The 72089-nt window shown below is 38.6% G+C and overlaps 1 protein-coding gene across 1 annotated transcript; it reads right to left on the bottom strand.

Moving 5' to 3' along the window:
- Nucleotides 1–38738: 38738 nt before the first annotated feature.
- On the bottom strand, nt 38739–69921 carry si:dkey-190l8.2. Its single transcript, XM_034921423.2, has 10 exons — nt 69330–69921; nt 68450–68550; nt 60433–60587; nt 57279–57447; nt 57086–57188; nt 53567–53697; nt 50633–50850; nt 48373–48481; nt 47584–47811; nt 38739–38853 (listed from the first exon to the last, which is right to left on the bottom strand). Exons 1-10 carry the CDS (start codon nt 69534–69536, stop codon nt 38793–38795), a joined length of 1482 nt encoding a protein of 493 aa, XP_034777314.2. The 5' UTR covers nt 69537–69921; the 3' UTR covers nt 38739–38792.
- Between the last annotated feature and the right edge of the window lie 2168 nt (nt 69922–72089).

The following is a 72089-nucleotide window of genomic DNA, read 5'->3' as shown; positions in this document are numbered from 1 at the left end:
TATTAAAAATAAATTGCACATGTTCTTTTATTGTGAATTTCTACATCGAAAGTGGCATCTCACTAGAAACTAGAGGACTGAGTAGGGTAAGGCAGGGTAGCTACTGCAATGGAGGCTGATCTTGGAGTGAGTTTGTGTCCTTGTTATATGTGAGGCACACATATTCAAGTCCGTTTTCATCCTTTCGGATCTCAAAAGATGTTTTTTCTTAATTGTTGGACACCCTTGCGTCCAGGTCGTACCAGATTAAGTTAAAGATCATACCAGACTTTATGCACCAATCTGACCGCAGTGTCAGGGGACAGTGCCTCAGTTTCCTGCAGTCTGGCCTTGTCTTTACCTGCTTTTTAAAAATGTTCGTGACTGACAAACATTTTTGCTGGTTTTAAACTCGCTGTCAGCAGAGATGTTAAAACTTCTACTGTTAAAATATCTATTTAGTCCAGCTCAGTGTTATAAAACTGTATATTGAATACTGAATACCTAGTTGAACTTCTTGTACTGGCATAAAATTCCTTTAATGTTGTTGAGATTTTTTCTGACTCATTTCCTTAAAATGAATGTCCATATTTTTTTCTTTAAACCAGTCTTTAAGTATGTTAACAGCCTATGCTGTAGTTTTTTCAACCTTTGTTTTGTTCTATTTCATTTAATTGTTCCTCATCTACTGTTATGTAGATGAGTTTCATCCCCAAGTATATTGCAAGCCATGGTATACGCTATATATACGCACGGTCATGTGATGCTGTTTAACCAATCAGACGTTGTTATTTTTATAAACACAGTTGTAGTCAAAAGTTTACATGCCCCAATGGAAATTTATCATTTCTAGAAATTTCTCAAAAACAAAGAATTTTAGGAAAAATCTTTTGTAGCAAATTCAACTTTTGTGGATGAGGAAAAAACGTTACAAGAAACAGAGGTCTACAATTATTTATTTCAGCAATTTTTTTGCAAAACTTAAAAAATGCCAATTCAAAAATATTCATACCCTGACAAGGAAAATGAAATTAATATCTAATAAAAGTGCAAATGCAATGAAAGTGAAACATAACTTTTCTGTTTTGCAAAACGAAATGATAAAAATAATGCTAAATTTACTATTTAAGAACACAGTATATATACAGTTCTGGCAATGTCTAAGTCAGATTGGCAGATTTTCCCGAATTGAAGTCAAAGTAGATGCTTTAGTCAGAGCTGAAAGTAACTTTAATTTATTACCTGTGTAGTGGTACTCAGCACACTGCGCTTGCTCGCACATACCTAAACAACTTCCGCTAAGAAAGCAGGGACGTGCCCATTAAAATCTGGTACGTTATGCTGTTTTCTGTGTTTGACATTTTTTAAAATTGAATGTATCATATTTTCTAGTCTTTTAGGTCATTTTTAATGTAATTTATCATATTTTTCCACCCTTAAGAAATAGTATATGAATATTTATCATATGCATTACATTGGGTGTTGTACATTTTTTTTTATCTTGAACTTGAAGCTTATCTATAAACTTCAGGTACATTCAAACAGTATTCCAATTCCAAAAGAAAATAAGATAGTGACAGACGAGTTGAAAAAGGCATGCAAATAGAATAATCTAGCTAGAAGAAATGAATCTAAAATAATTTTTTGTATTTTTATTTTTTATTATTTGTGCCTTTTTCCTGAGGGATATCAGACAACGTTCGTTAGGTAAACTGTTCCCCCACTACTACCACTAGTTGAATGAAAATTGATTTGAGTTTGTTTCAAGGACTCGTGACTCAGACTCGAATGATAGTGACTCGGACTCGGACCCTCATGACTCAGACTTGAACTCAACTACAAATCTGATATATATGTGTGTATATATATATATATATATATATATATATATATATATATATATATATACACAAACAATTTCAGACAGTTTATGACCTCGATTTATTATGAAACAATCGTCAAACATAAATAATTCAATTCAGTATAACAACATTAGTGCTTAAGGTTTTGAGATAAGTGAAAACAAAATTGTTTATTATTGTGTATTATTAGATGTATTAGTAGATAATAAAATGATAAAACAGACCTGGAATTCTGAACTTTACATCCTACTCTTAAACTATGTGACGAATACGAGTACCTGCGTCCTCCGGAATGTGTGCCATCAGCCATCTACTTTTTTTCACACTGCAAGCCCGCCATTAAGCCATTACAGAACTACAGCGTTGGAGGACCACGCCATTCTGAATTGCACACAGGCTGGCCTGCAGGCACCCAGCCAGCCACAGGGGTAGCTGGTGCGTGATAAGCCAGGGATTCCCCAGCTGACCTAAACCCTCCCTGCCTGGGCACCGCTTGGCCAACTGTGCGCCACCCCCTGGGAACTTTCACTGCCACGGTCGGCAGTGGCATAGCCTGAATTCGAACTGGCGATCTCCAAGCTATAGGGTGCATCCTGCACTCCGGGCAGAGTGCCTTTACTGGATGTGCCACTTGGGAGCCCTTGTGTTACTATATTTCTGTGTTTTGGAAGACTTCGATGTTATCGTTATTGAAATACGTGCACAATATCGATATACAATTTTCATATCGTTTCCCTTGTTATGGAGCCATTTGAAATGGGTATCTGTTCTTTTGCTCCAATATTGAGTTATTGTTTTTTTCTTGATATAGCTCATTTACTTGAACTTACTTTGAGCTTGCTTGGATAACCAAACTGCCTCCACAAATCTTGTAATGTGACTGTGACCAGGTTGGACCCTGCACACACTGACCTGAATGTGGGAAAAGTCCATAAGGTCTTGGAGATGCTGTCTTAAAATATAGAGTTTAAAAGTATTTGGTATAAAATGTGTCTGTACCAGTACCCACAAATGGGTTAACTGTGGGCCTTGACATAATTACCAGCAAATTGCCATGAGCAGAATGTCAGACGGGAGTAGTGATGATTGGTCAGCTCCCAGCTGACATTCCTAAAAGGTAATTGACTCTGAGCTGTAAAAAGGTAGTAACTAGGGGTTGAATCCTCTCAGTGTTTGAGAGAAAGTGTAATTAGCCAAAAGCAGGAAGCTTGCTCATACAAGCCGCATTTAGTTTAATGTGCTGATACAAGCCAGAATATATCAAGTGTGTGCTTTAATGCATCTAAGACTGCCTGAAGCTTTGCACCCTTTCGCAGTGACATTTCGACTTTGCTCACCCCACCTACTCTCCCTCAATATAAATATATATTGTATTGTATCTCATTGACTTTATTTTCCTGTGTTCACTTAAATTTGATGTGACTTGACTGAAATCTTTTGCCCTTCATGTTTTTCAGCAATGAAGTCATGTATTTCAGTGTCATGCCAACCTGTTACTGTTACTTGTCATCTGTTTTATTAATTGACACATTTATTGAATAATTGAGTGGGTTATGTGCCAATTAAAAACTCCTGATTAGTTGTATTTTTTACTGAACTAAGCTAATTCAAATCCTTTTTGCATTTATTTGACATGTGGCAGCGGTTAACTGTCTGTTGAAAATAGAACATTATTAGACATTCTACATAAAAACAACGTTCACTTAAAAAATATGTAAATTCAATGCTTCTTAAAGCAAATAACTTATTTTAATTGTCAGTTGTAAAGTATTGCAGAAATACTATAACTTCTTAAAACAAGTAGTGTTAAGTTGTAAATGTATTGCGTGTTGAAAGAATTGATTGATGACATAAAAAGTATTGGCTTGCTAACATAGGTAATGATAGTCATTAAACCTGATAGCCTCATTAATTACCACAAATTCTCAGAATCTTGGTTACCAAAATGTGTGACTTGTGATAATGCTAATGAAACGATCTTGGCAACTGTTTGCATACTGAAAATACTATCCGTGGAGATAACAGTACATCACAGTAGAATATTCAGTTTTCATGTCAATTATTTATATCCTCTGTATATGCTTGTGTCTAAAGCATGCTTGCTTGTAATCATTGCTTTCTGCAGACCAGTTATATCTTTGCAGTCATTTATCTTGGGACATTCACAATGTCCCTGCTGGTATATACTTTAAAACCTAAAGGTCATAGTTCACTCCCTGTATTAAACCTTTGACTGCCAGGCAAAAAAAGTGGCAAAGCTACTTTGTTCTTTTAAAATCTTTGTTAAAGCATTTTACAAGCATACAACGTTACATAATTGAAGAATCCCAATTGATTACAAATCTGTATATAACAAATAATACTGTCATAAAGATCATTTCTTAAGTACATTTTATACATTTATAAACTCTCCTTTATTTGCTACATCTTCCCAACATGATCAAAGAAGAGCCTACATGACCAGAAAAGTGTCTTTTTTCGCACACTGTTATGACCTACTATATATTTTTAACAATATACTTATGTGACACGATACTGGCGTGTGGGTGCATGCATTCGCTGTTGAGTGACAGGCAGGAGATTGAGACAGAGGCGCGCAGGTTTTATTTACAGACACAGACAGAACAGCTCACATGACACTACCAGCAATGGTAGCGCACTGAGGACATACAGGGGAATGTACGTAAAGTAAAATAAAAACACAGTACAAAAACTATAAAATAAAAGGTGCTGTTAAAACGGCGTGCGCCACTCCTAGTACATGGAAGGTCCTGCTTATTCACCTTGCTCTCTATACATTAGTGGGATCTACAATCCCTGAACTAATCTTCTCTGTTCAATACTTAAACAAACAATACACAATACACAATACTAGTTATAATATAATTTCACAAAACCCACTGTTCATGTGCAGGGCTCCTGCCCTGCCACAACTTATAACAAGAACTCTTATCAGTGGCATAGTCAAATGACAAGACTATGTTTCACCTGTGATTCTAAATTTTATAAATGAATGCCTGATCACGTAACCTAAACATTTTTTTCCCTTAAAGAGAATTATTGAACTTTGTACTTCATGCTTAAAAGGTTGTACTTGTTTAAATAAAAATATTACTAATTTTAGAAATCTGTGCTTCAAATTATTTTGTCATTCATAACTTTTAAGTTGCCCTGCCAGTATGAGGTGGGAATGTGGCCATAATTGAATGATTAATGGATAAAAATGCTCCAGCCACAGGTGTATAAGAAGGGGAATCACGGGTGTTAGAGAGGTTAATGTCGGTGTTGGTGAAATGTGCATGTTGCTGTGTGCATGTGTGCTGTCCTGTTTATGTCTGTGAGTTTTTGTACAGACATTTTGTTTTGGCCCTTGTGTCTTTTGTTTTGTTTCATGTATTTTGTTTCATCTACTGCACTGTGTAATTAAACATGCGCGATAGCGCTTCACTGCATCTTTCTTGTCTCTGAGTCTCTCTTCCTGTCGGTAACATCTCCAGGACGTGTGCCCATATGAAGACCCCCTCTTCTAGGGGCCCTTCTATGGGGGGGAGTCAGATGAGGAATGGCTCTGCCGTAAGACACTCCAAACACTGGCCTCGCGGCCTCCAGTAACAACCCCCCCCTCCTTCCCAGTGCTGAGAGATGGTGGCCTGGACACCTTCCTCACCTGCCTCGAGGACCAGTTGGTGCCTCGCCTGTGGTGAGTTTGGACCCTCTGTGGCCTGTTGCCACCTTCAGGGTGACGAGGAGTCACCACCTGCCCGAAAGAGGAAAATGGGGAGGTGGCCAGTAGGCGAGAGAGAGAACAGCTGCCAGCCCGAGGGCCCAAGAAGGAGGAGCAGTCTCCAGCTACAAGTCAGGAGGACTGCTGGGACACCTACCTCAGTGCTCTCTAGGCCTCAAGTTGGTGCCTCACCTGCAGGGAGTGGGGGCACTTCACGGTCAACTGCCCCATCCAGGAGGAAGAGAAGGATGAGTCGTCTTCAGCGCCCAAAAAGGGGGAGCTGTTTCCAGCTGTACGTCCGGAAGGGCCAGTATTGCTGCCTGCTTTGCCACTGCTGGAGTGCCCCGCACTGCTGCCAGCATTGCCATTGCCGGTGGGGCCAGCACCACTGCCAGCATCGCAGCTGCCAGCGTTGCTACTGCCGAAGTACCCCGCACCCCTGCCAGCTGCACCTCTGGGGGGGCCAGCGTTGAGGCCAGCATTGCTGCTTTTAGGGGCAGAGGTGGCCGTTTGCAGCCAGGTGTGCTTGTGCTGTGCACAGAGGGGGAGGTGTGTAGCAGGGTGGAAGCCCTGCTGGTATAAGGCGTATGTGTGTGTGGAGGAAACATGTGGGAATGTGGCTGGGGCCATAATTGAGTGATTAATGAGTAATTAGGCTCCAGCCACAGGTGTATAAGAAGGGGAATCACGGTTGTTAGTATGGTTAATGTCAGTGTTGGTGAAGGTGCGTGTTGCTGTGTGATGTCCTGTTTATGTCTTTGAGTTTTTGTTTAGACCTTTTGTTTTGGCCCTTATTCCTTTTGTTTTGTTAATGTGTTTTGTCTACTGTACTCTATAATTAAATGTAAGCAATACTGCTTCACCTCAGCTTTCTAGTCTCTGAGTCTGTCTTCCTGCCGGTAACATCTTGGGCCATGACGCTACCCTGTCACAGTTACATAGACATTACTAAAAAGCTTGCCAAAAACCTATCAACACCTTGGTTACTTTACCTACTTCAAAGAGGTAAAAGAGACACTGAGTGATTGTTTCATTCCTCATGGGAAATCTTGGCAGTGTACATTTATATTTACATTTAAATAGTTTGTTGTGTTACTGCCTTACCATTTGTCATATTTTGCCATGGAGGGTGTAACGTTGTAGTTTTTTGCTGATGCATACCTCAGGGTTCTTGGATATATAGGGTAAACATACTAAAACATTTGTCACCAACTAGAAAATAACATATCACTTTTACTGTATTTATATTATATGCATACAAGATAGCTCTGAGGGCAGTGGATTATCATACATAATCTGCTGTGTGGCATCAGGTTGAATAATCCATCAGCCACAAGTGACAAGGTTAATTGTTTTGGCTGTCTAGAGGAGGATAATTTGTTATAATGACAGCTTTCAAGTTGTGTATCCAGTTTTATGCCACACACCAGGATTTGAGAGCAGTGGAATGATACCAATTGAATCATTTTCAGATGTCACAGTTTTAATTTACACTCCTTCCAATCAAATTCTATAAATAGGATGCCCAGTAGTATCACGGTATTAGGACGTGTGGAGACGTATGGGGTATGATCCTGACTATAGAGTCTAACTGTCCACGACAATGTATCCTTGTTAGACTGTTGACTAAATAGATCCAAAGCTGTCATTATTATAACAATTCTGCCTCCTGTGCATACTGTATATTATTTAAAAACCCTTCCAGTATAGTGTAAAAGCCAGGAGACAAAGTGGCCAAAACAACCATTCAAAGTGTTTCTCTTAAAGGAGAAGTGTTCATATTTTAACTGATTCAATTCCTGTCCCAAAGGATTCACAAAGGTGGAATGCAAATTTTCAAAATTGAAATACAAAACAGCTACTGGTGTTTTTTAGAGGGTAAATACCTACACTTAAGTCTTAACAATTAATAAATGGAGTAAAGTTTCCACTGGAGCAAAAGCTTGGTAGAGGGGGTGTCCAAGAGTTCTAGTTTGATGATTAAGGCTGGGATCAAGTCACGAATGTCATGGATTCCGTGGTTTTTGTTGATGTTCGTGATTTTAATAGAGATTCCACCATAACAAAAAAAAACAAACTATTTTGCTACAGTTGCGCGAATGATGTTCAACTATCTCGGCTGCCTTACGTTGCTATGTAGCCATTGACACCTTAACTCAATACTTTGCCACATTGCAAACATATTTTAAAATGAACAAAACAGCAAAAATAAGCACAAAAACAATACTCTAAAAATGTATTTCATGAAAGCAGTGGTTTATTCAGAGGCACCTAACTTTGTTTAAAAGTGGGAGGGGCAAAATTAAAGAAGAACTGGCGAGCGAAGTGAGGCGTTTTTTTGTTTTTGGTTTTTTTTTGCTAACAACCTCTGGTAAACCTAATTTTTACTGTTCAATCTTTTTCAAGTTACTGTTTTTGTAATAGTAAACCCACAAAATTGGACAGGTATTTCAGCATAAAATATAGAATATTTACTAACTGAGCATTTATTAAGTACAAACACAAGTAGCACCAAATGGCAGAACCAGTTCCAGTGGCATATCTGCACAATGCTGTACAGTACCTATAATTCCAACATGCAGCTTATTAAAGGGAAGTGCTAAACAAACACAAACAATAACATGCACAACATGTTATAATATGGCTTGTGTATTGATAGATATATTGACATAGGTATGTTAACAGTTAAAATATTCCTTTGTTTTAAAGGTAGACAATGCTGAGCTCAGTTATCACTGCGAAACCAGCTGCTACGAGACTTTTGGAAAGTAAACACTTGCTTGCAGGGCAATGCTTGGTGCTGATAGGTTGAAATAGTAAGCACCCCCCATCACATTTGAATGCTTAGTGCTAATTGGTTGAAACACTAAATGCCAGCCCTCACACAGCCGATTCATGACAATATTACAGGCAGTAAAGATCAACCAATACACTGCTCATACGATAACAAGAGTACAGTTGTGTTTGGCCTCACCAACAGCACTCCCACTTCTCGCATCCTTAAGCACCAAAATAAATAAATACATAAAAATTGATGCACCAAGTATGTGAAATTTACCTGCCCCAGATCAATGGAGTCGATGATATACTGAAATCTAAGAGATTTCAATACATCATGAGCTACATTGATAAATATTGAGTCGCCGTTTCATCAATCAGCATTTATTTCTACATTTTTTACTCATTAAGGGACATAACATACTTAAATGTTTATTATTAAATGAATGTGAGTTTAAATTATTAGTAAGTACACAAGTTTCGATATGAAAGCTGAACATTAATATCAGCAAAGAACAACTAAGTTACACATTTTTAATGGAAAACAACACTGTAGCCAACGTTTTCACTAAAGTAAAATCAGGCTTGTGTGATTTTGAAGTGCCAATTTTTTATATATTTACTACTGCTTAATCTAAGTTAAAAATAAAAGATTTTGGTGGGAATTTAACTTGAACTTGTTCATGGCTCCACGGCAACATTTTTTATTCTAAAACCTAACATTATTTAATTTGTAATAACGGTCTGATACTCTCTCTTCCTTACCTTTTTTTCTTTTGATAATGGTCTCTCTTCTTTCAGATATTTCTGTGAGTAATAAATAAAAAATATATGCCTATATTTAAGTTTTAATATTTCGTGCAGTTGTCTCTCCTGACCCCCTGCCAAGTTCACATTCACTTCATAATGTTTTTTTCTTACTGTTAGCTAACGTTAGCCACGGTGCAGACCTTAGTTCAAAACAATATGTTTATTATAATTGTTTCGAAATGTGGCCCATCCTCTGAATACTTTTCCATTTTTATATCTTATTTTAAAGATTTTAAAGCAAACCAATGCCAAACACAACAAGGTATAATACATAAATAAGGAATGAAAAAAGTGGAGGAGCAAAATATTTAGTTTGACCCCCCCCCCCCCATATTCAACGTGTGTGGGGGGGGGGGGGCACATGCCCCTCCTGCCTCATGGGTTAGGTGCCTGTGGGTTTATTGTACTGTTCAATGTGCAACGTACCGGTAGATTACAGGCATAAAGGGTATACTGTATTTAATCAAAGTGCACTCTGCCTTATTTGGCAGCCAAAAAATATATCATAAAAAAAGCAAGGGAAACAAAACAAAAACCCAGAGATAGCGTTACACGAATACAAAATAAATAAATAAATACCATTCTATAAGAAAGCGCTGTGTACTATACATATATTATTTGCTAAACATTTTTTTTACTGCATATAGTTTAGTTGTTTTATAAACAATATTATATAGCATTAATATAACATATATAATGTTCTAGAACTCGCCCAAATCTATAACATTCTCTGTTAGAAACTATTTCAAACTAGTTCTTTGTTCGTGGTGTTTTGTTTTCATACTGTGTCTCCACTTCTCCACCCATCTTGATTAAACACCTGCTAACTTTGGCGCTCTGCCAGGACACGAAGATACAAGAGACTGCAAATGTCTATTTTTTTTTTTAGGGAGACAGGAAAATTGCAGAGTCTTGCTTAGCTAATTACATGTGCTTTAAGATGTATCAAATATGAAAATATAAAAACTCATACAAATAATCAACTACATAATTAATACTTTATGAAGAATGTCCTCTCCTACAATTCCCCAATTTTGTATTTTTGGACAAAAAGAACACAAGAGTACAATTTGAGCTGTATCTCGTAGTTTACCAGTGATGCTGAAGCAATCAGCACCGTTTCTTGTCTATTAATCATTCTTTTCAATTGTTTACGCTGATATTTCAACAAAATACACTGCCCCAAGTTCCACAATACAAGTAGCCCTACAGCCCCAAGGATAATGAGGAATATCCAGTCCCAGAAGTTATTTCCCGTCGCTTCTCCCGACCAGCCATATAGCTTTAGTACTGTGGCTTTCAGGTTTACGAGATCGTCTTCAATTTTTGCTTTAAGCAATTTCTCTTCTGCTTGTTGCAAGGCAAGCTTAACCAGCTTATTTACCTGTGAGAACACAACAGAGTATGATTCCAAATATGTCTCATCCCACCAAGCTGAGATTTCAAATTCCTCTGCTTTAGGTTCAGGTATATATACATCACCTATCTGAGCTCTATGAGTTGGGGCAAAACAGAATCCAGGTGGAGTTTGACATGTACGTTCACCATACTTCATTTCAGTACAATTGCTCATGATGCACCACTGGAATATCCCTACTTATATTGCTTTTTCCCATCCTTCTAAGGGGTAGATTTCCAATTCAGTAGTAATATTACGATGAATAGGGGTAATTGCAGACATTGACACACCACATGAGAATTGGTTTCATAACAGCATGCCTTATGCACCATACCACTCCAGCCCCCATGTTGTACCTTCCATGTGGCTTTCTCCAATACAGTAACAGTGTCATTATGTAATACCCTGTGGAAAAGTGGCTGCCCAGCGCTACGCCGAGGCGTAGATGGACAGGCTGTTTCCACCAAGAGAATGTCTTTAGACAGTGACGAGACACTGTCAATAGGTGGTCGAACAGGTTCAGGGGTGATGTAGTGTGGTAATGAAACAGACAGAGAGGTTTAATATGATTTAGAAAAGAATGCTCTTTTTATTTTTATTTTGTATCCAGGTCTGGTGACCGATAACAATAATAATAAACAATAACTGGTTTGCAGACCCAAACAATAATAATAACCCAACACGTATCCCCCACACAATTATACACACATGGTCACCAGTCCTGGGTGAGTGCAGTAGTGCCCGTGGTTGGTGATACAGGTTAAAGCAGTGACAGTAGTGGTGCTATTACGGCTTTAGTGCTGGCCCTCGGCGACAGCTCCGGAATCGTGTTAGCTGTCTATTGTGGTGCAACAAACAAGGTGATTACACACAGACAAACGAACAAAAAACACTCACGGTACTGCGTGCTCTATCTGGGAATCTCTTACCGTCCTTCTCAGTTTATTCACCAAAACCAAAAGCAAAGGAGTGCGATTCTCCGTCCCCTTTTATGCTATCATGCATGACCCTTAGGTAAACGAGTGCAGCTGTCTCTACAATCTGCAGTTGCTACATTGTAGCAATTCCCATGCTACATAATGTGGGTGTAAGTCTCACCCACCTGTCCCTTTAATTAGGGTCAGTAGCCTGGCCAGGTTAAAACTTCATTTCCCATAGTTCCTTGCAACCACCCTCTGTTCATCCTCTCTCCCCATTGGCTCATTCAGATTTCCACCCCTCCAATCTCAGAGCTCCTTAGTAGCCAGCAGTTGTATTAAAGCTGGCTAATCAGGCCTGAGGAGGACTCCCTTTCTCAGAGGAATCCATTAAACTACAGCATTTTCTCTACTTAAATTTCAGTGAATCCATTACCATCCTTAGATAATTCCAGTGCATCCGTACATTTTCTTTTGTTGCTGCGCTTTATCTAAACTGCTCTTTTTGTTTTCACTGTTACTTGTTTAAGTTTAGCTGTTTTTCTAGGTCTGTTTAGTGTTTGTTGTTTTATGTGTGACAGCCTCCATTTTTTCCTGATCCTCCTGATTTTTTCCAAACAACTGTTCACCATTCAACTCAACACTACTGGACAGTCTCAACAATTTCAACGTACTCAATGTTTTCAACTTTCTACAATCACCATCATTTCGGGACACTTTGCTGGACTGCCTTATTTGTGGGTGAGATCATTTCTTTTTTGTTTGGATTGTTTCTACTTTAATTTGATACTTTGTTTCCTGTATTTTTTTGTTACTTTGTATGGATTTCAATTACCCTGCTATTACTGGACTTGTTGGGCCTACTGTCATTCTCCCACCATTGCCACAGAGACTGTTAAATGTAATTGTTTCCCCACCTGTATCTATTTATTTATCCTTGGTCTTTATCTGTGTGTGTTGTGTTTGTGAGTGTGGGTTTATTGGAGACCCTCCGGACACCATTCATTTTCTACTTTGTGAATCTGTTTAGCCTTCTGTTTGTCCCTACATACTTATCTGTACCATCTTATTTCTTACCTGTTACCTGCAATTATTTGAATTCCTTTCTTATCATTATTCATTTCATTCATTTGTTCATTTTTTCATTTGTTGACATTATTGTTCACAATAATAAACCGATTGTTCTTGAAATTGATACCTCTGACGTCCCTGCTTTTGCTGTCTGTCACTCTTGCTGACTTATTTAGCTATAGGAATAGGGCCAGTAGTCTCTCCTTAGGGAGGACAGTGCAACTGCTTCTCAGTTGTGCAGAGTGATCGTTACAACATTGTTTACCTTCCGGGTCAATACGTTCCTGCAGCGGAGTCTCGCCTTCTTCCAGACTTACCGACTTCCCAACTGTGTGAAAGAACTGTCAGGCCAGCCCGTCCAAAGAACTCTACTTTCACTGCTTAGCGCCCTCACAGGCTGGGAGGGAGATTTACAACCAAGATTCATTCTATTTCTGTCACATACCCCTATTGGTCTAATGTTGGTCTATATTGGTTATCAGGGTTTGTATACGGTATTGATAGATAGAAGCCAATATGTCCCAATGGCTCTTTCCCATTTTCTCGTGCCTGCACTAGTCAATAGATCAGTTTGTTTAGGGTGAAAAATGGACAATTGGGCCTTAAGTTCGTCCCAAGCATGACAGGGGATTGTACCAAGCCTAATATCCATTATCTCCTGCAGTATATTACTCAGGAGGTCCTCTGCAAACAGTCTGCAATCAATTAATTTAGCCAAATTACATAGGGCCCCTTCTGTCCCTTGCATTAATTCATATATCACTTTTCCCTGTAACCTAATACCATGATTTGCATACATCTGTCCATTACCAAGCTTCTCTATTCCTGTGCCTGTGCTTCCTGCTACCCAAGCCTCTCCCTTAGACATCTGATAGATAATGCTCCAAAATGGAACTAATTGGCTCCAGCAAAAGATGTACAGCATAGTGGTGGGAATTACATCAGAAGTAAAATTAGGTAGCACAATATTACAGTTCAGCTATCATATCCACACAATGGGGTACACCCCGACCCTGCGTTTATTTTGTATTATTATTATAATGTACTGTGTTGTGTTTGTTTTAAAACAATGTTTTGTTATTATTGTTTTACAGCATGGATGGGGTTTCAATTCCCCATCCAGATAAACTTGTGAGAATGTGTGGTCGGAAATTAATGATTGATTGACAAATTGGCTGTCGACCACGTATATGAGAAACCCTGTGCAGAAGCTGGTCGAGGGATAAACTATGTAATTAATAGCCAGTTAATCCCTCGGCCATAATAAAAAAAAGCAGCTTTTGCTGACCGGGGCTGGGTTGTTCAGAGGAGGAACAAGAAAAAGTAAGATCTAGAAAATTGCTACTCGTGCTGGCTTTACACCAGCGTGGTACTTATTAGGTTCAGTGTTTTGTGTTGGTCTGTTTATTTTGGCCACTGTGATGTTTTGTTTTGTGGAAAGTGTTTTGTTTTGTTTAAAGGGTTCATCTTGAAAGAATGTTCACTTTGTGTTCATTTTCCAGTAAGCAAACACTGAAAACATGGAAATTACAATTTGTTTCTGAAAGGGACATGATTAACCATAGGAGCTTGGTTATATTGGCTATATGTGTAAAAATCGAAAGGGTTGATGTGGTCAGATTAAGTATTCTCAAGCTGTCTGTCAAAACAGAATGCGCAGGCTGTAGACAGGAACCTGGCTGAGCTGGTAGCCACACGCAGGGAGCTTTGGCTTTCCCAGGCACGCATGCCTGATGGGGACAAAGCACCGCTGTTGGATGCGTCTATTACACCAGGGTATACATTTGGTCCTGCAGTGGACGAGATGCTGCAGTGCTGTCACTGCGTGTGGGAATCCACAAAGGAGCTGGTTCGCCTGCTGCCCAAACAACCGTCTCCAGTGCGCAAACCAGCGGCAAACTGGTGCCCAAGGCCTCAACAGCCTCAAAGACTGGCACAGCCGGCTGCAGCTGCTGCCAGAGGTGGTGTTCAGAACTGGCCCGCGGCTGCTTACCATGGAGGCTTTAATAGGTTCTGCCGCCCGGCGCAGAGACAAAAGCCTCAGACAAGCCACAAGCCAAGCAGTAGCCCTAGGAGTTTGCTGCCACATGCCCAGGACACCTTCTCAGGGAGCCATCTGGAGTATTGGCATCAATGTATGACGGACATCTGGGTGCTTACTACCATTCAAACCGGCTAGTCTCTGCCCCTCCCTTTCCGGGCATGACTCCAACATCAGTCATGGACCCACAAGATGGTGTCTCAGGAGGTAGCACCTCTACTGCAAAAACAGGATATTCGTATGATAGACCCCCTCTAGTTGGAGGAAGAGTTCTACTCTAGGTATTTCCTAGTGCCCAAGCAGGATGGTGGCCTCAGACCAATCCTTGACCTCAGACAGGTCAACCTGTATCTGAGCCAAAGGAGGTTCAAAATGTTGACGATCGACAGCTGTTGCAGTCAATCAGGCCAGGCAACTGGTTCACCACGGTGGACTTCAAAGACGCCTTTTTCCACAACCTAATAAAACCAGCGCACAGGAAATACCTATGGTTCACCTTTCAGGGAACAGCATACAAATTCCGGGTCTTGCCATATGGCCTCTTTCTAGCTCCCCATGCCTTCTCGAAGCATATGGAAACTATCATGGCCCCAATGAGACTCAAAGGAATCAAAGTGCTCAATTATCTGGCTCATTTGTGCCCAGTCTCCAGCACAGGCAGAGGCCCACATGGTACTTGTCACTGGCCACGTTCAACAGTTGGGCATTATGCTCACACCTTCTCAGACAGCCTTCTATCTAGGAGTATGGCTGGACTCCAGGTCCATCCTGTCCAATCTGTCAGACAGCAGAGTGCAGAGAATAGCCGCCTGTTTAGAGCTCTTTTAGCTCAACAGAGTGCTCACGGTAGTGACGTTCCAGAGACTTCTCGGCTTGATGGCAGCAGCTTCCCAAACTTCCACTGGGTCTCCTGCACATGCATCCTCTGTAGGCCTGGTTCAGCAGGGTTTTTCAGCCCGCGCTGAACTGCGACCACCTATTGACAGTGTCTCATCACTGTCTAAAGACATTCTCTTGGTGGAAACAGCCTGTCCATCTATGCCTCGGCGTAGCACTGGGCAGTGTCACCAAAAGGGAGGTCGTGGAATGGCAGAGGAAATCCCCCTTGGCAGAGTCTCCATATCAATGTTTTGGAGCTGCAGGCAGTTTATCTGGCCTTGCAGAATTTTTGCAGGAGGTTTGAGGGAGACAACACATAGACAACACATTTTGGAGAAAATCAGGCAAGACCGGGCCATGGTGGTCCTAGTAGCCTCTTATTGGTCCAGGAGACTCTTGTTTTTGACTTAATGCAGCTCCTAAGTGGCCAGTCATGGAGAATGCCCAAGCGCCGTTACCTGCTCAGTCAGGCGCGGGGGACCCATCGAGCCTGCAGCACTGGGTCTGGCCCCTGAACGACTGCATTTGAGCCATCTGGGGCTTTCTAATAGGGTCATTGACATCCTGCAGAATTCCAGAGCACAGTCCACGAGTTCCCAGTACGGGTACCAGTGGGGTGTTTTTCAGACGTGGTGTCTGCCTCGTGGGTTTGACCCCACAACCTGTCCCATGGCAATTATACTGCAATTTTTGCAGGACCTGTTTGCCAAGGGGAAATCCCCTCAACATTAAAGGTCTATTTGGTCTATTTCAGCTTGCCATGTCAAAATTGACTCGGTCTCCCCAGGAGCTCACTTCCTGACGGGGCAATTTTCTAAAAGGGCTCGGCAGACATTTTGAAAAGAACTTTGAAACAGACTTTAAAGTTATAAGTGTAAAAAGTTGTCAACTTCCGGTAAAGGCACTCTGCATGGAGTGCAGGATGCGCCCTATAGCCTGGAGATTGCCGGTTCGAGTCCAGGCTATTCCACTACTGACCGTGGACGGGAGTTCCCAGAGGGCGCTGCACAATTGGATGGGGAGGCCTTAGGTTGGCCAGGGTGTCTTCGGCTCACCGCGCACCAGCAACCCCTGTAGACTGGCCAGGCGCTTGCGGGCCTGCCTGTAAGTTGCCCAGACCTGCATGGTTCTCCGATGCTGTAGCTCTGAGGTGGCTGCATGGCGGGCCTGCAGAGTGAAAAGAAGCAGACGGCTGACGGCTGACGCGTGTGTCCGTCTTCGTCTCTCCCGAGTCAGCGCGGGGATGGCAGCGGTGAGCCGGGTTGAAATAAAAAAAATAATTGGGCTTTCCAAATTGGGGAGAAAACGAGAAAAAATAATTGGCAAGTCCAAAATAAAAAAAATAAATAAATAAAAAGCAAAGGGGATGTATAACGCTATATTTTTCGGAACCTCGCTACTTACTCTTTGAACCCAATTTAACTGCAATTACTGCTTGTTTAGGATGAAGAAAGCCTTAATACCCTACATTGTTACATGTATTTTAGATTTCAGGTGACAACTACTTATCTTCAGAGCTTTGTTGCTTTTGTCAACTGGTCCACATGTACTGTAGAGCTCCTTGGTATCAATAGTTTTTTCCTTACCATTATTGAGCATGCTTTACAAAGTCCAACCTGTTGGAGACAAGTGACTTCACTGATTAGAAATCACATTAGAAATCAACCAATCACAGTGATGTATTTGTAAAAATTCCAGTGCATCTTGTCCTGTGTACTGATGCCATCCCATGCATAGAAGACCACATTTAATATCAATTTTCAAAAATCAAAACAAAACAAAAATAACATACACATACCTGGTACCTTATGGAAAATGGAGTGTCCTATCAACTTCACTTTCTTTACATTTTTATGAACTTGACTAGTTTCTCAGAAGAGACAGATACAATTATTTAATGGTAGTAAATCTCCCTCCCGACCTGTGAGGGCGCTAAGCAGCGAGAACAGAGTTCCCTGGACGAGCTGGCCTGACAGTTTTTTCCCTGGGTTCAAGGGAAGTCGGCCAGCTAGAAAGGGGGCGGGACTCCGTTGCATTAACGCATTGTCCCGGAAGGGAAAAAACGTGGCAACCGCAGATTGGAGAGGCGGTTGCACTCATTTACCAAAAGGTCATGTGTGACGGCATAAAAGGGGACGGAGAAACACAGTCTGTTCCTTCGATTTGGTTTGTTTTAAACCTGTAAGGACTGTGAGAGGCCCCATGAGAAATGACGTACCGTGAGTGTTTTGTTTGTTTTTCTGTAATTGTCTTGTTTTATGAATTACTAGACGGCTAACACGATTCCGGAGCTGTCGCCGAGGGCCAGCACAAAGCCGGAACAGCACTTCAGCATTGTCACAAAACAAACTTGTATCACCCACCATGAGCACTACTGCACGCACCCAGGACTGGTGACCATGTTGGTATTATTGTGGGGCGGATATTTGTGTTTATTGTTTGAGACTGTAACCCGTTGATATTTACTCTGTGCAATACACATTGCCGGGGTCTTATTATTTGGTCGCCAGACCTGGATACAATAAAACCTTTTTCCAACTGGATTATAACTCTCTGTCTGTTTAATCATGCACTGCATCACTCCTGCACCTGTATCCACTTAACCACACATGCCTACAAAAAAGGTTACAGGAACTACCGCAGCAGACTACAGCATAGCAACATGGTGGGAAACTCAGGATGAGCCACTGATAGAACTTGCATCAATTGCAAAAAGATACATTTGGCTACCAGTGAGCACTGCTTATGTCAAAACGACATTTTCTGTTTATTCGGACCTCCTGAAAGACAACAGACGAAGCCCAACTGAAGACAACATGAAGCTCCTTCTCATGTTAAAATATAACAAGCGCTACATTTTTGGATTATAAATTTTGTTTTATTTGGTTTGTGTGACAATTCAATATTAAAAAATTACTTTTCCTGCAAACTGTGTTGCCATATTTAAATACTGCGAACTTTTCTTATAAAAATTATCCCCTTTTCTGCAGTCACAGCTGCACATACACTATAATTTCTTTTAAAATAGATAAGCTTTTACATGACAATGGATTATGTATAGTATTGCCTTTTTAGTACAAATTCAGTAAAATGTATTGTTGATCCCATAATTTTAATCATCAATGTATAAACATGAATACTTATAAATGGGGATGTAGAGTGTTTAAGAGGGATAAGTCTGATGTTTATGCACATAGACGTAACTCCCCCCCCCCCCCCTCCCCCCCACCCCATAAAGATACGTGGATTTAGACGGCTGGAAATGAATGTGAATTTTATTGCTGATTGGTGATATCTCTTTAACAACGACCAAAACAATGTTACAAAGCCCAGGTTTGAAACATTAAAGGCACAGGTTTGAAACATTAAACTTTAAACCAGAATGTAGTACCTTCAAATCGCATAAACACAGACTTGAGACAGTAAACGGCAGTTGGACAGAGAAGGGCAGAATAATCTATTGAAATAGAGTAATGGAATTTGACTTATTAGCCTAATAACAGTTTCATATTAATTTTACAGTTAATTAGTGATAATTATTTTGTATAATATAGTTAGCCTCTTGGTTTCAGAAAATGTTTATTTTTTTCCCTGTTAGCCATATTGTTAATTCAGTTAAATACAGTTGTATTGAATATTAGTCTTTTAAAATCAGAAAGAAAATAACTGAAAAGGCACGTTTCATTTATCACCAATTTAGATTTCCTGTTCTAGTCCCACTTAAGTCCAACTTCAAATCCGACTAGGTGAAATATTTTATGTTGCAACTGTTTCTCAAGCCAGACTTACCCTAGTCCAACTTGACACAAAAGTCAGACTTGTAAGTCTAGCTTGAAGTCAGACTTCAAGAGCGACTTTATTGCAACCGTCTCCTGATGTCAAGCCCCAAATATGATTTGTTTAATGTTTTTGCTGCAACTATGTGGGTGTCCAATGCAGTCAGCCAGTTTCTGGTACAGATTCTGGCAAGGAGAAGCAAGTGGATCTTACTTGTGGCAGCAAGCAAGGACTTATAAGGGACTGTATTTACATTTACATAAACTGAAAATGCAACAGGCTTACCAGGTCAGAAAAAAGTGCATAGGTAACCTAGGGAGCAGAATTCAGACAAGTACACAATTTATATAAGACTTCCTGGGACAGAGAGTGAATGAATCCTAATCAACAATCTCCCTCCCGACCTGTGACTTTTATCTCCTTACTCATTAACACCTCTTCTCTCTAACTGCTTTTCCTCTGCCTTCAAAACTGTTCACAACACCCTCATTCGTAAGAAACCTCGTGACCCTTCTATTTATTAAATACGAGCACAGCAGCGCAGTTTTGCCCATTACAATCTGTGTTTATGTTTCATTTCCTGGTCTGACGTTACCACCCACACGCCACACAAAGCCATCTGTGACATATGGTGTCCTGCGTGGGATAGCAGTGACTCCAGGACCAGGAAATTAAACATAAATACAGGTTGTATCGGGCAAAACGGCGCTGCTGCACTTGAATTAAATAAATACGAAAATAAAGATTTAAACAAAACATACACAAAGAAATTGGCACATTGGCCAAAACAAAACAAACAATAAACAGTAATGCACGTTTACTTTAGAACGAATACCTGGCTGGTAGCATTCGCTCTCGCTACGATTCTCCTACTCCCCAACAACAACCATGACCCTGGAGTGGGTCTTTTATACTTGTGGCTGGAGCCTTAATTATCCATTAATAAATGACCTCATTAAGACTCCAGCCACATTCCCACAGGTTTTGTTAGGATGAGGAATTTACCACATGCTCGCTACACTTTACGAGATGGGCTTTTCGCCGGTCTCCAATAATAATAATAATTTCGGACGGCTTTCATCCATCTGCACATAAACACAATAATAATAATAATAATAATAATAAGACATAAAATATAGACAAGAGGCAGGCACCCCGTCACACCCCCTCTCCTTGATTATTTCTCTCTTAAACTCTCCCCCTCCTACTCACAAAGCTGGCCGCCGACTGGACCTGATTTTCTCACCCACCCTCTGTGTTGTCCTAATTACTATATTGTAGTTAGCTTAAATACCTTTCAGGTACGGTCATACTGTAAGTGTATTCCCAATCTAGTTATTAGTTTCAAGGAGTTTCATACAATATAAGATTACCCACTTTATCACAACTTATGAGATTTTAATTTTTATGATCACACTTGTTTTTCCTCTTGCTTTGTATTATGTAATATAGTGACATGACAAATAACAACAGTAGTGTTCCACAAGAAAATGAGGATGTGATTAAGAACTGGAGCACATAAAATTGCAATGTCTTTATAACAGATAGGAAATGCATGCATTTTGTAATTTAATATTAGGTTGGATCCCATATTGTTCTGGCTGAAACATTTAAAAAGCAAGTATAATCAAAATCTTTGACACAAAATTGACCTAAAAATCCTATAACCAATGTAAATAGAGCTGTCTGCATCTTTCCTTAAAATCCAGGATAGGAATACAAGGTTCTAATAAGCCCATAGAGGTTCACAAAAGTCTTAACAGGGCTTTTAGAACATGCTAAGATTTATAGTTCAAGAACAGTTTAAACTTTTTTCTTTTTTTTTTAATCAAACTATACAAACTGATAGAACATTTTAAAAAATGCCTGCACCAAAAATGGATAAGCTGCACCCCGCAGCCAGGCCAGAACATGCGGCAACAAGATGCTGTCCCAAAATGTCCCTCGTAATACTGTAAGTGTGGATGTCAATATACAATGCTCTGTCTCTGTAGTCTATTGTACATATTAGAAATAATATTTTTCATACTTTTTTTAATTGTACATGTAGTATAGTTTTCAAGATATTTCGCCTCCTCTGGGCAGTTTTTTCTTATTAAAAAAATATGAAAACTCAATTATATATTTCTTTCCATATAGAGACAGAGTAACCACATGGTTGTACACTGTATGTAGTTGTCAAGACGTTTCACATTGTTTTAGTGCCCTGTCTGGCCAATTATGTTATGGTCCGGCTTTCACCCACTCCCTAGATGGACAAATGAACCAGCAATATGTTAAACCTAGGCTTTCAGTTAGATCATACTTGCTTGTTTACTTTTTAATAAAAAGGTTAGTCTACAATGTATCAATGTAATATTTTAAAGATGTTTTTTCCATTATTGTTTTATTTTCTGTAGTTAGCAGGCTACCGTTATTTTAGTTGTTTTGTACATATAAGGCATGTGGTTGCCCCTAATTTATCATACATGCAATATTTATCTGTGTGGCAAGGATGGCTTTGTAGTTATGTCAGACCAGGAAGAGAGACACACAGTACTACAGGGATCAAGTGCTGATGCGCATATTTATTGAAAATAAATAATTTTAACAGAAACACAAAATACTAATCAAAAGCAAATGATGGCCAAAACAAACAGACATTAAACAAGCAAGTACAGTGCTATCGAAATCCAGCACGAATAGCAATTGTAGTTATTTCTCTTTGTAAATGTACTCACGTCTCGTTCTTACTCCCTGAACACCCAGTCCCGACTAGCAAAACTGTAGGATTTTATACATGTGACCAGAGATCAATCCAGAGATGGTCAAATTCTACACAAGAGTTTTTTACTCTATATGGCCGACAGCAAATTTGTCAATAATCACTCGCTGGCGACCACGCATTCTCACGATTTTAGTTGGATGATTGGCTTTTGTAATGCTAATCAGGAAATATGCAAATTTCAGCATTACAAGAGCCAATCAAATCGCATGAAAGCACAAAACGGGCAGAGGCCATTTGCATACAAACTCCAGATTTAGCTGGCCAGTTAAATATTTAGCTAAATGTTAAATCTTGTTAAGAGATTTAAGATTTAGTTAAATATTTAGCTAAATGTTAAATCTTTTAATTAGATTTATAAATTATATCTGAATGTACACATTTAAAAAAAATATTTATTTTCACAATATTTATAAATCTGGGATAAAAAAAATACAAGATTTAAGTTAAATCTGGGAAAAAATACAAGATTTAAGTTAAATCTGGAAAAAAAACACATGTTAAAATATTAACACTTTTTAAAAAAAAAAAAAAAATTTATACATGGCACCCCATACAATAGTGTCTTAGCCTCTAATACATTCCACAACCTCTATGGGAATTGTTTGAGGTACCCTTTCTCTGTTAAAGAGATCTGCTTTGAGGCAGGTCCTCCAACAGGATTTGGCAGATTTTCAAATTTGAGGAGTTTTTTCTTTAAGTCAAATTTCAAATCATTTTTTTTTTTAATATTGTCTATATGCTGTGAAACATTTGAATGAGCATTAATCTATCTCGGGAATGGGTGAAAACATGATGACGAAAAAAAACTGACCGCTAAAACAAATCTTGTAAAAAATCTTGAAAACTGTACCACACAAGTTTTGTCGGTCCAGGATTTGAATGCAATAGAAAAATATAATACTATTTGTAATATGTGCACTATAGTGACAGAGTAATTTGCATGGTTTAGTTTTTAATATGTTTTGCATTGTTTTGTGCAAAATCTTATTTTTCTCACCCTTGGATTTTTTTTGTGTGTTTTTCCCCTTTCAAACAATCTGTCTTCATTTTCTAAGACATTGAAGACCGGGTACTATTGAAATGTACCCTGGGTACATGTTGATATATCAAAGTGTACACAGGTTTAGACAAAGCTATCTTTTGGTACCTCGGCATGCCACAAATGTATCCTGGTTTCAAATCTCGTTTTGTGTTGTGAGTCATTTATGACATCTCTTTGTTATGGCATTTGGATTTGTAGTTTTTTTTACAGTGAATGAATAATGCTTGTGGGTAAGATTAGTTACTACAACTTCCAGTTTCACTACAAAGAGAAGTGATGCATGCTGTAAGTTGTAGTGTTTTCCTTTTTCAAAATAAGACCAAATATTTGGGAACTAAGATTACAAAAGCCAGATATCATCCCTGAAACAAATTTGTTTTTTTTCTGCATTTTCTAATTTAACTAAGTAAGCCTGCTTGTTATGACACCAATTTGCGTCTGCTAAGAAATTTGCTAAGGACTGCTTTTAGTACAAGTTATTGAGTGTATTATAATCTGGGGTTTATAGACGCTGTCTGTCTATCCATCTGTATGTCACACATTTTTGACACATAGAGAACCACTCAATGGTGATGAAACTTGCAAAGGCATGTTTAACACAGGTTATTGATAAATAACGGTGGCTCATTAAGGACAGTAGAAAAAAATCAATACATTGAAATGTGTTAGGTTAAGATCACAAGATAAATGTCACTAGTTTGATCCTTTGTTTGATTGTTAGGTGCTGTAATGTGCATGTCATGTACACACGTGCTCAAATTTGTTGGTACCCTTACAGCTCATTGAAATAATGCTTCATTCCTCCTGAAAAGTGATGAAATTAAAAGCTATTTTATCATGTATACTTGCATGCCTTTGATATGTCATAGAATAAAGCAAAGAAGCTGTGAAAAGAGATGAATTATTGCTTATTCTACAAAGATATTCTAAAATGGCCTGGACACATTTGTTGGTACCCCTTAGAAAAGATAATAAATAATTGGATTATAGTGATATTTCAAACTAATTAGTTTCTTTAATTAGTATCACACATGTCTCCAATCTTGTAATCAGTCATTTAGCCTATTTAAATGGAGAAAAGTAGTCACTGTGCTGTTTGGTATCATTGTGTGCACCACACTGAACATGGACCAGAGAAAGCAAAGGAGAGAGTTGTCTGAGGAGATCAGAAAGAAAATAATAGACAAGCATGGTAAAGGTAAAGGCTACAAGACCATCTCCAAGCAGCTTGATGTTCCTGTGACAACAGTTGCAAATGTTATTAAGAAGTTTAAGGTCCATGGGTAGACAACCTCCCTGGGCGTGGCCGCAAGAGGAAAATCGACCCCAGATTGAACAGAAGGATAGTGCGAATGGTAGAAAAAGAACCAAGGATAACTGCCAAAGAGATACAAGCTGAACTCCAAGGTGAAGGTACGTCAGTTTCTGATTGCACCATCCGTCGCTTTTTGAGCGAAAGTGGGCTCCATGGAAGAAGACCCAGGAGGACTCCACTTTTGAAAGAAAAACATAAAAAAGCCAGACTGAAATTTGCTAAAATGCATATTGACAAGCCACAATCCTTCTGGGAGAATGTCCTTTAGACAGATGAGTAAAAACTGGAGCTTTTTGGCAAGTCACATCAGCTCTATGTTCACAGACGAAAAAATGAAGCTTTCAAAGAAAAGAACACCATACCTACAGTGAAACATGGAGGAGGCTCGGTTATGTTTTGGGGCTGCTTCGCTGCGCCTGGCACAGGGTGCCTTGAATCTGTGCAGGGCACAATGAAATCTCAAGACTATCAAGGCATTCTGGAGCGAAATGTACTGCCCAGTGTCAGAAAGCTCTGTCTCAGTCGCAGGTCATGGGTCCTCCAACAGGATAATGATCCAAAATACACAGCTAAAAGCACCCAAGAATGGATAAGAACAAAACATTGGACTATTCTGAAGTGGCCTTCTATGAGTCCTGATCTGAATCCTATCGAACATCTATGGAAAGAGCTGAAACTTGCAGTCTAGAGAAGGCACCCATCAAACCTGAGACAGCTGGAGCAGTTTGCTCAGGAAGAGTGGGCCAAACTACCTGTTAACAGGTGCAGAAGTCTCATTGAGAGCTACAGAAAACGTTTGATTGCAGTGATTGCCTCTAAAGGTTGTGTAACAAAATATTAGGTTAGCGGTCCCATCATTTTTGTCTATGCCATTTTCATTTGTTTTCTTATTTACAATATTACGTTGAATAAAAAATCAAAAGCAAAGTCTGATTTCTATTAAATATGGAATAAACAATGGTGGATGCCAATTATTTTTGTCAGTTTCAAGTTATTTCAGAGAAAATTGTGCATTCTTCGTTTTTTGTGGAGGGGTACCAACAAATTTGAGCACGTCTGTATGACTGGAAATGAACGGTTAGTGGCAATTGCTATTTCTCACAAAATTTGAAAAGCAGGGTAAATTTGTGACATGTCGAGTTACCAAACGATAGCTTAGTCTAAACCAGTGTACACTTCGATATAAAAACCCTCTCTGTGACATTGTCAGCTATTATAATTCCCAGGAATAACATATTACAGTCAATTAGTAAAATGTAAACACTTTTTATTATTATTACTTGTTTATTTAGCAGACGCCTTTATCTAAGGCGACTTACAGAGACTAGGGTGTGTGAACTATGCATCAGCTGCAGAGTCACTTATAACTACGTCTCACCCGAAAGACAGAGCACAAGGAGGTTAAGCGACTTGCTCAGGGTCACAGTTAGTGGCTGAGGTGGGATTTGAACCAGGGACTTCCTGGTTACAAGCCCTTTTCTTTAACCACTGGACCACACAGCCTCCTAACTTTTATTTAATCCCAACACAGTGGGTTGGTTACAGGACTGCAGTATACAGAAAGAAAACACAATCAGTTTAGTTTATGCATTTACATAGACTATATATGCATCCCGCAATCTAGTACAGAGAAAAAAACAGTCACCTTTCTCTGGGAGGGTGGAGGCACAGAGAGGACATTTTTTTTTTTTAAATTTAGTCGTCGCCAATTATTGTACCCCGGTTTTCACCCCAGTTTAGCATGCCCAATTATTATCTGTACCCTCGGCTCACCGCTCGCAACCCCCCCGCCGACTCGGGAAACGGAGGCTGGAACACGCGTCCTCCGAAACGTGCTCCTTCCAAGCCGTCATTTTTCGCACTGCAGATCCACAGCAATGCCACCAGACCTATAGTGCCGGAGGTCAACACAGAGCTGGCAGCTCCACTGCAGAGCCACAGGCGCCCTATCAGCCACAGGGGTCGCTGATGCGCGGTGAGCCGTGGATTCCCCTGCCGACCTAAGCCCTCCCTACCCGGGCAGCGCTCAACCAATTGTGTGCCACCCCCTAGGAACTCCCGGTCACGGTCGGCTGTGACATAGTCTGGATTTGAACCTGCGATCTCCAGGCTATAGGGCACATCCTGCACTCCGCGCGGAGCGCCTTTACTGGATGTGCCACTCAGGAGCCCCACAGAGAGGACACTTGAACAGATGGTCTTCTCTCACTGCTCACTTTCTTCCGCTGCTCCTCTAACCTATTCCTAACTCGCCTATCACTACGTACCTTGTGACCTAAACTCGTTTTTCAGCTAACTTTATGACTTTACAGCTTATTTTTACAGCCTACTTTACGATCCTCCACCCTATTTCCGCAGGACACTGTTGATAGTTTCTGTGATTAACCATCTATTTTCCTGAGATATGGCGCAATTGTTTCATGCCCCCCTCTATCTATTGTACATTACTTCTTAGGGAGTTGGTTACGAGGCATTGCTATTCACTTTCCTACAGATTCATTTAAATGTATTGATTTCCGCAGCCTTGCAATATTAGCATTTTCTCTACAACTCTTTTAAATTTCACAAGTTGTATAAATTCGGAAAATCTTTGAATATCTGGCCTTAAGAAATTAAATGAAATAGACAAACAATGCAATAAAAAGTTCTCATTCCATGTTAGATGTTAGATGTACTTTTTAATAGATGCAATAAAATAGCTAAGTCTCACTTGTCTTCCTTGTTGTGACATAAGAAAGTTGCCTGCTATACACTATTGACATTCCAAATATTTGACATTGCAAAGTCAATATGTAAATGATAAGTACTTTCACTAATTAACAGGTACTTGCTGACTGCAGTGGTTTGAACCAAGAAAAATAGATAGAATTCCAGGTTTTTTCACAACATTCTTTCACCTTAATGATACAGTATATTTGTAATATTAAAAACCTTTTAAAAAAAACCAAACAGGTATTCTGTGTTGTGTAGTGTACAGCAATGTATTTTAACAAGCATATAAGAGAATATTGTATATTTAAAGACGGCGGGGTGTATGTTCTTTGGGATATAAACACACCTCGGGAGCCATGTGAGGCATGAGGCAAAGCAGAGTGTGTAGTAAAACCACCCAAGAAGAGGAGATACCCCACAGCAGCCCATACCCTGGAGTGCCATACTGTGAATATACAATGCCTATGAGGTAATGTGAAAATAAAAATGCCCTGAGATACTGGGTGCATTAAATAACTGAGCGTCTCAGAGCTAGAATTTTTCTGCTCATTCAGATCACAGATGAAACCTCCTTTGTAGCGCTCTGAGCTGCTCAGGGACTAAATGCGACCACTGTCTCAGCTATAATATCACATAGCCTATTGAAATGAATAGGAGGACAAACCTTGGCCATGTGTGCTATGTGACATCATAGATGATGTTCTCCTTAAACCTATTTTGTGTGTTGTAAGTATTCTTGACAGGTAAAAGTTCTGTTTTCAACCAAATAATTAATTTTGCGAATTTGAATTTGTTGCAGATCATCAAGTTGTAATACATATTACTTAATACTATATTTTGAGTCTTAGTGGTATTCTGTGACAAATATAGAAAAGACAAAGATGGTAAACCCATAAAGTATTTATTTTTGCAGGTCTAATCCGTGTATTTCACTGATTTTTGTCATAGGACTACTAAATATGAAAAACAGCCATCTGGTGTCCCTACACAATCATTTGTGTTAGTACAATTATGTAATAACCTCTAAATCAGAAATCCCAGGAAGTCATTTTTCATTGATATCATTATTGATTAACATCTGCCTGGTTCATGGCATACATGTGCACTGCACTTACCAAATAATCAATGAATTCCCTTTTAAAGACTAAAGGCACACCTGAATATGTGTGAATTGAGGTGGCAGCCTTTTTTTTAAGTAATAGTACAACTAGGAGGATTGAGGTTAATTATATGTTAAAATCTGAAGTGCTTGTGACAAAAACCAGAGGGGCTGACAAATCTGTTATGTTTTAAACTCCAAGATTAAATGTTGTTAAGTAAATGTATGTTCGTATAAGCTTTTACTCTTTATACAGTATGACAGACTACATGCTACAGAGGCATACTGTATTCAGGGGAAACACATTTTTATTATTCTATACAGAAGTTGATCCCGTTATAAATGAACTGTATGTGTGCTCTGTACTTTAACACATGCATATATCATATATCACACACAGGCTACTGTAATTGTACATTTAGGCTGGTGCAACTAAGATGTACTCTTCATATGTATTTTATTAAGCTAAAAGCCAGTCAAATGTATTGTAATATTATACCCAATGCAAAACAGCATTATTGAAAATAACAGTATTGCAATTTCTTACACATGTATCCATTTACTAATCAATGGCTTTTCTAACAGTCTAAGCCCACCACCAAAAAGTCTAGATTTGCCTAGATTGTGAAGAAATGCAAAAGTTTCTGATTTTAAAATGTCTGTCCCTCTGCACCACAAGAAACAGCGATTTTCTGCAATATTCCTTTGACTACAGCTTTCTCTTATTTTACTGGTCAATTCAATGTTTTTCTTTTGTTTTAGTGGTTGTAGTCCCTCTTTTTCTACCAGATTTCCTGCACATGCACATAAAAAATAAGTACAAATAAAATAATAATAAAAAAAAACATCAGATGCATGGATCTGGTAAACCACTTGAGTTTGCCATTTCAGACCTCAATTGAATTAATTGAATGCCTTAGCTTTGAATGTTAAAAAACAACTGGATATTTACGACGATTGAACATATTGAAATTTATATCAGATCATTCATGCTTCTTCATAATGTTACTATGAGTAGGTGTAGATGCCTTTTATATAGGGGCTCACCTTGAATTGTATGGAGACAGTTGGGGTATGAATATATGGAACTTACATGGTAAAAGATGTAAAAGTGTTTCATCAGTCACTTTATGTAGCCACAGAAAAAGCGTAACAGTAGTCCCTATATTTGCATGTACATAATGCATTGTCATGTGTTCATCTTGATAAAATGACTACCTTGGCAATGCCACAAAGGGAAACTATCTTTTAACTCACTGTGACCTTATTTATGCAAATCTTATCTGATATATTTATTTCTGTATCTTTTGTTTCAGATACCTGCTACTAAATGTTCCAGTTACTGTACATAGAAACTAAAAACATGTTTTGAACAAACCACGACTCCCCTATAAATCACGGTATAGGACATACTACCTACTGTACTGTTTACATACAGCATGCCTTTTGAAAGATGTATCTACAGTTTTAATATATGCAGTCTACTACGTTCACAAACATATTTACAGAATACAGAGCTATTTACATATGGATACTGGAGGTTTATTCATTTATTGCAGGTTGCTAAAGTACTTAGTCCCCTGCAGTTCTAAAGTTCCTAAGAATTTAGATACAGCCCAAGCAAAATACAAATGAATACAAAATATAGATTACTCCTAGACACTTCTTACCTATTCCAAAAATAATACACACACATACACACAGTGCTCCCTCGCTATAACGCGGGTCTCTGGGGACACAATATAAGCGTTGTAACCGAAGAGCGCTATAAACGGGGAGGGGATGGTGGACGCCGCGGGACACATAACACACATCTGACTAAAATACTAAATAAAATAACTCCCTCTCTGTAATGCACATATAGTGAAGCAAAAATGTAACTTTCCATGAATTAACCATGCATAAAGCACCATGTCACCAACACTATTTTTTACAAAAAAAAAAAAAGTTCATTTTAATTAGCAGTTTTGAAACTATAAATAGCCTGGCTAAACTGCGGTCAGGAGTTCAGCTCAGCACAGCAAAAAAAAGTAAACATTAGGAAAGATAACCATGTATTAGGCCTACTGAATAAGATGACTGTGTTATAAAGTGCCAGCGCAGCTTTTCTTCAGTTCAGATACTGTATCAAAAGAGAGAGACAGAAACGGAAGTTAGACTGAGAAGTTGTTTATAGTTTGAACAACACCGGTACTGTATTTACTGTAGAAATATTGTGTGAATCACTAGTATCGGGAATTGGGGGACATGCTGTGGGAGCGTTATATCCGAGGCACTTTATAACCGAGAGTCATAGCAAGGGAGCACTGGATATGTGTGTGTGTGTGTGTGTGTGTGTGTGTGTGTGTGTGTGTGTGTGTGTTTAAACAGTGTCAACAGGATGTCTAGTTTTCAAATCTCTGATCATGTAAAAGGTACAGTGTATAATTCAGCAATCAAAAAAATTCATTAATTGAAATTTAAAAAAAAACAAAAAAAAAAAAACACCTCCACTGTACTGTTTTTGCGAGTGTTAAAACCAGTATGTTCAGAATGCACTGTTTTAATCTACCGGTAACTCTTGTTGTACTTAACAATAAAAATTAATTTAGTGTACTAAACTGGTTCAGTATCAAGGTTAATCAGCTTGAAATGCAAACCTAAGGCCAGGCCACTGACATTCTAGGACATCTGTAACTGACTTCATCAGTAAAATAAATATATAAATAAATTAATAAACAACGCAAAACACAAAACATATTTCTTTGGTGCAGTAACTTTGACAAGTTTATTGGAATGAATGCACTGCCATCTAGTGTTTGAAGTATCATTTAAACTAAAGTATACTTGTTAATAAAATGTTTTCAAATTAACAAACATGACTTAAAATGTTACAGTTTGGCAAAGGTCTAGACACTGAAGGAAGTAGTGACTGATGATATATTGTACAGTACTTTCTGTTATTCCTAAATGTCATTTGAGAAAGAGTGGATCCCTTTTTATTGTCTTGTGGTCACACAGGATCATGCCTATTTATTTTGCTTGTGGCAAGCAGGCAAAACTATGTTTGGGGAAAGTAGTTAGTGAAATTGTTGTTTTTTTAATTTATTTACTTTTTACTCAGATTTGGGCAAATAACTAGTAGAGACTGTGTGGTCCAGTGGTTAAAGAAACCGGCTTGTCACCAGAATATTCCCTGTTCAAATCCCAGCTCAGTCACTGACTCACTTTGAGCAAGTCACTTAACATCCTTGTGCTCTGTCTTTCAGGTGAGACGTTGTTGTAAGTGACTCTGCAGCTGATGCATCGTTCACACACCCCAGTCTCTGTAAGTCGCCTTAGATAAAGGTGTCTGCTAAATAAACAAATAACAGTAATAATGTATGGTAGTGGTCCTGTTTTCATAGATTTGATTGAATGTTTAAACAGGGACAACAGAATGTCTAGTTTTCAAATCTCTGATCATGTAAAAAGTTCAGTATATGTAGTTTCTAAGAATGATCTTGTTTTGAAGATTGACCAAATTGTACCCTACAGTTTACCTGTTACTTTTTCTGAAGTGTACATTATTAGTTATCTCTTGTATTTTGTACATAGGAACATATCTAGAAGTCAGTTGAACCGATTGGTTATATCCTAAAACTATGTGTACAACAACTCAAAATGCAAAAACTACATCAGCCATGGCATTAAAAGCTGTTATACACCTGCAAATACAATTGAGTTTGTTTTTTTTTGTTTGTTTTGTTTGGATGTTATGATTTCTGTTTCTATGGAAGCTTTGGGGGATTATAACTTCTAAACATATTCAAAAGAATAATGTGCCTAAAGGTCCATGTGCCTGACTAAGTGCTTGAATTAAGCACAGTTACACAATTGCTACATTCAACCAAGACCAATTAACCATGTAATAGGACTTACAGTAAGTTCCTTCCTTTCCCAAGTACCAAAGCACACAATTTGGTGGGTGTTCTCAGAGTTAGGTGTCTCATCTGCCATATTCAAACCAAAATGTGTGGGTTTTTTTCCTTTATTTTCTTCTCAGGGATGGACTGGCAACTCATTTAAAAGAACAGGCATGATGCAGTCTTAAAACAGTGCTACAAGCGTTTTTCAAGTTTTATATTGATATTATTTTTAACAGTTAATGAATGTCAACATATGAAAGTAGGACTCATTTTGATTGATACAGTGCATTGGGTTGCCACCAAAGTTGCCAGCACTTAGTAAAGAAAAACTCTGAGTTAGCCAATGTATTTATACAGAAAAACACATACTGTATTGGTACACCATTCTTTTGTCAGAAATTTTCCGCACATACTCTTTTTATTTATATATTCTCAGAGCACACTCTTAAAGTATGGGACTGTGACAAAAATACAATGATTCTTGGTGGTAAATCTCCCTCTCGACCTGTGAGGGTGCTAAGTAACGGGAACAGAATACTCTGAACTACGTGGCCTGACACTTCGTTCCTAGGGGTAAAAGGAAGTCGGTCACGTAGAAAAGAGACGGAGCTCCGGTACATTATCAGTGACCCGGAAGGGAAATTATGTGGCAGCTGCAGATCATAAAAAGCAGCTGCAATCGTTTTACTAAGGGGTCATGAGGGATGGTATAAATAGGGGTCGAAGCAATGTTATCTGTTCCTTCGTTTTTGTTGTGTCATTTACCTGGAAGGACCCGTACTGTTGGTGAAATAAATCGTGAGTGTTTGTTTGTACTGTCTATTGCTGAGTGTATTCACTAGACGGTTAACACGTTCCGGAGCTGTCGCCAGAGGCCAGCACAAAACTGGAACAGCACTTCACTTGTACCACTGTAAAACTGTATTGCACCACAATCACTAATTCACGCACTAACCGGACTTGTGTATGTGTTTTATGTTTAATATGGGGATATAAGAACGGGACTATTATTTCGGGACCAGCTTGGGGAATTATAAATGTAAGTAATACACGCCGCTGTAAAAAAAAAAGAAAGAAAAGGGAGAACATACCCTCCAGCGAGACCCACCCCGCTCTGTTGACTCGAGAGCTCTGGGTGACCTTGGCACGCCCACTCGCTGTGCGCGGCCTAGTGCCTCTACAGGTTGTTCATTACTATTGTCTTTTTCGTTACTGCTTACAGTAAAAAGAAATTAAAAATCCTCACACTCCAGTTTACTGTCGAGAGTCTATGTGTACTACTGCCTTGCAGTTTACAAAAACAAAACAACCGCGTGCTTCCTCCATTAGGCCAGATATCTGGCCCTATTGTTGAGCAGACAAGCACATTGATCCACTCACCCATAAAGCGGTGTGTAGGTATTAAACAAAAACAAAACAAAAAAAATTCTTCTCTGTCTCTCTTTTTTCCCTTCTTCAAGTCTGTAGTCTGTGCTTCCCCGCTGCAAGCTACCGTGTGCTGCACGCGATCCAGACACCATCTTAGGTGCTCCACTCCACTGTAAGCTTCGTGCTGCACTGGTTGTGTGATTACACTGCAACTATCTGTAGGCTGTGCTCCACACGCGCTGTTCCTGGTTGTGTGACTGCAAGCAGCCCAGACAAAGTTTCAAGAAACCATTGGGGCCCCCACCGCTTTTACAGTTGTGCCTATTTGCTTTGTGCTGGTTAAGGTTGCCCCAATGGTTTCTTCAAACTTGGCTTGTGTTTTTCATATCTCTACTTTAAATGGCTGAGCACTTTTGATAACTTGGCATTTTTTCACATTTCCAATGTGTTTTTGTTTCAGATATCACTTATGTTTTTACTTTGTAACACACACACACATTATAGCAAAATTGTTCAAACTATATTGAGGCAATGTATTGCTGTTTGGATAGGGTAAATGTAAATAGTTCCCTAGTCTGATGAAAGGGTTAAGATGTGAATCTGTGTAGCATAGCGGTTATGTAGTTGGAGTGAAAGTATTACTAGTTAGGGCTTAAATCCTGCCATTATATATATATATATATATATATATATATATATATATATATATATATATATATTGTAAACGATCACGTATCGTTTCACTGTATGTTACTGGTTGCCCGCTCCCACCAACTGGCAGACTTGTTACGTTCTCAGGCAAGTATGTTTTATTTACAATATTTACACAAATAAACAGTTCCAGCTAAAGCTTACGCCCTGTACGGGCCACTGACTGACTCACTTCTTCGACCCTCTCTAAGCTACCTGAAGACTACTGCAAGTTATGGCCTGTGCAGGATCCAACTAGAAGAGTCCAAGTCCACCGAAGCGGACTTCAGTCGTCCACGTAGGTGTGTAGTCCGTTAAGTAGGAAAGAGACTTCTTCTCCTGTAGTGAGTCAATCGACCCGGATAAGTGCAGGACCAACTCCCTTTGCTGGAGTCGTTCTGCAACACAGGACGTGCTCCCTCCGCAGCAGTGATCCCGTAACACAGGTAGGTACAGGACAGTCCCCCTCTGCTGGAGTAACTCTGAAACACAGTTAAGTATAGGACAGACTCCCTCTGCTAGAGTGATCCCGTAACACAGGTAAGTGCAGGACAGGCTCCCTCTGCTGGAGTAACCCTGTAATACAGGTTAGGACAGGACAGGCTACCTCTACTGGAGTAATCCTGTAACACAGGTAAGAACAAAACATGCTCCCTCTGCTGGAGTAATTCTAGAACACAGGTAAGTATATGACAGGCTCCCTCTGCTGGAGTGATCCCATAACACAGGTAAGTACAGGACCGGCTCCCTCTGCTGGAGTAATCCTGTAATACAGGACCGGACAGGACAGACTCCCTCTGCTGGAGTAATCCTGCAATACAGGTCAGGACAGGACAGGTTCCCTCTGCTGGAGTAATTCTGTAACACAGGTAAGTATATGACAGACTCCCTCTGCTGGGGAGTTCCTGTCACACAGGTAAGCACAGGTTAGGCCCCCTCCAAAGAAGGGCTCCAGGAACACAACTGAAGAGACCCCGGACGTCCAGAGACAGGAATACAAAGAATAATAAATTGTATCTGGGCTGTGGGGATGAAACCCCGGCAGCCAACTCCTGGTCGTCCTCGGATGCAAGTAGAGAACAAATCAGATGTCATGTATCCACTTTTCCTGTGCAAACTCTATGCAACGTGTTTCATACCCGTTTCCAATAAACAACGTCTTGGTAATCAAGTCTACCGACTCTTTTCTGTCTGGTTCTGTACTTGCAGTGTGTACACAAACAACACCCCTCCTGGCCCCGTGTCTTAAAACGTAGAATCAAACACACACTGCGGTTGCGGCGGCGCTCAGCTGTACACCGCAGAATACCACGGGCCTCTTTTCAAAATAGATCTTTCAGAAGTAAAATAAACCTCAAAAACAAATGCTTCACAAAATAACCACACTTTAACAAAATAAAAGACTACCTCTTCAAGAGGAAAAACGCACTCGTATAAACTGAATGGCAAACTAACTTTCAAATATAAGCGTTTGCTTTACCTTATATTTTTCTACAGCACACTGAAGATTTGCAGGCTTCCTTCAGCAGGACCATAAAGTGGAGTTCCCCACGATCATTCAACCCCCATACTGTTCTGCCCTACTTCCTTATATACTCAGAAACCCCGCCCTATCTATTAGTGCTCGGGTTCCTGGGTGATGTAGTTTTTCTAGTAGCACCGCCATTTCTTAAAGGCGACACTACCCTTTCCTCACAATATATATATATATATATATATATATGTATATATATATATATATATATATATATATATATATATATATATATATATATATATATACACTGATGCACAATGCAACAGGCTAAGTTTTATATCAATAGCTCATTAGGCACATACATAATGTTATTTGCATTTTAAATAGTGAGCAGATAGGTTTGTTGATTGTTTGAGTAGAATGGTTCCTTGGGATAACAAAATACTGATTTCAAGTCATGTGATTTCATAAATATACCAGGTGCTCAGTGTACATTTGAGTTCAGTTAAAATTGCCAAAATTAGTTGATTAAGAATGTGTATAAATAGCCATTCGAAAAGATATGATTTTAATGAACGCAAGAAAAGTGAAAGATACGACCATGCCCCGCTTGAGTAATGAAGATCGCCTGGTTGCTATCGGCATGATTGAAGGCGGTCTGTCTGTGAGAGAAGTTGCCTGGAGAATGAGATGTTCTGCTTCAACAATCAGCAGACTAGTCCAGAGAAACCAGGAAACCGGCTCTGTGAGGGACAGGCCACGTCCTGGAAGGCAGAGGGTCACCACACCGGCCCAAGACCATTATGCTGACAGTTGCATTGTTCAAACCAACCAGTGGGGCAACCGCGACCAGCCAACCTTCACAGGAAGAGCGGAACATCCTATAGCAGTCTATCCAGAGTCTATGTGTTAACGCTGCCAGGATTGTGTTACTGTTCAGGGAGGTCATACCCGCTACTAACTCTGTAATGTTTTCATTTTGACCCTGTGTCACGTTGTATACTGAAAACTTATCATGATTGACATCTCTGTTTAAAATATTTGATTAAATCCTGAGTGTTGCATTTCTTTTGTGCATCAGTATATATATATATATATGTATGTATGTATGTATGTATGTATGTATATATATATATATATATATATATATATATATATATATATATATATATATATATATATAGTAGAAAATATAGATGCCGGCACTATATGTTGTTTCAGTCCATTTAATCAGACACAAGGTGCTTCATCCCAGGAAACGTTAAATAGGAAACACTTCTTAGATGTTGCCACCACCAAAGAGAAAAGACAGTCCCGCTAAATAAAAGTCTACATCCCAAAAGTGTGTCAATTAGTCATACTTTATTCATTAAAACAAGGTAAAAACAGGTACGCAGACGTGTTCCGACATGTTGTCTTCATCAGAGCGCATTAAAAGCAGGACTCATTAGATCTATTAAATGCACCCAGTACGCATTGTCATTTAACACATTATCCGATTACTAGAAATAGTAATCTAGCAATCAATGCATTCAATTCACATTCAAGAGACTTAACAATCTGCTATATATTGTAGTGGCAGCGTATCTGGTCTGCAGAAAAACTGCTATTTTTATTGAAGCGTTGGAACAGCAGACAAATGGATGCTTTCTTATTAAGTGGTTTAGCTCAGATAGACAGCTTCAGCACACACAGCTACATGAAAACCACAACAACCTCCCAAGCCCTTTTGGCTCACACACACAAGGGTACATTTACATACACACGGTTCAATCGCTCAGACCCTCTGTCCTGCGCAAACAGCTGGTTGGCAGAACCGAACACAAGTCACAGTGCAGCCAACACAGACCCCATCTACATATAGCTGCACTGTGCATGTGACACCCCAGGCAGTGCACCAGCAGCGTCCAGTCCCAAGCAGTCCCAAATTGACCCGCTGTTACACTGACCTGGTCCTGGTGTGGCAGCCTGGGTGGTTGCCTGGGCAGAGGACAGCAACGGACGGGTCCTGGCGGCATGTTGAGGGCGACGCAATGTGCATCACGGGGCTCCAGGGCAGCCACCAATCCCAGACCCCCGTGCCAGTCCTGTACGGCAGTCCCTCCTAGGTCCGGGCTTCCTGGGACCGCTGCCCCCCTCCACACAGTGGAGCAGAGGCTAGCTAGCACAGCCCCAACAGCAACCTCAGAACCCGGCTGCTGTTGACGAGGGATGGGAGCAACTCGACGACCACCTGGATGACCTAATCCCACTCCCTCTCTGAGCGCCGCAGCTTCTCCTGTCACCACACCCCCAGCTGTGTTCTCTCCCACTCGTCTGGTGCGGGGCTCTCTGATTCGACGGGTGGTAGGAAGACAAATAGGAAAGAAAGAGACACCGAATTTAAAGGCGTATCTCCCAGCCTGTGCTTTTGGTCTCCATTTTGTCATGTATGTGTTTTTAAACTAGTATTTTAAAAGGCATTGGGGTTTTAGAGGAGTGCTGGAGACGGGCTGTATTGGTTTTATTGGGGGGGTTTAAACCCTGTCTCCGTGCAGGTATTGAGCCGCACTGCCCTTTAGTTTTAAATTGTAATTCTGTGTTTATTGTTTTAATTAACGGGCAGTGCAAACCGCTTGCGGTGTGTGTGTATTCTAGATTTGCCCTGTTTGTTAAGTATAGTTTACCACCTGTATTTAATAGTAGTGTGGTCTAGTTTATATTTTTCTTCTGGTATTCTGCCTGGCTGATCTCACCCCGATCAGAAAGAACGAGTGCCCCTCCCGGGTCCTACATATGCTCAGCAGCAATCTGCAACATAAAGAGATTTTTTTTTTTTAAATAAATTTAATAATTGATTCAGCATAATGCAATTAACATATCCAAATTCGGTCATGATTTAATATTATTTCATCAACAGTATACCACAAATACATACAGGAACCAAACTAAATGAAAACAACATTTAATAAATCACAGGTTATGCTGTTGAAAATGAAATGAAAATGTCGATACAAAGGAAAACACTATGATAGGGCCTGATTACTTTAAAAGTTTTAGTAATAACCATTTTTGTGTGTTTGCAATGTATAACATTAACTATCACTAGTAATTTACAAACGTAAATGATTAAAAGTGAATAAAACCAATCAATCAATCAATCAGTCTGTAATCATGCAGGTTATTTTGTCGATAGGTTTTGCATCTTGAATTTGATGTTCACTGTTGTTCAGAAAGTTCAGGATGAGATTTCTTTTCATTGTTGAGGTTTGTGGAAACCCTAAAATAAAATAAAAATCCATTATACGGAGCCTCTAATGTAAGACTCTGTATTTGCACTTGGTTTATACAATCAAATCAAAGTTGACGTATATATAGCGCCCTTCATCCAGGTGTATCTCAAAGTACTGGACAAAAATAGTCAAACATCTCAGATGAAAAAAGTTTAAGAAATATATAATGTAAACAGTGAGTATATATATATATATATATATATATATATATATATATATATATATATATATATATATTGTGAGACAGCAGGGAGGGGGTTAAAGCCTCCCTGAAGAAAAACATGTGAAAATGCACGTTTGTTTAGTTTAATTGTTTTTGGTTTATTGTTTAATTGTTTTGCGTTTCTGTTAATCAGTTTTTGTTAATTGTTTTATTGTTTAATTATCCCCTGCACCTGGGCGACAATTGTAAATTAGGACCAGGTGCAGGGTATAAAAGGGGAGCAGTCAGAATGCTCGGGGCTGCTAAGGAGAAGGAGGCAGGAGAGGTGTTCTGCTTCCTAGCAGTCGTGAGAAAGACATAAAAAGCGAGTCGGAAGAAAAGTGTGTTTTGTGTTTGGCAGGTAAACGGCTTAGCCGTCCTGCGAGTTAGTCAGGGACTTACCTGTACAGTCAGCGCTCCAAAACGGAGTTAGGTGTTTATTTTATGTTTATTAAAAAATAGCGCAATCGCGCAGAAAATTCAAAGTTCCTGTGTGTTGGGTCGTATTTTTAAAGGGGCACGAACCCGTGAGTGGTGCAAGTCTTCCACAATATATATATATATATATATACACACACAGATAAAATACAAACAGATACAACAATAAAAACTAAAACAGATATATACATACATATACATATTATAAACATGCCAGCTCAAACAAATACGTTTTTAGTCTGGTTTTAAAAACAGCTAGAGTCTCAGCTTCCCTCGCATGTGTTGGTAGCTCACTCCAATGTTTGGGGGCTCTATAACAAAAAGCCCTTCCTCCCCATTTAACATACTTTATTTGAGGGATTACCAGCAATCCCATATTCAGGGATCTAATGTTACGGTTTGGGATATATGGGGTAAGCAGTTCTCCTAAATAGGTTGGTGCCAAGTTATTTAGGGCCTTATAAGTTAATAACAGTATTTTAAAATCAACTCTAAAATGTACAGGAAGCCAATGCAAATAAGCCAACAGAACACATGTTCCCTTTTTCTGGTTTTAGTCAAGATTCTAGCAGCAGCATTTTGAACCAGTTGCAAACAAGACTATTTTCTGGCATCCCAAAATATTATGCATTACAATAATCAATTCTGGAGGATCCAAAGTCATGTACGAGTCTTTCAGCATTAGATGTAGAGATTATAGGTCTAAATTTTGCAATATTTCTCAAATGATAAAAATATGATTTTGTAATTTTTTTGATATGTTTCTCAAATAAAAGAGTAGGGTCGAAGATCACACCTATGGGAAGTGTCAAGGGACACAACAAAAACTATCATCTTATCTTTCATGGTGCATTGGTTAGTAGTGAGAGGAAATGATTTATAGCAGCTTGAAGAGTGCCATTTACTTTGAAGGGGGAAAGAATGACAGGAAAACAAGTCTAGTGATCGGGAACCTTGGTGACTGAAGGCTGGTCCTGATGACCCCTGAGACCTGGAAGACATACAATGTTAGTCCCCTACTCACTGGAGAGCCGCGGCGGCAACTTGGAATACGCAAGCAAACCCATAGGGGGAAGAGGATAGATGACCCGTCTTGGAGGGGCTGAATGGACTCGCAATTATGCCCTTGAAAAGGAAAAGAATAGATATAGATAGACCCCGACGTTTAGGTTGGTATCGGCTTTAGGGGTACCCTGAATAGGAAATATATACGGTTAGTATACAGTTACAGTGCCTTGCATAAGTATTCACCCCCCTTGGACTTTTCCGCATTTTGTATTGTTACAACCTGGAATTAAAATGGATTTAATTAGGATTTTTTGTCACTTATCTACACAAAATAGTCCATAATGTCGAAGTGAGGAAAAAAATCTACATATTTTTCAAAATTATTTACAAATAAAAACTGAAAAGTCTTGATTGCATAAGTATTCACCCCCTTTGCTGTGACACCCCTAAATAAGCTCTGGTGCAACCAATTGCCTTCAGAAGTCACATAATTAGTTGAATGGAGTCCACCTGTGTGCAATTAAAGTGTCACATGATCTCAGATTAAATACACCTGTTTCTGGAAGGCCCCAGAGTTTGTTAGAGAGCATATCTAAACAAACAGCATCATGAAGACCAAGGAGCTATCAAAACAAGTCCAGGATAAAGTTCTGGAGAAGCACCAATCAGGGTTGGGTTATAAAAAAATATCCCAAACTTTGAATATCCCCCGGAGCACCGTTAAATCCATTATTAAAAAATGGAAAGAATATGGCACAACCGCGACTCTGCCTAGAGAAGGCCGTCCACCAAAACTCAGTGACCAGGTAAGGAGGGCATTAGTCAGAGAAGCAACCAAGAGGCTAATGGTAACTCTGAAGGAGCTGGAGAGATCCACAGCTGAGATGGGAGAAACCGTCCATGGGACAACTATAACCTGGACGCTCCACAAAGCTGGGCTTTATGGAAGAGTGGCGAGAAGAAAGCCATTGCTGAAAAAAAACCATATCAAATCCCGTTTGGATTTTGCCAAAAGGCATGTGGGAGACACAGTAAACATGTGGAAAAAGGTTCTCTGGTCTGATGAGACCAAAATTGAACTTTTTGGCCTTAGCGCAAAACACTATGTGTGGCGCAAAGCCAACACTGCTCATCACCCTGAGAACACCATCCCCATGGTGAAGCATGGTGGTGGCAGCATCATGTTATGGGGATGCTTTTCATCGGCAGGGACTGGGAAACTGGTCAGGATTGAGGGCAAGATGGATGGAGCCAAATACAGGGAAATTCTAGAGGAAAACCTGTTTCAGTCTGCAAGAGACCTGGGACTGGGGCGGAGGTTCACCTTCCAGCAGGACAATGACCCTAAACACACAGCCAAAGCTACACTGGAGTGGTTTAAAAACAAGAACCTGAATGTCTTAGAATGGCCCAGTCAAAGCCCAGACCTCAATCCGATTGAGAATCTGTGGCAAGACTTGAAAATTGCTGTTCACCAACGGTCTCCATCCAACTTGACACAGCTTGAGCAATTTTGCCAAGAAGAGTGGGCAAAAATTGCAGGATCCAGATGTGCAAAGCTGGTAGAGACTTACCCAAAAAGACTCACAGCTGTAATTGCTGCCAAAGGTGCCTCTACCAAATATTGACTCAGGGGGGTGAATACTATGCAACCAACAAATGTCTTTTTTTTGTTTAATTAACTTTTGTGTCACAATAAAAAAAATATTGTGCACCTTCAAAGTGTTAAGTATGTTGTGTAAATCAAATGGTAAAAATCCCAATTAAATCCATTTTAATTCCAGATTGTAACACTACAAAATGTGGAAAAGTCCAAGGGGGGTGAATACTTATGCAAGGCACTGTATATAAAATAAGACTGGAAAGACAGGTAACGATAGATTGAATAAAAGCATTATAGAGCATGAGCTGCTACAAGACAGAATTATTTATGGCCGGGGGTCCCACTGGCTAGAGAGCCTGGAGCTGATAATGGCGGATAGAGGAAGTGTGATCACTATCCCCCCCAAAAGTTGGACCCCTGGCCCCCTGCTAGAAAGCCCGCAAACACAAACAAGACATAGCAGAATAACTTTAGACAACCTAAAGGAAAGCCATCCACGCGGGTGGAGAGGAAAAACCACCTTTCTTTTTTCTTTCTTTAGGTGGAAACCTCTGGTGGTCCCAACGGAGTGGGCGCCCCCACTCCAGGCAAGTTAGCAAGGGATTGTTGGGCAGCAACAATGTCCAAGGGAACTGTTCAGATATATGGTTTGAATGCTGATGATGTCCAGCGACCCAGAGATTTTATAGTACGCTGGTTAGGCATGCTCTTGCAGCGGAAGTTGCTGCTCTGATTCTGAAGGAGTGTGGAGTGAAGAATTGCTGTGGCAGGCATGGCTTTAGCTATGGGAGGACAGATGGGAGGAGGTATAATGGTCTTTGCACAGTCAGAGAACAGAGGGCCCAATTGACTGGGGTTCTTGAGTGCTAGGAGTTGTGCTAGAGAGCTGTAGGGACATAAAGGAGAGTTAATCTTAGACAGTTGAATATAGTGACCAGAGCGAAGTTGATTTTTTTATTTTTTTTGATGATCTCAGGAATAGCAAGTGTTGATTTTGCATGCATTAAAGGTCTCTAGCTTGAACTCCTGATGATGGGAAGTTGGAGGGGGGCGATACCATGAATTTATTGCATTTTAGGAATCCAAAGAATGCTGTTATGCAGATAGCTTCCATCACTATGTCGTCCGATGGATTGAAGCATCCTTGTCGAAGGAGGGAGACCACTTTGAAGAGTATGTCCATTGTGATTGGTAACCTGTTGGGAGATACAGGAGGGAGGGATTTCTCCATTTCTCGGAGGGTCAGATTCACAGTAGGCAAGGAGAGAAGGGTGAGCGCCAGGATGCACTGAACACAGTAGTTGTGCTGTATTCCGGACAGATAGGAATGAATAGAGGAAGGTGAAAGATGGTTATTGTCTCGGAGGTGAACAATGAATGTCAGGATCCCGGTGTGGTTGAACTGCACCAGGATTATCTGCTGTTGAGCACAGAATCAAGAGTACACATTCCATGCAGTATGATATGATGAATTGGAAGCCAGATTCAGGGCTGCAGACATATAATCCTGGGCGGATTGTAGCAGTCTAGAAAGAGATATATTTAATCCATGATTAATTGGTAGAGCAGATGAGGTTGCAACGGGTGAAGGGCTGTGGCTGGCATGAGATGGTGGAATCTGGAGACCCTCAATGATTTAACATCTTAGTTGGAGTGATACGGAGGGGTGCCTGATGGCTGTTGTGGGCCGAGCTACAGCGGAAGCTGAGGCTAGATTGTACTGAGGAGCTTCAGCTGCTGGCTAGAGAATGCTTGAAGTGCTGGGGACAGGAGGGGCTGCTGTTGCAGCAGGCCGAGTCTCTAGAGCATCAAGCCTGGCATTGATGGTAGACATTGAATCCACCAGAGGCTGTAGGAAGCCCATGGTGTCGGCAAATATCTCTTCATGGATACTGGTGACCCTGGTGGATCCAGCCACTGATACCGGCGAGATGTCGCCCCGGGTCTCTGTAGCAGACGGCTGGTCTGGATCCTGACTTGCTGAAGCTGCTGCTGCACTTGGATGCCTAGATGAGCGGGACCAGGCAGCTGGAGGAGGGGGGAAGACTGGTTCGGCAGACTTCGCAGAGCATGAGGAACATCACGCTCCTGTCCGATCCAGCTGGAATTGCCATATCCCTGTTGTTCAGAGATTTGGGTTTCATAACTCCAGTCATTCTCCAAATAGTGGAACTCCTTAACTCATAATCAAGACAGATTTCCAGTCTCATACCATGTCTTTCACTATGTATTAATGCTGTAATATTTGAGAGGATGTGTGGGCATATATAGATTGCTGCACCCCGTATTTTGATTAGATGGGGATTAGCCTTAGCCTTGACTGCGGAAATGCTGCCACAATCTGCGTATTGGAGGAAAGCTGGAGTGTTGCAAGCTCTGGAGGAGTGCAGTTGCAGATTTAAACAGTAAACTAAAGCAACTTTTGCATGCTGCAGTACTGAGCAGATCTGAAGAGGGAGCCTTGATCTGCTGTAGTGAGGAGCGATTAACCACTTCGACTCCAGATGTAAAAATGAAACCCCTTCCCAGGTACCAGATTTTGAAAATAATAATGTTTTCAAACCTGTAATCGCTATACAATTTTAACATATGATGAATAAAACACAAATAAATAACCTAAACTGTGTTTTTCATTAACCCTTTATGTTCCTGTGTACTATATACCCATGTTCAATATATTTTTTTTGATAATGTGTGCCATTATCAACGTGCTCTGTGGCATTTATTGAAATGTTCAATACAACAGAACCTGGGGTTGCCTTCACAACCACTGCACATTTTTCTTGTGTCCTTTCTTTTGTTTTCATTTTCGTAGCAGACCCTGCACCTTTTTTACGGCCTCTGCTTCCCTTGTGTTGGAAGGATAGTCACAAATGTGTGTACACAGCTACTTTGTGCAGGCATTGTGATGGATCTGGCTGCCGCAGACGCCTGTTTTATTGCCTTGTACCCAGTGCTGTGTTTTAATAGTATTTCATCACAGCACTGCCATTTCAAACCAGACAGCCTCCTGTTTGCAACTGGCTTACCTGTAAAGTAGCTGGATAATCTTTGGTTTGTACAGTTTCTACTGGTCTTGACTCCACATCCTCTTCATCATCATCGCTGAGTGATAAGTCAGCATCACTGTTACTCCGAACCAACTTCACTCCCATTGTCGCTCTCCACATACGTTGCCTAACTCTTAATTAGTCGGTTAAGATAACTAAACCTTCGTCCCAATAAGCTTTCAGCTTGCACAGGTCAACCACACACAGCCTTGCATGCCGCAGCAGCAACCTTTCTATTATTATTATCAGCTCTGTTGATTCACCAAACTGTTGTTATATTCCCTGCACCGATGAGCACCAAGTGTTGTCACATCCAATGCAGCGATGCAGAGCACCAATGAATTTTACAACGCACCCGGAATGAATTAAAATTGAAGAATGTCAAAGGTTGAGGCAAGAGAATCCCCTGGAGTGACAACTAACTGCATGAATGGATAGAAAAGTTTGGAGTGTGCCAGCTTCGTAGCGATAGGCAAACCGGCTAAAAAATAAAAAATGATATATATCTATATATATAGAACTTGTGGTGTTATACTGCCATCTAGAGGTTGCGATTGGAATTAAAACCATTGGCTTGAGTGAAGCAGGCTAGAATATATTTGGTTATTGTTATTAAAATCATTGTCTATGTATAACAACATTTGCGTATTCTTTTTAGATTTGAATAATAAATATATTTGATACATGTTTTAGGAGTTAGTCATGTATATGAATAAGTTAACGTAGGTCTACAAGACGAGCCTGCAGTATTTAGATGACACAATTCGGTGAGTTGAACTTGCCCCCACCAGTTGTGAAAGCGCAGCTTGCAGTACTGAGGCACAGAGCACGCAGTGCCTGATGAAGCTGCCTGGTCCCAATGGCAACTTACCACTCCCCGCAGTCACTCAATGAGGGCGTTGCCGTGGTAACCAGGGTCTGTGAGGCGCCGTTGAAAGGTTGCAATACTGCAGTGTCGTTGGAGCATGTTGCGAACAGTAAAAATCATGAGCCGCCACTGGTTGTAATGGAGTTTGTAATGGGCTGGATAGGTCTTTTAAAACACTGCACGTACCTGATGGACGTCCAGGACAGGATCTTCTGATGGAACGGTAAATTGTGCTGGCTCTGTGAGAGCAGGTGCTGAGTGGGGAGCGGGGAGGGGCGTCTGATTGCAGGCGAGGAGTAAAGACAGAGTCAGCAGACAAAGCTTCGTGAATTTAAATAGAGCTAATGCAAGGCAATCACTGACTGTCGGACAGTCCTTGTAGTACAAGCACTCTGCTGTCAGCAGGCAGGGAGCAGCTCTCTTCCCACGGTGGGGCTGGGCCGCCGGCATCAGGGGGCTGTCTTCCAAATCGGATGGAAGGAGATCTGCGATCGGCGATTCCATTTCCAGGCAAACAACAAAAGTATGGTCGTAAATCCGTTAGCAAAGGAGATCCAAAGAGAGAGAGAGACGTCAGCCAGAAACAGGTAGGAATAATCCAAGAAGGGTAGTCGATAAGCAAAACAGTCAAACCAGGAACGAAAATAGCAGATAAGGAAATGGCAGCAACTACAAACAATCTCAAAAGAGACAGTCTAGATAAAATTGGAGTGTTTTACAATAGGCAGTAGATTGCGTGAAAGGTCAATGAGATCGGGTTACAGAGGTCTGGTTACTGTGCTGCTAGGGAACATGTCATGTGCTGATAGAGAGATCAGATTACAGTGAAACTCACAAATGCACCCCGAAATTCAACCAAAGTTAACACTTAAATAGTAATCAAAGGAAGATAAATATTAGAAATGCCAAACAATTTAAAAGGTAAACCTGTCTGCCACAGACATTTCTATTCTCTGCAAATGATTGCCCATTGATTGGCCTGTGTAGTGCAATAACACAAGTCATAACAAAGTAGCAAACTGAGACAAGCACCCATAGTCTTGGGGATAAGATACTAGCAAACTGTGACATATACCTTTAGTCTTGGGGATAAGATATTAATTATAACAATAAAAGAACTGTGGGAAGTAGAAAACATCAAAATAATTCATGGAAAATATATTGCGGCAATCACACTATATCTAAACACCGACTACATACAGTATTAGAAATACTGCTAAGAAATAAATAATAATAATAATAATAAAGTATTAACTGCTGTGCAATACAACCTCTGCTGTTAGCTAAATAGTTTCAATTCCCTCCTCCAATCTGCATTACTGAAGTAATTACATCTGCACACCCATAGTGGTTACTTTCAAATACCACCTTATGACATTCTGCTTTTATAAGTGGTTTAAAAGACATTTTAATAGTTAAGCTTGTTAAAAAATTATCTAAGGATATACAATGGACAGTAATAAAGAATACACACAGAAACATAACAGTAACATTATGCTATCAGAAACATAACAGTAATTTATTTTTTTGTGAATAACTATTATTTACCTTTTATAAAAGAATGGCAGAACAGGCTGCTTTTGACAGTCTTCTAAAGTGTCAGGTAGAGGCATGTTACTTGTTTCAGGTAAAAATAAACAAAATAATCCTCCAATAATAGGGCCACTGCAATAGCAAATCATTGTTGCCAATGAAAGACCACTTCCTGGCGACATCAGTGCATTCAAAATACTACCAATCCGATACCAGAGAAATACAAACCCCACACATTTCTGCCTGTGGAAAAAAATACATATGTTAGAGTTCTGAATGGTTGACCTACGCTCTGCACACTGCATGACTTGCATATAATTCCCTTTCATATGTTGTGGCTCCTAAAAAAACATTTTCAAAATAATCAAATTGTTGTGAAGCAAATTCTGATCTTTACTGAAAAAAGTAGCCTTAGGCTTGTTTTCTTTAGATTCAAGACTGAAATTGACATTGAGTAGCAATATAAGCAGTGTATTATTTACAGGGAAGTTCAACTTTAAATTGTATAGTGACAAAGAAAATAATAGTGGGTTATACAAAAACTAGATATTGCTATGTAAAAATATATACCGGTATAATGAGTTTTTACATTTAATAATCAATATTTGACAATGCCCCACAAAAACAATGTAAATATACCCTTCCCATTTTTAAAAGTTTCATAATTACTATTTACACTGTAACTTATTTAATGCTGTTCAGTGATATCTTTCTAATTTAAATTAAAAAACTTCACTGTGTTGTATGTTTTTGGAATAATTATTCTTTGGCACAAAGCATGATACAATTATAAGAAGGAATTACCTCATTACTGTTGGAAAGAGCTCTATGGAATAGAGCAGTGAAACACAAAATGACACTTGCACGCAGAGTTTACCAATTAAAGCCAATGTCATTACTAAGGCAGGTATGGCTACAAGAAAGAAAGAAGGTATAATTAAAAGAAAGACCAATACTGGTAAAAACAAATCCCCCAAATTAGTCTTTTCTATGGAGCTAAATGTCATTCAATGTCATGTACCTATCATTTCTTCCCATAGGCAGTGCATTATTAAACATTATGTAATTTTGCTCTCCCATCACTTATGTTATTTGTAAACATCATTATTACAATATAAAGCACAGAAAATAAAGCAGCACTGTTGGTGTCACATTTTTTAATTGCATCTGAGAAAAGTAAAATAAAAAGCAGTTATTTTACAGTTCTTATAGTCTTAAGGTCTACGGAATTAACAAAATGGCTCTTTTTACTATTTCAGACTTGTTTTATATTTCGTTGTTGTTTTCTGCACTCCCTCTATGTGTTTCGTTCAGCTCTCTCTGCAGCTATGTTTGAGTTTACATCCCAAGACACCACTTGCCATAGCCAGCCTGCTCAGTAAGTAGCTGATTGCACAGACAGGGTCTACTTTGACACAGATGGGGTAAATAAATGTATAGTTGTGACAGAGACAGAATGATTCTTGGTAATAAATCTCCCTACCGAACTGTGAGGATGCAGTGTAAAGGGAACAGAGTGCCCTGGACTGGATGGCCTGACAATTCTTTCCCAGGGTTATGTGGAAGTCGGCCATCTAGAAAGGGGGCACAGCTGCGGTACATTAGGTCATCGCCCCAGAGGGAAAGCGATGTGGCAACCGCGGATTGGAGGAGAAATGGCTGCACTCGCTAACCAAGGGGGCATGACTGAAGGTACAAATAGGGGAGGTTTATGGTTAAGAGAACGCTAAAGGACGAGCAAAATATTACCGCGAGTGTTTAGTGTTTGTTTGTTCTGTCGGTTTGAATTTTACTGTTTGTTATTTATTAGACGGCTAACACGATCCGGAGCTGTCGTCAGCACAAACCCGGACAACACTGCACTGTTGTTCACGGATAAATTGTATTTGCACCACTAGCACTAATAGCACTCACCCTGGACTTGTGTGTGAATACTGTGTGTGTTTAAATACTGTGCTTATTATTTCGGGACTGAACCCGGTGTTTATTTAGCCGAGGAGTAAACATCGTTGTGTACTGCCAGTCCTCCATTTATGGTTTACTGTTGTCATCAGACTATTGGATTACAAATTAAAACTACCATTTCACCAATAGTTTGTTGTTTCTTGTTATCTTGAACACTGCAACACACCTTGCCACAATAGTGTATGTGGCACTGTAACGGGGGGAGATCTGTGCTGACTATCTGGCACATGCGTGGTACTGCAGGAAGAGGGCAGCAGTCTCATAAGATCCGCCTGTCAGTCATGGCGATGACACGGAGAGGTGGGGAAGAGGGTGTGTTGGCTTTCCCTCTCTCTGAGTGGCTGAGAGGCGGGCCTTGGGAGATTGCTTGGCCCATAAGAACTGTGCTTGGTTGTGCATTCAGGTGGCCGTGTTTGGGAATATACAGTGACGCTGGCAGAAGAAGCCAGTGTAAACACGGACCAGGCAAGCCTGGCTGAGGGAGACAGCCTGCCTTAAAATAATTATTATAACAACATACTGGTATTGACTAAATCTACAGTGTATCAGTTGTTATAAGAGCAATACAGATATTAACTAAACTTATGTAGGGTAAACTATTGTTTTCACAAACATGATGTGCTTGGCCACTTTCTTAAAATCCCCTGGGCATTGTTTGATTTATACAGCTTAGAGATAAAGCCTGGAGTTATGCACTGTTGGTTAACAATGCTGCTGTATATTGCAGGTAACTGTGACACTTTTTCCTTTATTATTCATCATTTAGCTATTTCTTGACACAACTGAGCTCTGCAAGTAAAATTTCACCAGTAGCCACGTGGTAATAGACAGTCTGGTATTTTTTTTAAAAAGGTTTTGCTACCAGAGTTAGATGAATGTTATGTGAGGTAATTAAAGACTTCATTTACATTGCAATCAGTTAAAACTACTATAAGCGCTCTATGACTTTGAGTGAACTAATATAGCTAATTTTAACATTTTGTTTTCTGTTTTAATAATTTTTAAGTAAAAACACATTTAAAGATAAGCAACATTTAAACCATGTAAAGAAAATAAGGTTTGTAAGTAAAGTACTGTTTTATTAAATACATAACCTCACCACAAAATTCTGAAATGAGGAGGGACAGTAAGCAAGCTGTGCCACTTAGCAACAGTGATACTATACTTAAGGGTCTGCGTCCAAATCGACTCAAAAGAAACGGCATCAATATCAAAGGACATTCTGCTAGCCCTGAGAAAAACTGGCCGAGGTACATATTCACACCAAAACTTCCCACATTGTAGGATATTCCGCAGTATGTCAGAGCAGATGCCAAACTGCAGAAATAAAAAAGAGCATGTGTTATTCAAAATCCATTCAAAATGTTAATATGCTACCACTGAAAAGAAGAAATGAACAAAGACTTGTATTACATGAGAGAAACTGTTATTTACTTCATGCTAATACAGTACACCCTCGCTATAACAAAACTGTTGGGGTCCAAGCCTTTTGTTCGTTACATCGAGTGGTTTGTTACAGTTGGGCTTGCTACAATTCAATTTTTATTTTTTTGCCAAATCGCGACTAATATTGACGTTTATTTTAGAAAGAATTTACTGGGTTTTTTGCTATCTTTATTTTTCAATTCAAGCAGAGCATGGGTGTAATTGACTTTTTTGCTTTAAAAAACCCCAGACTTTATGCCATTGATAAACGTCTAATTTAGCAAAACCCCTTTATCATATTCAACATGCAACAAAACCATGGTTACCAACATTCTAACTGAAATAACGTTTGGTCACAGCTGAGCTATACATTTAAAAATGGTCTCAAATAAACCGTAGTAAACACAGCATATAAAAGTGTATTACTCAGACCTTTATAGCATAAATTTATGAGTAAAAATAATATGCACAGAACAAAACATTAGATAGTTGAACAGAACTAACTAGCACTTATTATTTTGAGTCTGAGCTCCCCCTTTCCTGCTTCAGAGTCACTGGAAGGCACAGCAGACGGGCCCGCTTTGTCCTGCAGCAGAGACTTCAGCCGTCTCTTGCGCCCCATTTTCAAATCAAACTAGTATCTGTCACGTATACCTAAAGCAAAAGCTTACGTAAACCTAGGTGCTTTAATGACAGGCGCTGTAGCTGGCAAATTAGAGCATTCTAGAACAGGGTGAATAGACCCCCAGCCATTCAGAGAGGAACGAAGACGGGACAGACAGCAAGTATAAAAACTACACAAACTAGAGATGATTTGTTTAAGTTTTACATGAAAAGTTAATCAGATCCTCAAGTTTTTTTTTGTTTTGTTTTTTTAAATCAATTTTACTTTGCCACGTGGTTGCTGAACAAGCAAAAAAACAGAGTGCTTTTTGACAACCTATATTCACAACAGACATATTCCTGCGCTACTGTTTTTTTCAAATGATCTATGTAGTTTCCAGCTTTGTTGCAACATAAAATTATTTTCGTTTCGGACACAAAGGACATGCAGGGTTCTCTCCTACCCCCACATTCAGAAATGTTAGGATCGCGAAAAAGCCATTTGGCCTATTGAGACTCTCCTCTTTTAAATAATTTCCCTCAGGACATTAAACAATGGAGAACTGACATAAGTATTTAAAATACAACTGTCACCCTTGATCTAAATACCATTATAAATGGATACGAACACTGCAAGCTATACCGAACATAAAAATGCCACCCACAAAGCATCAAACCTTTATGCATTGAGTCAATGGCCAAGTAGGTCAACTTGGCAGCTCAAGTACACCCCCAAATCATTTACTATTAATAATGTCCACTGGTATTAAAATCGGGAAATTGAGGGGTCACTGCAAAATTCACCTCTTTAGGTGTCAATGCATACCGGACTACTACAGAGAGAGAAAAAAAAAAATAATAATAATTTAAATGAACTACTGCAAACCGCAAAATCAATCTCAAACTACGTATCTTTATTCTGTAGACAGGCTTTTTTTATTCCTTCGCCGTCCTATGTGCAATGCACTTAGGCAAAAAAATAAATAATAATAATAATAATAATAATAATTTAGACAAATAACATTTAAAAAGCGGTTAACTTTCTTGTTTACTGTTCACATAAAAAAAAAATCTCTCGTGTTACACTTCTTTGATCTATTAATGTTGAATCGCCCTGGATAAGGGCGTCTGCTAAGAAATAAATAATAATAATAATAATAATCGAAAGCACTCTGCAGAACCTAATGTCACCATGTTCAAATTAAATGTTGGTCCCGTTTTTTGTTTTTTTTAAAACCCTACATGAAAACGTTACACACTATTGTTATGCTTGCGTGTTTATAATGTGGATCTGCATCGGCCACGCGAAACTCACCTGTCTACAGATCAAAAGGGGACAATTTGTTTTTAATTGAAAGCACTTTGGAGATTATACACACAGCACAACCTACTTGTGTGATTTAAAAGTTTACCAGCTTTCAATGGAAATGTGTCGGTCCAGTGAGGCCTTAAAGGAAAATTATTCGGAACCGCTATATTTGTCCCATCCCTATTACATACAGAGCTAATTTCAAACAGAGCCGATAGAACAAGGGCCAAAGGAGACACAATCCACAAATTTATGTTTTACCACATATATATATATATATATATATATATATATATATATATATATATATATATATATATATACACACTGTGTATATATATATATATTTTAGCTCAAAGAGCCAGCTGCCCAACGTTTCGATATGTTGTACATATATATATATATATATATATATTGTGAATGAGACTGCTGCCACTCCGGTTTGTTGCCCCTTTAAAAATGGATTTATGCTTTAATTTAAAACATTAAAACATGCACCATTTAAAAAACATCTTCACCTATTAAAAGTGCAATTTTTTTTTTTTCAGTGAGGTTTTAAAAAATCCTTGTTTGCATTCATACATAACTTTAGAAAATGGCAAATACATAAATACTTAATAAACACTGCCTATCCAACCCCATACTGTAGGATAACTTTTTTCCTTTTGAAATAAATTAAATATGGCTCATACATACCTTATACAACTCATTATACATAACCGTAGGATTATGGTTCCAGATTTGAAGTATTGTAAAACAGAATTAGTTTGGTCTTCATATCTTAGTTTAATAGAATTCTGTGGTTCACATCCAATGGTATTTAGAATCTATTAACAGAATATATAAAACATAATATCAATGAGAGAATTAGTAAGAAAAAAAATCATCAGATTGTAAAATGGTTAATCATATGAGCATGTTAAGTACACAGTAGGATCATTCTATGATAATCATTATGATAAAAATAAAACTGGGTGAGGAACAGCCAAACTCAGCTAACAAGGTGAGGTTGCTGAAGACAGTTTACTGTCAAAAGTCATACACCATGGCAAGACTGAGCACAGCAACAAGACACAAGGTAGTTATACTGCATCAGCAAGGTCTCTCCCAGGCAGAAATTTCAAGGCAGACAGGGGTTTCCAGATGTGCTGTCCAAGCTCTTTTGAAGAAGCACAAAGAAACGGGCAACGTTGAGGACCGTAGACGCAGTGGTCGGCCAAGGAAACTTACTGCAGCAGATGAAAGACACATCATGCTTACTTCCTTCACAATCGGAAGATGTCCAGCAGTGCCATCAGCTCAGAATTGGCAGAAAACAGTGGGACCCTGGTACACCCATCTACTGTCTGGAGGAGTCTGGTCAGAAGTGGCCTTCATGGAAGACTTGCGGCCAAAAAGCCATACCTCCGACGTGGAAACAAGGCCAAGCGACTCAACTATGCACGAAAACACAGGAACTGGGGTGCAGAAAAATGGCAGCAGGTGCTCTGGACTAAAATTTGAACTATTTGGCTGTAGCAGAAGGCAGTTTGTTCGCCGAAGGGCTGGAGAGCGGTACACAAATGAGTGTCTGCAGGCAACAGTGAAGCATGGTGGAGGTTCCTTGCAAGTTTGGGGCTGCATTTCTGCAAATGGAGTTGGGGATTTGGTCAGAATTAATGGTCCCCTCAATGCTGAGAAGTACAGGCAGATACTTATCCATCATGCAATACCATCAGGGAGGCATCTGATTGGCCCCAAATTTATTCTGCAGCATGACAATGACCCCAAACATGCAGCTAAAGTCACTAAGAACTATCTTAAGCATAAAGAAGAACAAGGAGTCCTGGAAGTGATGGTATGGCCCCCCAGAGCCCTGATCTCAACATCATCGAGTCTGTCTGGGATTACATGAAGAGAGAGAAGCAACTGAGGCTGCCTAAATCCACAGAAGAACTGTGGTTAGTTCTCCAAGATGTTTGGGCCAACCTACCTGCCGAGTTCATTCAAAAACTGTGTGCAAGTGTACCTAGAAGAATTGATGCTGTCTTGAAGGCAAAGGGTGGTCACACCAAATATTGATTTGATGTAGATTTTTCTTCTGTTCACTCACTTTGCATTTTGTTAATTGATAAATATAAACTATTAACGTGTCTATTTTTGAAAGCATTCTTACTTTACAGCATTTTTTCACACCTGCCTAAAACTTTTGCACAGTACTGTGTATATATATATATAGACACACACACACACAGTCACAGACAAAAGTATTTGGGCAGTTAAAAAAAAATGAGGAAAACCATAAAGAAAGTGACTTCTATAATTTCTAATTGTTCTATTGAAAGATATAAATTAAAGTAGAGATTCAGCTTTATAATAAAACAACAAATTATTACATAACATGTGTCAAATTAAAAATAAAACGCAAAAACGAATTTCGTACTTTGACAAAAGTATTTGGGCAATCAACATGTTCCGTATGAAACCCATTTGTTGCTAATTATTGACAATTATCATGATTGAAGACCTGATGATAATTATAGAATAATAAACACAAAATCATAAAGTGCTAAAAAATAAATGGGAAATGTGTTATTCAAAAAAGCAACACAAATGGTTAAAACTAAGCAACAGCAACAATCTCAAAATGGCAGTGATACAACTAAACAAAAAAGGTGAAACTACCAGCAGAACAGCAGAAAGACTCGGTTTACCGAAAAGCGTGGGCTATTATTGACAAACACAGGAGAACAGGAACTACTTCAACTAGCTCCAGGTGTGGAAGACCAAGAAAGATTTCTGCAAAATCTGGAAATGTTCGAGCAGCCCGGCAAAATCCTCAGATTATTGCAAAAGATTTGACACAAGAATTGAGAGAAGATTCAATGAGCGAAAACCAAGATGCTAACCTTTGTTAAAAAGAATACACAAAAGAAAGCGATTGGAGTTTTCTATTGAATACTTGAAAATGCCTGCTGATTTCTTCAACCAAATTTTATGGTCAGACTAACTTTTTTCGCCAAGAAAGCAACAATATGTTTTGAGGAAGAGAGGAGAAGAATTTAAAGAAAAGTTAATCATGCCCAGTGTTAAACATGGTGGAGGTTGTGTTTTTCTTCCTCAGGCTCTGGCGACCTTTGTATTGTAGAAGGATCAATGAATGCTGCAAAATATCAAGAAATTTTGCACTCTCATTTGTTACCCAGTGCTAGAAGGCTTAATTTGACTATTTGTATTCCAGCAGGATGACTAAGCATTTTGTGAAGTCTACAAAGGAATTTCTGAAAAAACTGAAGATTACAGTTATGGGTTTTTCCATCTCAATCCCCAGACTTGAATCCCATTGAGATGTTGTGGATTGACTTGAAGGCTGCTGTTGCAAAAAGGAAACCAAAGTCAATTGCAGAACTCAAAGCTGTATGTGTTGAAGAATGGACACAAATATCTCCGGGAAGATGCCAGGAAATGGTTTGAAAAATAAAAAAAGACTGTAAAGCTGTAAAGGAAGCAAAGGGTGGGCACACAAAATACTAATGCAAGAGTACCCAAATATGAAAAGTATGACATTTTTTTTTTTGCATGTTACTTTTCATTATATCCATGTTATGTATTAATTTATTGTTTTATTAAGCTGAATCTCTACTTTAATTGAAATTTTTAAACAGAACAAGTAGAAATTCTAGAACTTTTTGTGTTTTTTCTCATTTTTGTTAACTGCCCAAATAGTTTTGTCTGTGACTGTGTGTGTGTGTGTGTGTGTGTGTGTGTGTATATATATATATATATATATACACATATATATATATATATATATATATATATATATATATATATATATATAAAATATTTCAGTAAACGTTGGTCTGATTCATGGAAATGGTTACTTTAGTTCCCTCCCAAAAACTAAAACATCCCAACGTTATATCTCTCCTCCCATTTTACGTCACCTTAAACTTCAAGAATTGTTTGACTTGATGCCACTTAAATAAAAAAGCAAACTGGGAAGCTGCAGAATTTACGCAGCTTCTCAGAACGCACATCCGCCTTAGTAATCTACCACCAGGCCGTCACACTGGTCCAGTCCAGTTGTTTTTTTAATGCTGTTTTTACGGATTGGGATCTAGTTCTGCAGTTTATCACTGTTTTTGAAATAAACAATATCCAACATGTGTCTCTATGTTAAAAATTCAACATTATGACAAAATTGTAAATATTAAATACAGATAGCGGCCTTACTAAATCCAAACTTTCACTGTCCTCTTTGCTTCTCTTCCGGTATTCATCAAGTTTACTGAATCTTTTATTTGTCATCAGCCACCTTGGAGATTCTGGAATATAACTGACAAAGAAAATAAATGTTTTATTGACATACACATTTAAAAGATTAACATATTAGAAAGGCAACAATGCAGTATAATTATTTACTTACAAATAAATAGGCAGACAAACAATCTGTGGAACTGAAATGGCTAGGCTGAACTGTAGCCAGTCTGATGCTAGGGATGCAATACCAGCAAACAGCATCATCCCAATAGCAGATGCAAAGGTCAGCAGGGCTGGAGGCCACATGCGGTATTTTGGTACACTCCATTCCACTCCTTCAAAAAAAAAAAAAAGGTGTTAATTAACTCCTCTTAAAATTGAGATTTTATTCCCCAAAGGTATTTTCTGCAGCTCACATTAAAACTATTACTTCATTTTTTGAAAATGTAATTTGTCCCGTAACTTCTGATTTGTGCTAAGAACTTCTTCCTCTAAAATCTACATGAATGCACATATGCCCACACATCTGTATAATTTCCAGTCGCCATCTGTAGGAATGGCAATATGCTATGATACTGGAGTCTCCAGGGGTGTGGGAACTAGGGGTGCTGTGGGTGCGGCTCCTTGCTTGAAGTACCGGGGTGCTGTGCACCAGCTGGTGCAATGATAAATCTTTCTAGTTTTGTGAATCTTATGAGCCGAGTGTGCACTGTGCCTTTTTACATTGCTTTTGAACACAAACGATAATAGACCAAACAGCGCTGGCTGTCACAACTGTCGCAAATTTTATAAATTGCACTTATAAAATGGCACCCCTAATCCTACCTCTCCCCTCCCAAAGTGGTTTTCAAGTGACTTCAGCAGAATGGTTTCTAAAAGTTACAAGCCATTCTGGTATGGTGACGCATTTGCAGAAATTGACTGCTCTCACTATGGGTTCACTTCAGAGGAATGTGTAAAATCTGACTAATTTCCAGTGTAAACACAATGGTAAAATAATAAGAAAAAAAAACAGAACAATCCCACTGTTCAAAGGAGAAAAAAAAAGTTGTGAAAACTACGTTAACACTATTCACATGGAAATAATTCTCTCTTCTTTTTTTTTTTTTTTTTTTTTAATTTGCTGTTGGGGTTACAATTTATGAATTACGTAGCCTAGCTTCTAGCGAATGCAGCAGTCCCTGCCAGTGCCGCGGCTGCAGAGTTGAATTTCACTTTTTGCTGTCATATTTTAATCAAAACTGTACATGACTTTGCATAGCCACTTAGACTTGCATTATCTTCAGTGAATACAACTACAGTCAAACCTGCTCATGTGACCACCTTTATTTAGTGACCCCCTGGTCTAAGCGACCACTTTCAATTCCTCCCAATGATATTTGTGCTTTTATTTAACTGTATTAAGTGACCACCTGTCTAACGCCATCAGCGACCACAATTCTCTTCCTCAAACCTACTCAAACCTACTATTAAGCACCCTTATTGTTGTAAGAAAAATATGGTTTTAAATGGTACGTCCTAAATTCAAAAGGAATACGGTAACCATTTTAGCTGTCTTTTATCCGTAATCAATAAAACAACAACGCTCTCTTGTAAAGCAAGAGAGAAAATGTGGAGAAACAAAAGGTCCTCCCTAGATGACAGAATTTTATTACTTTTTTTTTATTATTATTATTTATTTCTTAGCAGACGCCTTTATCCAGGGCGACTTACAATTGTTACAAGATATCACATTATTTTTTACATACAATTACATTATGTTTTACACATTATTTTTACATACAATTACCCATTTATACAGATGGGTTTTTACTGGAGCAATCTAGGTAAAGTACCTTGCTCAAGGGTACAGCAGCAGTGTCTCCCACCTGGGATTGAACCCACGACCCTCCGGTCAAGAGTCCAGAGCCCTAACCACTACTCCACACTAAAGTTACTAAACTTGTAAAGAAAGTAAGTGCCAGAAAAAACATTTTAAAACAGAAAGAACTAGGGCTTGAAGTTTTAGGTTTTTATTTTTGTTCACATGACCGTGTTTTGATCCGATTCAATATCTTAATTAAACTGTTAATTACTAAACAAAGTCGCTTGTTTTTTACCTTGATGTCCTGATTGGCTTGCTGATTCTGTTTCACCTTCTTCATTATTTGAACACAAGAGCAAGCAATGACATTAATCACATCCCCCAGATGCTACTTTAACTTGCATTTCGTTCTCGCACTTGCCTGGGAACTAGGTATCTTGTGTCTGTTTCATGTTGTGTTGTTCTTTCCCGCTAATTTAACAGAATTTTCTCACAATTAGGATGTAGCGGCTTAAGACTTAAAGGCAAACCGTTAACAGGAAAATTTTGCATCTCCATACTTGGACAGGTAGAATATCTCTTTCATACACATATGTGGATTTATTATTAACTGATTTACCACATCACATCATTTCGCCCACGTGGATTCTTACATATATTACCAAGCCCTACCCATTTCACAGCCTTGAAAAACGTGACACGGACCGTGAAATTCATTCTTCACCGTGAAAACTGTCTATTTTGTGTACTTTACCCTGCACTTAAATCCAATGAAGTTATGTGTACCTGTCCAGGTTCCTGACGTGATTATAAGCTTGTTTCAATTTCAAAAAGAAAACTGGACAGTATTTATTGATTGACACTTAACAGCAGCCAATAACCACCCTCTGCTCTCCTCACTGATTGGTAGATATGGGCATCCAGGGCGGGTCCAAAATTAATTTAAAAAATCTACAATAATTACTGCAGTGGATGGTGGCAAATTATTTTGTAAAACCTGCAATGTTTCACTGGATCACATACGTCAAGCTACGATCCAGTGGCATTTAGATTCGGACAGCAATCAAAAACAAAAAAGGTTGCGGACAGTGCACTGCTTCAAAACGTAACAACGTAGTAATGCTAAATATGATTAGTTTCGCTCAAGACAGACGGCTACAGTTCAGACTGATTTAAAACAAAATAATATGTATAAAATACATTAACAAAGCAAGCTACTCTTGATCTCTGCATCATCATCCTGTATTTGTTCACAGATGCATATTCACAGTAACTTTTAGAAGCAACAACACAGATTAGGTTCTTGACAGTAAATTAACATATACAAGACATGTTTTTAATTTCATGGAATATTCGATTTCATTAAAATATTATCGATTTGTTATTGTGAGGTACCAATCGACAGATAATTCGATTATTTTCATTACCGTTACAAGCCTAATATATACATATATTGCATGAAATGTATATGAAAAATGTATTTTGGTAACTTTATGAAGTAAATTGTAAGCCTTACCTAGACTGAAGGAGCTGATATTTATGCCGCAACATGTTATTCCAACAATAAGGCGAGCAATGAGATGAAAAATGACATGAGGTACAAATGCAGACATCAATCCCGTGACTGCTTGTACAGTGCAGCTTCCAATAAGCAGAACTCTCTTGCCATATCTTCCTTAAAGAAACGAAAGACATGAAATGTGTCTAATTCTAAACAACTGATATTAAGACAATGTATGCACATTTAACAATTCTGACACCTGCAACTCTATCAAAAAAAATTAATATTAACAAGTGCAAGTGCAATGCTAGCAGAAACGTTACCTATTTACTTTCCCTTAAAAGTGAGACTTATTTTACAATTGTGCTAATAAAAGGCAAGCAGATTTTAAAAGAAAGTTAAATTCTCAAACGACTAGTCTGATTTAAAACAAATCTTGCTCAATGAATTAGGCTCAAGCCTGATGCTGTTGGTACAAAGTGACATTTTTTCCCCCCTTACAATGTATTGCATCTTATTGCCAAGGGACAGAAAAATCTAGTTTAAAGCAATCAGCTATCCCAGGGTTTTTTTTTATTTCTCTAAACCCCTCATACTGTATGCTTATTTTTTCCTATTTGGTCAAAGAAGCTTGGCAGGGCTACTTCAAGCAGATCTCAGTCTAATAAATGATTGCTTGGCACAGACTTCAGTTACAGTAGAAGGTTGCACGAGGTTATGTCACAAACTGGATTTTCACTGCTGAGGTCTTGTAAGCATAACAAAGATTCTGGACATTTTCCCATGCACAAGGAGGAAGAGAGAGAGAGAGAGAGAGCGAGAGAGAGAGAGAGAGAAATTAATTTAAATCATTTTAATATGCATATTTATTTTAATTTTTTTAAGCCTATAAAAGTTATGGGCCCACATCCCCGTGACCGTATAGCGCCTATAAATAAATGTTTGGGATGCTCGATCATCCGGAGTCAGAGCCTATGTGAAATGTATATACTGTATGTGTATACAGTCTTCCTACATATTGTATCGTGCACGGGGGAAGGCAGCAGCAGGGCTGGTAGGTGACATAATCACACACGAAGACATAAGCCCGATATACGCTCCTTGCAAGGGAGCCAGCTCTTTTGTACAGCGGTATCAGCGCTATGCTTTAGTGAGAGAGGTCCTGGATTCGCGCCTGCCCTCCGCCTGTGTGTGGATTGCCTCGCCCTGTGTGATGCGCCTGCATGCGTGAACTGAGGTTCGCTACAATATATATATATATTTTTTTTATTTAGCAGATAAGGTAAAACATTACTTTTTGGTTCTTGGTGCATCTAAATAACTAACCAAGAACTTTACGATTACACTTGTAATTTTAAATATTGCACAGTTAACTACCTAAATATTTTATAAATATACAAATACTGCTTCCTTCCCTTTAATTTCAATATGATCAGAATAGCGTAACTTTATTGTAATTGTTAATGTGGATAGCAATACTGCTTCTGGCTGCCAGAGTAATGAATGGAAATTACCATTTGTATATGCACAGACACATTTTTATTGGTAAATTTCAGTACATTTGCCAGTATATTATATATATGTAACAATTTACATTTACTGCAAACAATCTATTAAGATGACACTGTTGCATTGTCCTACAACTTTACATATTTCCCTAACAGTATTCATACAACTAGAAAAAATTAAATAATAAAATATGTTTGCATTTGTGTTTTGACTCATTTTTTTTCCCCCACTGTTTTGCAACAGATTTCGATTGTGCTTATATAGTATTGCTAACACATCTGAGCTGTGTTGTGTAATATTCTGCATCCCCTGCTTATTTTACTATATGCAATCAAGTGGTTTTTGATTAGCAAAAAAACACTGTACCGTAATAATGCAAATATAGACTAACCCTCACCCTTAACATTACAAATATAGACTAACCCTCACCCTTAACATTACAAATATACACTAACCCTCACCCTTAACATTACAAATATAGACTAACCCTCACCCTTAACATTACAAATATACACTAACCCTCACCCTCAACATTACAAATTTAGACTAACCCTCACCCTTAACCTAACCATAACATTACAAATATAGACTAACCCTTAACCTAACCTTAACATTACAAATATAGACTAACCCTCACCCTTAACATTATAAATATAGACTAACCCTCACCCAGGGGTTTCGCTGTCGCTCGTCACTCTCGTAATTTGCGAATGTTTTTGAAAGTGACGACAAAAAAAAAATGTGGAATCGTCACTAGTGACGATCGTTTCTGTTTGTACTATAAAAAAAATATCCCTTTTATTAAAGTCACACACAACGTCTCTTTCTTCAAAAGAAGGGATCGCTAAACCATAGTCACTGCTGCTGATCAGATCAGTGCCTCGGCCTCATCGATTCATTGACTCTGCATCGTTCTCATCCTGTGGTAGACGACGTAAATGCAGTCAGCCATTCAGCGCCTCGGTTTCATATTGCGCAAATATAACCTCGTGTCCCTGTTACACCCGACCATTACTTCTGGAAGAATAAGTAATCAGCTTCGGCAGTGACTGTTGAAATATAGGTTGTTATAGTTGTGCTTAAAAATACTGTGTGCAGAAGATTTGTGAAATGAAAACGCATCATTAACTAAGAAAAAAAAAACAGCCTACGGTAACGTTATAAAATATGTGAAATGTGTCTTTTCTATGACCAAAAATGCTAAAATTCAGGGCCAAAATTATTCCGTATGTGTTACGCACCAACTGTCTCTTGACCATTTCGCCAGTAGGCCTATAACAAGCATGATAAAATTATATATATACAGTGTATGTGGTTTTATACGGCACTGTATATATGCCTACAATACATCTTGCATTGAGAAAACACCACTGGAATCGGAATAAAGGAAATTATTATGTAATACAGTTCACGTGCAGCATGGTTTTGGTAAGTAGCATTTTCAAAACCATATCATTATGTGCAGTATTAAAATAAGTTAAAAACATAGCAAATCCACAAAACCAACGAAATACTTATTGTATATTTGACATTGTATTTGTAGTGTTCTGTGTAACACGGGCCATCGTTTAACCTGAAGCAGATATACACGTTTATCATATCACCAACGTGTGTTGTAAAAATAAAGCAACAATTGTCTTGAAAACTGTCCAAAATATTTACTTGGTGGCTAAGAATGAAAAATGTCAAGATAAAAATGCCATTTTTTATATGGAAATTGTCAAAATAAAAGGGGAAGCTGGAAGAATTTACCAGTCAGGACAACAGCATTTAAATACTACTACTATTAAACTGTATCTGTTGGTAATGTGGTTTCTTCTATCAGTTTTCAAACTGGGGTACACGTACCCCTGGGGGTACTCGAGAAAAATTCTGAAATGGCAGACAGCGCATTTTATTTAGTACCACTTGCTAATCTACTGCAAACTTTTGTCATGTAATCAACGTTTAATCGCTAACACCAGACTGATGTGCTGTGACAGAGCGTTCAGTGGACACACGACTAATTTACATATTAAATATGTACATTTTAAATAAGCCCTGTTATTTAAATGTAATATAAACAGTTGGGCGGTTACTGCAGTCTGTCTGGGATACAAAAAAAGACATTTTAAAAAACTAAACACCTAGTCTTTAACTCATTTTATTTCCTGTGTGCGTTCATGCCTGCAAGTCGATATTTATTTGTTTCAATGACCCGATTAAAGTTTATTGTAACTTAAGTACTATTGGTTCATTTCAAAATACAGAAACCATAGTATTGTCATGCGGTCTAGTTTGACATGCCGTTACGTCTGGTGTGAGAGTAGTAAGAGTTTTTAGCTTTCAATTCAGTGAAAAAATGTGGATTGTTTGCTCAATACTAGTACATTACTAGCAAAGGGCGATCAAGACGAAATACCATCAAAGATTAAAAATGCCAAAAATGTCTTGCAACTGAAGCTCTTTCCAATTTCCCTGCCATTACCAGTGATTTGTGTGGTAACAAGCAGGGACATCCATCACACTGATACTAGGTAAGCATTTTATTATTCTTTTTTAATTAGCTTCAGTACTGTACGTTTTAGTCACCAATAATTTAAAAATGCCAATAATATGTTTTCGTATTGAGGTCAGCTGTAGAGATGCGTGGATAGTGAACTTTTCTTTGCCTTCTTTTCTATAACTTTATCATCAATATAAATACATGATTGCGGTAAACTTGTGAGCGCGAATTAAAAAACAAAACTGTTAGCCAATACTGTAAAATGTTGCAGAAGAAAATCCACTCGTTTTTTCAGCAAAAGTGAAACAGAACAGAACAACAAGTTGTAGAAGATGAAGACTTGGATTCGGAACACCAGAAAAAAAAGAACAAACAAAGCACACATGCGTCAGATAAAAGAAAAAGAAAACAAGCAGCAAAGTTTCAGCCCTATTGCAAAACTCTGTTTCCATGGGTTGTATATAATATTCTAACACTGTTTTTTTTTTCTTTTTATTGTAAAAAGACATACATGGTATAAGTAATTCATAATGCATTCTGTGTGTGTAGCTTTTCAGGGCAAATAAATCTGGTTCTTGAGTTTTAATGTTCTAAAACTTTACAGCTGTAAATTACCAATGTATTTAAACTGTAGAGCATTATTAAAATGGTTTAATTAAATAATTGTTTTGGTCAATACAGTGATTTAAGGTATAAAATAAAAACAGGACTCATAACACCCTTGAAAACTTGAGCTGTGTGCCAGTAGTGACTACTGAATATCTGGAGTGACTAATGTTTTTAGAAAGTATTAGTCACTAGTGACTACAAAAATCTAGAACCCAGGAGAAACCCTGCCCTCACCCTTAACATTACAAATACAGACTAACCCTCATCCTTAACCTAACCTTAACATTACAAATATAGACTAACCCTCACCCTTAACCTAACCTTAACATTACAAATATAGACTAACCCTCATCCTTAACCTAACCTTAACATTACAAATATAGACTAACCCTCATCCTTAACCTAACCTTAACATTACAAATATAGACTAACCCTCATCCTTAACCTAACCTTAACATTACAAATACAGACTAACCCTCACCCTTAACCTAACCTTAACATTACAAATACAGACTAACCCTCACCCTTAACCTAACCTTAACATTACAAATACAGACTAACCCTCACCCTTAACCTAACCTTAACATTACAAATAGACACTAACCCTCACCCTTAACCTAACCTTAACATTACAAATAGACACTAATCCTCACCCTTAACCTAATGTTATAGTACAATAAACAGGGGAACACCGGAACCATTTTTCTGGTGGATTGCACTGCTAAATGCTCATGACTTATTCACATAAAGCTCCTAAGAATCACAGAAAATGATGCCTGAAATGAAATGCGATTCACTGGCAGGTAAAACAGAGGCTCACTTTAGAAAATAGGAGGATATTTTTTTTACGGTTTAGCAGGTGGAAATATTCAGCGGATTTTGCAGTTTCCATCGAAAATGAAACCCCTTTCCAAAATCGGCCCCTATGTGCGATTTCAATATAGTGGAAAACTTATTTTGGTGCAATCTACAGTGATTCTCCAGTGCTGTGAAATGCTCCCATAAAACCCAGCTGCGGCTTTTCTAGTGGGGTAAAGGTTGATCATATCAAGCCCTTAGTTTCATAGGCATAAGAACTGTCCACTGTGGGGTGGGTCCCCAGACCAACAAAATATTGGAGAAAAAAAACAGATGCACAATAAGAACAGACTTTCTGTCTGTCAGAATCTGTTGATATAGTACAAGAAGTTTGTGCATTGAAAAAAAAAAAAATAATAAAAAACTATCTACCCTTTGGATTCCATTCCAGAGTTCAATGAGGACTGTAAATCTGAATTTGAAGCCAAGAAAATCTATACAAAAGAAAGTATCAATGGAATTTGTCTGACAATTCTGGAAGAATGTTAAACAACTGCAAGTAAACTAATTTCCAAGAGTTATTTTAATTTAATGATTTGTATGCTATTTCATTAATCAATGTTGACAATGGAGCAACGTTTTTGGACACTTCATATATTTAATGTGTAATTTGCAATTAAATCACCCAAAAGGTTTATTATATTTAGTTGCCACATTTTACTGTTCTTCACAGGAAAACAATGAGGAAATATGAAGTCAACTGATTTCTGTATGTATTCGGCCCATTTCATGCTACAGTAGTCTCTGCATATAGAAACACCTCCTAAGAGAACACTGATTTTTCCCATTGTAAATGCTCAGCCTAAAGGAACAGAAACTTTGCTAAAAACACCTTCTTGGCACCGATAGCGATTCGTTCACAATGGATACAGTACTGTTTTGTAAAAAAGCGACTTGTCATCGCGAGAGGGTCTTGAGGGACACTGATTGGTTTATTAAATCTTTCCAGAATCGCCGTCATATCATTGAATTGTTTTGTATTCTGATTTCCACGAGTGCACCTCAGAGCTACAAAATGGCATGTAAACAAATGGCAAAATGCGCTGCTGTTTCTCTTGTTACACAAAGTTGGACATTGTTTGAGCTCTTGAAAAAAACCTGAATCAGACACAAGTCACCGAGCAATTTGGTGTTTCCCGTTCTGGTGAATTGCTTCACCATTATGTTAAATAATGTGCATGTCTTGTATATTGCTGCTGCATTTTGTAACGTGTGTAGGGGTGATGTGTTAATTTAGTTTGACAGTTAGTTAATTAACATTAAGTTAACCCTAAGCAAAGTCCATTATTTTTGCTTTGTGATAGACCAAAACACACCCGCCAGCTAATTTCATAGTACAGTTAAGCTTTGTGACTGTGTTATTTTGTCTGTTACTTTATTATTATAGTTTATTAACATACACTAGCCTATTGTTTTGCTTTTACGTATTCAGTTCATTTCATATATTGATGCACTTGCGTCATGACAAGTAATAGATATGTATTTATTTATTCATATTGGGTCTGGTGGCTAACTCCGTCTTAGTGAACACTTCAGCTAAGAGAACATTTCGCTTGCTTCTCAAGGGGTATTCTTTGCCAGAGACAACTGTAATATATACTTCAATCTCTGTACAAGGGGTCAATGTGATTTAAACTGTAGAGGATCTACATACCATCACTCTTTAACTATATTAAATAGCTTGAAAGTAGGAAAAATTACCTAAACATGAGCAAAATTGCACACATGGGCCTCCACAGGATTTTAAACACATGGAAAAGGTAAGAATGTGGCAAAAGACAACTGCAAATATATCCTATGTTCCATTAAAGATTAAACAACTTCCAGAGTAAACATTTCATTTTTGGCCTTCAGGTGTATGCAAAATGCATGCACAGTCGGCACCACTTAATCAGGATACTGATAATCAGGATTTCTGCTTAAATGGGATACAACTCTGGGAGAAGGTTCTTCCCAATACTGTTTATGTTGTTTAATTGGGATGTCACTTCGTTTAATTGGGATACAGTATTTTCAAATAATGAACAGAGGTAGCTTTTCAGAGCAAGACAGGTTCGCATAGCACAATTCAGTGATTATGCTGTGACTTGCATAAATTGCGTAAACCACGCTGAACTCTTGTAGAAGCTGGAGTCTCCTGTGGATTTTCAGGCTGCTGTTGCAATAAAAGTTGTCATGTCAGCATCACAGGTGCCTCACCTTGTGGTAAGATGTGATTTCATTATTTTTCATTTCATGTAGAAATAAAAAACAGCCATTTATTTTGTTCAGGAATAAAAAAAAATGGACTTGTATTTTAAATTATGTCTTTAACATTTAATCATTTAGAAACAAAAAAGTGTTACTATGGTCATTGCAAATGCGTTTAATTGGGACAGCTGATATTTTTACTTCTCCCAAGGCATCTCGAGAAAGAGGAGTTGACTGTATTATAGACCCTTGGCCTTTGACTATTTATGTATTTTTTATTTATATAAACTCATTGTTCTCAGTTGGACCTGGTTAATATTTTTTCTTACTCTTTCCACTACCAAACATATATATATATATATATTTTTTTAATTTTCTTACCTGTCTGATAATATACCACCAACCAATGATCCAATTAAAAGGCCGCACATAAACACTGTTTGACCATAAGCGACAAGACCTCTTTCAGCACATTCTGATTTCTGTAAAATACAATAAAAAAAAAAAGAATTAAGGTCGGTATGAGACAATGTATTGGACTACAGCACTGTGGCAAGAAGTTTGTTTTGTTTGGGTTGGAAATTTGGGTCTGACAACATATATAAAAAAGAAGCTACAGTAAGGGCGCCTTTTTCTCATGCAGAATAAGTAGGTTGTGGCAACTGAAAGGCTGAAGGATCCTTTTGCCCCAGTGTAAAAACAAGCAAGCAAACATGAAAGGAAAGAAAGTAACTTGAGGAAACAATTGTTCTCTAGGTAACTCCATTCCTAATACGCAATTATTTGAAACAAATAAACATATTACTAATATAAAGATCCACTTAAGAGTAAATGGGTTAAAATGCAAAGGGATTTCAGTGGCAGGTATCAGTATGTGAATCATGTAGTATACAACTGAATTTTAGATAGGAATAAAGTACTTTGTTTATTCCATTGACAAGGTAAAATTCTGTATAATAATAACTGCCATCATGTCATTTGTATTTACATTATAGTAAATATGGATAAGTGAAACCCCAGCCTGATATTCTATATGGGGTAAATAATCAATGTATGTTATATATATATATATATATATATATATATATATATATATATATATATATATACACACACACACACACATAATGGCACGCATATCTAATACATTTGTATATTATGATGGTGATTTTTAAAACGTTAATAAAAACATTTTGGTGGAAATAAAATGTAAATATATTGACAACATTGCAATATGATATGTATTATATACAGTACTTACTACGTCATTCCGATAGCTGTCATTTTCTTTTGCAGTACTATGAGAGTTGTTTTCCTCGGCTTGATGTGAAGTATTGTAATTTCCATCCTTGTTTAAGCTTGTACAGGGGAAAAGGTCAGCTGTGAACAAATCTACAAAGAACAGAAATGCTGTAAAAACGAAGATCAGACTAAGTATCCAATAAACATTCCTCTGAAGTGAACCCATAGTGAGAGCAGCGCTGCCAGACTGGCAGTTTTCCAGACAAATGTGGCTTGTTTTTAAAGCATCTAGCGTCTTTGGCGGTTTGGCTATTTTTATCGTAGATATTTTTGTTGTTGTTGTTGTTGTTGTTGTTGTTTTGTTTTGTTTTTTGTTCTATTCCTTTCAATTCTGAGGTTATCACCAGCTCAGAACTCTATCACCACAATGACAATGTTTGGTATATCACACCCTCCCCTATCTTTTTCTTGAGAAAATCACAAATCATACAACGCTTGCACTTCAAATGAGCAACTCCAGCTCAAGAAAAACTCTTGCAGTCAATGTTGGAACACTCTGTTTCAACTTTCGGCCAATCAAATCACGAGCCTGTTCCAACTTTGTTCCAACTTTGTTCCAACATTCAGGGCTCCGGCCAATCAGAACGAGTTTGTTAAAGGGGGGCGGTGCAATCATTTCTTCAATAATTATTAAAATGCTATTTTTCTGACTTTTTAAATACGGTCATCACGTTACAAGTATGTCACCCGTATGTCCCATCTCTTACTGTACTAATGCTAATGTTTTTTCGCTGATTGACAACGCTATATTACCAGTACGATTTACGAGCATGATTAAATGGGGTTTGCTGGTCTTTGTAGTTTTTTTTTTTTTTACCGTGTGTTTTCGGTATTTTTAAAATTATTATTATTATTATTATTATTATTATTATTATTTCCCTTTACAGCTTATCACAGTGTCAAACGATGTGTTATTCATGCATTTATTGCTAAATCTATATCTAAATCTAAATATATTTCTATTTCCGAGAGAAAACGGTAGATCGCCCCATTGTAGTATGTACTCGACTTCTTTTATTTAATTGATAATAAAATAATTTGTAAAATAATCCGTTGAGAGAAAACGTTTATCATTATGTTGTATTGCATGTGTGTTTAGCTACGGATTTATTTAATAATTCGTTGAAAGAAAACGTGTATAATGTTTCTGTTGTATTGCAACGTGCATTTATTAATACTGCGTCGAGAGAAGGTTTGTCATTCATTAATATGCTTTTGTTGTATTGCAACGTTTGTCATTAATTAACGTATTGCTTCTGTAGTATTGCAATGTGTACTCGACTATTGAATTAATAACAATTTTAAAAAGCATTCAAGTATGTAACTACCAAAATAGCTAAGAGACAAGCTTAATCGTCTTCTATTATGTGCACTGCAAGCTGCCAGACACTTGTCTGCTATAGCACCTGTCAATCAATTTTCTTTCTTAATTCTCTCATTGCTGTTTATACAAATAGTTTTGATACACTTACTTATTGTAGTTAAACATACTTTTAAACCCTGCAAAAGTTATTTTTTTCCTATCATATTTCTGTATTGTCCTATTTAATGTGCTTGCATATCTTTCTATTATTTATTTACTCAGTACTTTTTAATGTTCACTGTTGTCTGTGACTGAATTTGTTATAGTTGAAGTTGTTGCACTGTAAAATGTTGTTTTTGTAGTAGATTGTATTTTTTAAAAATATAAGTCACCCCTTGGATAAAGGTGTCTGCTAAATGTCTACTATAGTCCATGGGCCAAGATCAGAATTTTCACATATTGGTACCACCTGAGGTGGCAAAATCTCATTGTGATTTTTGTAAGGGTCTATGTCTATGGAGTATATTTTGATATAACCATGGCAGAGTGGCAGCTTAGTGGTAGTTTACAACATCTGAACATATCCACCCTCAGAGTGACATTTTTGCAACTGGATAGGCATTATGATGTATGAAAATGTATGAAATCATCAGTCTGGACTTTTCTAAATATCATTGCACATATGCTAGACCAAGGGATCACATGTGTTGACATGATCAAACTATTAAATGTCATCAAAATAGTCTTGGAACTGAGATGTGGTAATTTTAATATGAAATCACACCCTGTTTTTTGCCATTTTTCCAAAACTGTTGGATTTATTTTGTTATAATTCAACCATAGACATGGCTATCACACATTTTTTACTTTATCCCATTCCCCTGTTATTCAAATCAATGTGGTGCAAAAATTGTGCAGAAATAACAACAATTGAAGCTGTTATGGGCAATTCCAGCGTAACTCACGTGGTAGTTTACAGCATCTGAACATATCCACCCTCAGAGTGACTTTTTTGCAACTGGATAGTCATGTATGAAATGATCAGTCCGGACTTTTCTAATTATCACTGCACACATGCTGGACCAAGGGATCACATGTGATTCCTTTTACTGTCCCCAGGGGGAGCTGATTTAATTGAGACCCCCTGGGGAAATGTCTTGCCTTCTATCCCAATGAGGTAACACACAGATCAAGGACAATGACAAGACATTTGCAGAGCTGGCAGAATCTACCCTGTCTCTTATACTGCAAGAGGGTGCACAGAGTCAGAGGACTGATGTGGTGTTTGACATTTACAGGGACACATCCATCAAAGATGCTGAGAGATGTAATCGAGGGTCAAGCACCAGCCTTCAGTTCAAGAACATTGCACCAGCTTACAAAATTCAGCAATGGAGAAAGTTTCTATGCAGCTCC

This window comes from Acipenser ruthenus, chromosome 5 (genome assembly GCF_902713425.1).
Source record: "Acipenser ruthenus chromosome 5, fAciRut3.2 maternal haplotype, whole genome shotgun sequence".
Taxonomy (NCBI): domain Eukaryota; kingdom Metazoa; phylum Chordata; class Actinopteri; order Acipenseriformes; family Acipenseridae; genus Acipenser; species Acipenser ruthenus.
The sequence above is the reverse complement of the archived record's forward strand: the minus strand, read 5'-3'. Positions and strand labels throughout refer to the sequence as shown.

Excerpts from the sequence above, each read along its gene's own strand:
- si:dkey-190l8.2 (XM_034921423.2), bottom strand. The coding sequence starts at position 69,536 with ATGGGTTCACTTCAGAGGAATGTTTATTGGATACTTAGTCTGATCTTC. Across the intron at positions 60,588-68,449 it reads GGTGGTATATTATCAGACAG|ATATGGCAAGAGAGTTCTGC; the intron begins GTAAGAAAATTA and ends TCTTTAAGGAAG. Across the intron at positions 38,854-47,583 it reads CTGCCATTCTTTTATAAAAG|GGTTTCCACAAACCTCAACA; the intron begins GTAAATAATAGT and ends ATTTTATTTTAG.